Source organism: Ipomoea triloba, chromosome 10, assembly GCF_003576645.1.
Source record: "Ipomoea triloba cultivar NCNSP0323 chromosome 10, ASM357664v1".
In the NCBI taxonomy this organism is placed as follows: domain Eukaryota; kingdom Viridiplantae; phylum Streptophyta; class Magnoliopsida; order Solanales; family Convolvulaceae; genus Ipomoea; species Ipomoea triloba.
In genome coordinates this window covers 7,250,632-7,321,969 of record NC_044925.1, presented here as the reverse complement: position 1 = coordinate 7,321,969, position 71,338 = coordinate 7,250,632, and the positions used below count along the sequence as shown (strand labels likewise).

At 35.4% G+C, this 71,338-nt stretch overlaps 3 protein-coding genes across 6 annotated transcripts; all 3 read left to right on the top strand.

The window, feature by feature from the left end:
* Positions 1 to 12,349: 12,349 nt before the first annotated feature.
* Positions 12,350 to 13,345, top strand: LOC116033078. Its single transcript, XM_031275832.1, has one exon. The coding sequence runs from the start codon at positions 12,350 to 12,352 to the stop codon at positions 13,343 to 13,345; it is 996 nt and encodes a 331-aa protein (XP_031131692.1).
* Positions 13,346 to 26,257: 12,912 nt separating this feature from the next.
* On the top strand, positions 26,258 to 33,648 carry LOC116031380 (probable 3-hydroxyisobutyrate dehydrogenase, mitochondrial). Of its 4 annotated transcripts, XM_031273565.1 has the most exons (10): positions 26,258 to 26,532; positions 26,827 to 26,915; positions 27,244 to 27,358; positions 28,244 to 28,394; positions 29,215 to 29,297; positions 29,935 to 30,030; positions 30,870 to 31,012; positions 32,053 to 32,137; positions 32,936 to 33,015; positions 33,252 to 33,648. In XM_031273565.1, the coding sequence occupies exons 1-10, from the start codon at positions 26,407 to 26,409 to the stop codon at positions 33,337 to 33,339; spliced, it is 1,056 nt and encodes a 351-aa protein (XP_031129425.1). In that variant the 5' UTR covers positions 26,258 to 26,406; the 3' UTR covers positions 33,340 to 33,648. The 4 variants fall into 4 exon arrangements, with proteins under 4 accessions (XP_031129425.1, XP_031129426.1, XP_031129427.1 ...); XM_031273566.1 differs by lacking the exon at positions 32,936 to 33,015; XM_031273567.1 differs by lacking the exon at positions 26,827 to 26,915 and having other exon boundaries at positions 26,403 to 26,532.
* A 34,459-nt stretch (positions 33,649 to 68,107) lies between these two features.
* Positions 68,108 to 70,151, top strand: LOC116031395. Its single transcript, XM_031273591.1, has one exon. The coding sequence runs from the start codon at positions 68,563 to 68,565 to the stop codon at positions 69,802 to 69,804; it is 1,242 nt and encodes a 413-aa protein (XP_031129451.1). The 5' UTR covers positions 68,108 to 68,562; the 3' UTR covers positions 69,805 to 70,151.
* Positions 70,152 to 71,338: the final 1,187 nt, after the last annotated feature.

The window sequence follows — 71,338 nt, the reverse complement described above, 5'->3', positions numbered from 1 at the left end:
TATTGATATAACCGACGTTATATGTTAATTAAATTTATAAAATTTGTAAAAAATCTTTTAACGTCAGTTGTTAATTAACAACCGACGTCATAAGTAACTATTAAAAAATAATCATAATATCAAATTGTTAAACGCCTTCGTTTGAGAACGGGGAAAAATTGATGAACCGATACGACGTCGGTTTGGGATATAACCGACGTCGTATTAGGTAATAATTTNCCCCCCCCCCCCCTCTTTTTTTTTCCTTTTTTTCCCTATCCTTTCATCTTCTCTTTCCTAATCATACCTATAAAAACTCCTAAAAAAAACTAGAACGGATGTGGATGCTCTAAATACACTGTCTTCACCTATAAGACTTTTCCCATACAATATATATATATATATATATATATATATATTATATTGTGGCCTTTAATTATGTAGTGCAAGTGGACTAGGCTCATTAAGTAATAAGTTGGATTAGACATCTAGGCTTTGTCCATATTCCACTATTATGCCTATATAAAGCCTGTATAGTACTCATACTACTCAGAAAATACTAGTACACCATCTAGGTTCTGAGTCAAGTGTGGGACAAATTGGCTAACACTTGTAGATTCTAATTCAAGGGGCAACATAGCAAGATATCAGACTTATGCTTCCCTTACTACGGGGTTAGGTTTCTCGTAGATTCTACTATGTATGAAGAGCCTTTATCAATTTCGGCCTGGTTGATTGCTTTGCCTTAATCAACATTAATTTTTTTTATATATACATCAAGTTTGTATATATTTGTATGCACTACTACAAAAATCACATATAACGTCGGTTATTGATATAACCGACGTTATATGTTAATTAAATTTATAAAATTTGTAAAAAATCTTTTAACGTCAGTTGTTAATTAACAACCGACGTCATAAGTAACTATTAAAAAATAATCATAATATCAAATTGTTAAACGCCTTCGTTTGAGAACGGGGAAAAATTGATGAACCGATACGACGTCGGTTTGGGATATAACCGACGTCGTATTAGGTAATAATTTGTTTAAAAAATCCTACAACGTCGTCCTATAACGCCGACGTTGTAGGGTTTATTCTATAAATATATAAACCCAAAGGCCTTAGTTCGTCCATTACAGAACACATAGCCGCACAGCCCACCATCGCTCTTCTCTTCTCCGTTGGACCAGCCATCGCCATTCGCTTTTCTCTTCTCCGTCGGACTAGTCACCGCCATCCGCACCGCGCCGCGCCGCAAGTGTCGAACCAAATTCTTTTCTTCTCTTCTTCTCTCTACAGCCGTCGGACCAGCCACCGCCAACCGCATCGCCTTTCCGTCGCTCAGCTGCACTTCCGCAACCTACATTGTGAGTTGTATATTTTTTGAATTCTTTTCCGCAACCTACATTGTGAGTTGTATATTTTTTGAATTCTTATTTCAATTTTTGAATTTTTGGAGTATATTTTTTGAATTCTTATTTCAATTTTTGAATTTTTGGAGTTTGACAATAATTATTTTGTTATATTTGTTGAATTTTTGGAGTTTGACAATAATTATTTTGTTATATTTGGAATTATTTATTAATGTATTAATAATTATTTTGTTATATTTGGAATTATTTATTAATGTATTTTGATTTTAGGAATTATTAGGTATGTTATTTATTAATGTATTTTGATTTTAGGAATTATTAGGTATGTTAGCTATCCCTAATTTTGTTTTTGCCCTAAGTTTTTGAATTTTATGTTAGTACAGTAGTAATCAGAGCAGTGTGTACTTGAATGCCATGTTACATGGATTTTTAACTTTTAATTCCTTTTACGAGTGCACTGCTAGCTAGTTATTTTGTGCGTATATATGTATTTGTGCAGTTGTCATTCTCAGTTTATGTTTATGCTTAAAGGTGGTTTATTGAAGGTATATTAGAAACTTCTATTCACCTGAATTTTTAATTGCTTTAATTTACTTGGATGATTGTAATGCTTCTTCTAGTGCTAAATTCAATTTATGTTATTGAGAAATTGCTTTTCTTTCGCCCATTTAGGATGATGCAAATTGGTCAAAACTGGCAGTGAAAGAGGTACTGATTCCCTGTTGCTAATTGTATTAAACTCTTATTCACTAAAAAAGTTGTCCGCAATCAAATATATTGTCTTTTGTATTTCTTTAAGGGACAAAGGTTAATGATGATGGGCACTGCTGATGAAATTGTCAACTCTTTAAAAAAGCCATGTGGTTGTTGAAGACATGCCAGAAAATGAGCAAGTTGTTCATGTCGTGAGTATTTTGAAATTTATGTGACATATAATTTGATAGTTCATGTAGATACTGGAATTTTCATGGATGATTTGATCTGCTTAGTTAATTCATCTCTCATTTGATTTGTTGATCACACACTGCATTTGTCATGAGTATGCTACATTTTATTTATTTTCTTCTATGGTGTTGTTTGTTTCAAATCATGATGAATGGATTTACTTTAACGTAATTCTGCTGGCTAACCTGGCTTATTATGTTCAATGCCTTCATTCTGTTCCAGAGCTGAAGTATGCTCTTTACGCTGTAAGTTCTTCTCATTCATATTAATGGAGATCATTTATGTATTAGATGTGAACCAGATTCACTTGTTTAATTGATTTTATTGCATGTTTACATATTGTTTTGTGCCTTTTCCCTCTTAGGTACCCTCACGCGGATAGACGAAATGATATGGATAGCTCATCTCATCTTCTGACTGTTGCAACCCGTGATTTATTTAATGAACTTGATAAAAATGTCAAACGAGTGTCTCCGATGCAATTCTGAATGGTACAAGTGTTATTTTTAATGTCACTTTCTTTTGAGAAATGGATTATAACTTTTAACTTAATGGATTAAGTTTACATCATAAATGGAAATAGGGAAACTAGAATCTCAAAAACCTTAGCTTCTTCTTTTAATTTTTTTTTAAAATTTTTCATACAAAGAAAATAAAAAAAGAAGAATTCAATTCAGTATGTGATAGATCAAAAGGGATAGTGGGTGACAAATTGGAATGATTGAATAATTATTTGCATTTATTTTCATGTTGACAGGTATTACGTAAGAAATATCCTCAATTTGGCCAGCTCAACAATGGTGTCTTCATGCAGCAGATTTTGCAAAATTCATAAGTCTTACTATATTACATTCCACTTTTTATACTGCCATTGAAATATTGCAAATGAAAACAGGATGCTGAAGAATGTTGGACACAGCTTCTGTACACGCTTTCTCAGTCTCTTAAAAGACAAGTTTCTAGGTACTTTAATATCCTCCACTTGGCAACGTTAAAAATGATAACTGGTAGATAGTTCTGATCTATAAGAGCATATGCATTGCTCTTTGGTTGATTTGGTCTATGTTCCTCTAGTTTCAGTACTGTGAAAGTGTATGCTATTTACCTGAATTTTGTGCCCTTTTTCCAATGCAAATACATTCATTCTTCTTTGTTATATAAATTTGCAGTGATACTTCAGATAAGGTGAAGGATATTTTTGGCCTTGATCTTGTCAGGTATTTCTCCAATGATATCTATTTGTACCTTTTACATGTTATGGGGAAAGTTTTTATGATATTAGTTTTTAATATAAATTTCTGACAGAAGTGGATTATCATCACACTGCAAGTCATTAGGCACTCCAAGGGTGTCAAACTACATAACGCCATTTCTGCCCTAATCTATATACTGTTAAGGAAAGCTACAGTAATGAACCATTGGGGTCTATTCATAATAAAAGATACTTTGTTAAACTATTTTTCTTGGTTCTCCCTTTTGTCACAACAAAAGTGGCAAAACATATGTGGTATCATGCCGTGAATCATTATTTCTCTGTATTTTGTATTTGTATTGAGGTTGAATTTAAAGTGTAGTTCTGAAATTCCATTTGCTATGTTGTTTAGCAGCTCTTAAAATTGATATCTGATTTTTGTTGTGTTGCTTTGAAGATAGCCGACCAAACCATATGATTGTTTTCATCTAATTTTCATTGCTCAAATATTTTTTTTTAAAAAAAGAATAAAAAACGTTGGTTACGTAAAAAGTTTATAAAATAAATATAAATTAAATAATATACAAATTTTTTAATTAAAAGGAGATACGGCGTCGATTTTTTATAAAAATCGACGCCGTATCTCTATTTTTAAAAAATATAATGAGAAAAGGCGTCGGTTTTTTCAAAAAACCGACGCCGTATCTCTAATTTTTTTTAAAAAAATGACACACAAAACCGACGTCGTATGTACTTATTAAAAAAATAAAAAATAATATACGACGTCGATTTTTTAAAACCGACGTCGTATATTTTATTTATAACGTCTGCTGGAACTACGTCGAAAAAAAACCGACGTCGTATGTCCAAAATAACCGACGTTAAAAGGTATTTTTGTAGTAGTGATGCTGGAATTCAGACCCACATTAAGCTCAATTATTTGTAATTTTTTTTTGATGGCTGGAGTTTTACTACATTAAGCAGGTTTTTTTAAGTTACCTACTGTCTAAATTTTATTTCTTTCACTGGATTTTTTTCTGCATAAACCACCAGATCAAGTTTGCTGGTGCTTTTGGTTGTCTTCGATGCACCACCAACCTCTATTGACAGCGATGGACATCGTTGGTGGTGGTGACTACGAGAGGAGGTGACAGTGTCTGCAATTGGCGCCATTAGGCGTTGTGTGGGATGCCGAGATTTTTTCCACGCCTTCCGGGAGACGACAAAAGGGATCCGAGGCGTTGCAGCATAGGACGATGACGACAGCGCGACTGGGAATCGCAGGCGGTGGTGGCATCGCGGTGAGGGCGGTGGTAGACGATTGACGTTGTGTAGATACGACGGAGGTGGGCTGGGTTCCCGGTTTGTCGCTGTTGTATCCCTCTGTCATGTGGCGCTAGGTCTGGCTATCTCTCTTTTCTCCTTTAGGCGGCGTTAGCTTCATCGTCGATGCCTCTCCTCCTTCAGGCAACTACGGTTGCTGCTCCATCTCCCTCAGCTGCGCTGGTTTGCTGTGGACGGTGGTGGTTGTTCTCTTGGGTAGCTAGGTTTTGATAAGTTGAAGAAGATGATGGATTATATTGATTTGGGCCGAGTCTGGCCCATTTCAGCCATACCTGGGCCAATATTTAAAAAATGGGCTTGCTTTGGTTATTTGGGCTTGCTTCAGTTTTTCTTTCATCATATTTAGATTTCTGCTAGCTAATTGTTCAATTTAATTTCTCTTTCATTTATTATTAAATTGTCATTCAATTTTGAGCAAATATTCAGTATTCAATTTGCTGTTTGAATTTTAATTTAATATTGAGGTTTATATTAAATTGTCTCAAGTATTGCAATTTATTTAGAATATATGGGCTAATAATATATTAATATGCAAATCCAAGCATGCTATGTATATTTGTCAAATATATATTTTATTGTTTCAATTATACATTCATTAGAGCATGCATTAAGGTTGGATTTAGCATATTATTAACCCATAGTATATATCATTCAATTTTGGATCCTTAGCCCAATTTAGAGCATTATAACCTATTAAGGCAGCTTGTTTGGTTTCCCATTTAATTTTGGACATATTTTAGTCCTATGTTTTATTCGGAACCCCGAGTCTTTGAAATTTTGATGATACCAAAGCACCAGAGGAGACCCTTAATTTTTCATGTCTCAGCTATTTGTTTTCACAAGGTCGAGAACGTAAAGTTCTCAGTAGAATTCGCGGTGTTTGGTTTGTGATCAAACACAAGTCATTCTGAAGGACGAAGACTTGAAGACATGAATTCCGAATACTCAAAGACATAAAGGCCGAAGACTTGATAAGCTATAAGACACCAAGAGACCATGGAGGCCAAATCATTGAAAGACTAGTTTCTTGAAGTTTAAAAAGGCTGAATGATCAGAATAAATCATTCGAGGAAATCATGGGAAAATGATAAGGTCAATCATTCTCATGAGAATTTAAGGCATGAGTTGTTATTCACTCATGAGGACAAACCTGAAGACATTCTCTAGAAGTAAGTCTTGTCCATAGCCTTAAAATCGTGGATGATCAGCATTGGCAAATAAAGTCCTAGGAAGCAATCTCAATGAGCATTTAATCACGTGTCCTTTAGTGTAAGACAAAAAGACAAATTGTCTATACATTAAAGTGGACAAACGGCTCCAAAGTTAATGACATCGACATGGCTCAAAGAACCCAGCTGATATTGCACACTAGTTAATAGGTTTTGAATTTTTAACTTCCCTCCAACAGACTCAAAAATTCATGCCTATAAATATCCTAGCTCTCACTCATTTAGAGCTGCTGGTGAACACGTGAAAAAGCTCTCAAACTCTCAAGCTTTATAAGTGTGCAAATATTCAAAAGCTAAAAGTCCCATCCAGTGTTTTAGAGAAATCTTGGGCAGATTAAAGAGTTGATCAAGAATATCAAACCAAGATTTCCAGTTGGAGAAAAACGATCAAACCTCTTCAAAAAATCTCTACTTGCAGAAAAGTAGAAAGAGGCATAGTAAACTTGAAGTAGTTGAAAAACCTTCATAGCGTGGTTGCCTGGCTTAGTGATCAAAGGAGCACGTGGACAAGCTGCAGTCTGCAACATGAGCTTGACTTTGGTTTCTTGGTTCTTGGAAGGATGTTTGGGGGTGATGTAGTGGCTCATATGTATAAGCGTGGTGAGGGGGTGAGTAATGTTGCATAACATATACTCTTTCATAGTAGTACGGTGAAGGTGAAGGTGGTGGATAATGGTATGGAGGAGGATATTGATAAGCATAAGGTGGGTAATATGGTGGAAATGGATAAGGTTGTGATGGGGGAGGGTAATAAGGGTCTCCATTACGGGGTGAATACCTGTAAGAGGGTTTATCGTTGTGTGGTGGCAGATGATCCATATGATTGACAATTGTACCTATAAACAATGGTAAAATAAAGAAATGGAGCACAAGAGGTGTCTCCTTGTGTGGTTAGCTTGGAGTGTGTGTGTGTGAACAAGTGTGAAATGAGGTGAAGTGATCATTGATAAAGCAATTTGAAAAGGAAACAATCAAACAAACAAATTGTCTATGTAGTCAAGGTAGAAGGTCTAATCTACACCGTTTTCTATCCCAGCAACGATGCTATTTTGATGTAGTCTTATTTGTGGTGAGGTGGAAGGTGTTAAAATAGAGATGTAATCCCCGTGTGTCGTGTTCTCGACGGATGGAAAATTGGAGAGCTTAATCAATCTACAAGAGACTACTTGGACAGTTTGGAGTTAAGGAAATAGCAAAGCATTGATTAAGGCAAAGGTTCAACACGACTAAAATACAAGGTAAACGGATTGGCTTGGTTTCCCCTCAACTCTTGCATCAACAGACTAAGGTAGGGATCAAATTGACATTTGAATTACCTAAGGGAACTATACGCACTATATCAAGTGGCGTCACACTCGGACTCCCAATTCCTCATTCGGTTGGGGCATTATGTCGAACACTTTGTGTACGAGTCTCCTCTGGGCCTCATCCTCTTGGATCGAGTGTAGGATATGCGAGCATCTAGACTCTCACACACTTGCGATATCTCGCCAAGTGTGTGACCCTAACTCTTGATGCAATTGGGGCCCTCAACTCATCAAGATCAATCATAATCATACTCACAACAAAGGCAACACAAACTCAATTCAATCTCCAACTAAGCAATTCAAATCTAAAATGTGTTAATTAAATCCTTTTATGCGCTTATAACTTGAATGCGGAAACACAATTAACAATGAATCGCAAGTAAATTAAATCAATCAACTAAACAATTTCCATGATCATGGATCTTTAATTAAAACAAGAATAAAGATAAAGACTTACTTGATTCCATGTAATCTCTAATTTGAATAATCAAGAATGTTGTAATCTCTAACTTGAATAATCAAGAATGTTTCACCTCTCTGATCTGTATGCCTTAATCACCTCCTGATGATATGGAGACTAGAAAACTCAGAGACTAAAAACCTTATGGTCAGAAAACCATATTGTCCCTAGAGTTTTCCTAGGTATTTATAGATGTGATGAGAAACTCTCTTTCAAGAGGAATGGGAAACCTCATTTTAGGAATAGAAATCACTTTAGGAATGTGAAACCTCCTTTTAGGAGAACCCATATCCTTTTTCCATTATACATATTTTAACCCTTATAAACTTAAATTTGAACAGAATGAGAGGGAGGGAATTTCACCTAGTAATTCCGCCTTTATACATCACTAATCATCAACGTGAGTCCCTTATGGAATTACAACCTTTATTATATAAATCTATGTTAGGAAATAATTATTTCTAACAGTCTCCCACTTGATTCATATAAGCATGACACCTTTATTATATGAATCAACTTTAGGAATAAATTAGAGCAAATTGCCATTTTGGTCCACTGACTATAGGGGTCCTGTTAATTGCAGTCCACGACTTTCAAAACTGTTAATTTCGTACCTTAACTATGTAATTTTTATCAATTTTGGTCGCTCCGGCCAAATTACCGGTCAAATTTTGCCGGAAGTTAAAATAATAAGGGTATAAAATTAATTTTACATGTTGATCTTCTTCTCCGGCTAGTCATCTTCATCGACATCCGACCAGGCAGGCAGGCAACCATGGATGGAGTACAGGGCTTAAATTAAATCTTGTAAACATCCATCCATCTTGACTTAATTATTCATTCTTTTCATCATTTCATCTCTCCCTTAGATCTCATCTCCATTAAAGTGTCCTTCAAAAGCTTCAAAGCTTTATAGCTTCAATGGAGCTTTCCTCCTGCAAATCTCTAACTTTGCACACCATCTCTCCCTCTCGTCTTTGTCGTTCAATTTATCGGGTTCGACCGTAACAGACCAGCAGCCCGGCCGTGGCAGCGATTGGTGACCTTCTATCTCCGGCAAGCGGTGGGCGGCGGATGAAGCAGATCTATGGCGGTCAGCGGCAAACGACCCTCCCTCCCCCTCTCTTCGCGACGACGTACAGAGAAGAAGATTTGATATTAAAAAAAAATGTGAAGTTTTTGGTTTTGCAGAGAATAAACCATTTTGGGTTAGCATCAGAATTACATCACTACATCAGAATAGAAAATTTTGGTTTGCTCTGTACACAAGATTTAATTTAAGTCAAGATGGATGGATGGATGTATGTATGTTTACCAGATTTAATTTAAGCTCTGAAATCCATCCATGGTTGCCTAGTCGGACATCGATGAAGATGACTAGCCGGAGAAGATGATCAACATGTGAAATGACTTTTATACCCTTATTATTTTAACTTCCGGCAAAATTTGGTCGGCAATTTGGCCGGAGCGACCAAAATTGATAAAAATTACATAGTTAAGGTACGAAATTAACAGTTTTGAAAGTCGTGGACTGCAATTTACAGGACCCCTATAGTCAGTGGACCAAAATGACAATTTGCTCAATAAATTATTTCTAACATTCTCCCACTTGATTCATATAAGCATAACTTTACATTTTCAATCCTTAATTTGAGCTCACTTAATATAAAAATGTAGAAGTAAGAACCTCATCGAACTTTACTAACCGAATCATGGCGGTTACAGGCTGACATAGCGTCTTGCTCCCTCCATGTATCACAGTTAATACAAGTGAACTATATCTCTACAAATGACCAACTTGCAGACATCTTCACCAAACCACTCACCACTGCTAAATTCACACTAGTATAAAACAGCACTTCAGCTACACCTATAAAAAGGAATTCGCTACACCTGTTGCAGGTGTAGCGGATCTGACTGTCGCTGAAAAGCTTAAGCTTTCCGCAACACTTATGTTAGGGTGCCGCGGAAAGCTATCCGGATTTATTTATTTTTTAATTAAAAAAATATCCAAGCGACACCTCTGGAAAGAGGTGCCGCGGATACTACTTTGTTTTTCAAGCTAATTATGTAATTTATTATACTGACAAGCTAATTAATATAGAAACACAATTTATTTCAAGTTTTTCTTTTACTTCAAAGACTTTCCTAACATAAAAAATAAAAATTAAAAAAAAAACGATCATTGCATATCAATTTCACATAATTTATATAATTTAAAAATCAATTTTCACAATTTAGAAGAAAACTAATCAAAAAATTTCAGTTAATGATAAGAAATTTGGGGAATCAATTTCTCATTCACTAAAAACCAAAAAAAAAAAACAAAAAAAAAAAAAAGAGAGAGAATTGTCGATGTTCAACCTTCCGCCATCGCCACTGTTGCTCCTCCCTCCGCTGCTGCTATCGTTGTTCCTCCCTCAACCGCTGCCACCGTTGTTCCTCCCTCAACCTCCGCCACCAATGTTCCTCCCTCCACAGAACCCTATAAAAAAACACCATTGAACCTATACCGTAAAAAAAATCAAATCAGGCCTTAGGAAGTGACAAAAATACCTCAGATTTGATGTTCTCTCCGTCGCCGCTACCGCTGTTCCTCCCTCAACCGCCGCCACCATTGTTCTTCCCTCCACAGAACCCTATCAAAAAACACCGTTGAACCTATACCGTCAAAAAAATCAAATCAGGCCTTAGGAAGTGACAAAAATGCCTCAGATATGATGTTGTTCTCTCCGTCGCTGCTCTCTTCGTGGATTTCAGATCTAATGCTCTCTCAGTCGTTGTGCATCGTCGTGGGCCCAAAAATCCTCCGCCGCGGAAGAGCTAACAACCTCGGACAAATTGTCGGTGACCTCGAACAGAAAGAAGAAAGAGACATCGACGGCGACGCTACGGCTGGGCAGAAGATGGGATGGACGATCTGAACTGGGCAGAGTTGAAGAAGAAGAGGAGAGAATGGAGATTTGTCCATCTTGGTGTTGAGCGCGATAAAAAGATAGAGAGGGGAAATGAGAGCTTTTAACTTTACTGAGACTCGAATCCACTCCCATCATCCATGTGGAAGTGTAAATTGGGACACCGAGTACCACTAAAGCACAATGTCTTTGACATATAATAATAATAATAATAATAATAATAATAATAATAATAATAATAATAATAATAATAATGTTGGTGTGTGACTTTATTATTATTTTATATGGGAAAGAGATATCTCAATTACTATTATTATTTTTTTAATTTATTGACTTTCCGCTACACCTCCCGTGGCAAGTGTAGCGGAAACTATTTTTAAAAAAAAAATTATTGACTTTTCGCTACATCTCCACGTGGCAGGTGTAGCGAAAAGTTAACACGTTTTTTTTTGTTTGAGACTCCACTACACCTTTTAAATAGATGTGTAGTGTATTCTTATGTATGTATTTACAGTATTGCCATCGCATTTATCTTTTTAACTATCCACTACACCTTTATTCAAAAGGTGTAGTGGAAAGTCATATTTATATGATCAATTTTGTAGTAGTGTCAATATTCTAAGGGAGAAGCTCAATGTTCTCTCTAGCTAGAGAACGTTATGCTTGAGGGACATATATATTAGAACTCTGTATTTTATCAGCTCTAGCATTATACTACATCTTTGTATATTATTGGAACGGCATCTACTTTTACCAATCTTGCCCTATCTAGAACTATCTCTTGTATCCCTATATATACATCGATTAATTCTTTGCAAAAATTATTATTCTCATCAACAATAAGTGCAAGTATAATAGCATTGAGCTAGTAGTAGCATTATCTATAAAGCTTTAATTAAGAAAAAGAAAATTATTCAAATATTTATTGAATATCGTAAATTGATTAATCACTTTATGAGTTAATTAATCGTATAAGATGATGTTATAAAAAGAAAAATAAAAGTTCTTTCAATAAACAACTAATAAAACTACAATCAAATAATGAAACAACAAAATTAAAAATAGATAAATAATTTGGAAGAAAATATACTATGATTGTTCTAGAACTGAGTGCAATATATAGCAATATTCTACCGGGGAAACAAAATTACATAAATAACTCAACTTGTCATAAAAATAAAATTTGTCATAAAAAATTAAGATTTGAGTCTCTCTACAAGAATTATTATTATTATTATTATTACTATTATTATTATTATAATTATTGAACGAATTATTATTATTAATTATTATTATTATTATTATTGAAAGAATTATTATTATTATTATTATTATTACATAAGGGGATTTTAATCATTTTGTTGTTTCCGTTTCAATTTCATGTACTCATTCAATTACAATTCCACCGAATTATAATTCTTTTCTCCCTAATTCCCTCCTCCCAACCAAACGGGGAAAAAAAATCCTATCAGGTCCATACATTTTTTTTATAAACAAAAAAAAAGTGTAGGTATATATACTCCATCATTTTGGAGAAACATATAAAGATTATTGCCTCAACATACAGAATTATTGGCATCCACCATATTCATTAGCAAAGATGACAGAAGTTATCCTCCATGTCTACGACCTAACCATGAGCGGAAAAGGGAACGACACCGTGAACTACATGGTGGTCCAGATGAACAAGCTCCTCAAAGACGGCATCAATCTCGGTGGCGTCTTCCACGTCGCCGTCCAAATCTACGGCGAAGTGGAATGGGCGTATGGCCACCGCGACAAGGGCAGCGGTATCTTCAGCTGCCCAGCGACCAAGAACCCAAACTACACCTACCGGGAAAGCATCCCCGCCGGTAGGACCCACTGTTCTTCCTCCAAGGTCAATCTCATCCTCAAGGAGCTCCGGGACGAGTGGCCCGGCGACGAGTACAGCTTGGTTTCCCGAAACTCCAAGCACTTCTGCCAGGAATTGTTAGAGAAGCTCGGAGTTCCCAAGCTCCCCGCCTGGGCCAACCGCTTGGCTAACGTCGGCGATACTGCTAAAGACGTCGGTAACAAGCTGATGCAAGCACCCAAAGACGCCTTTAAATTCCTCAAAACCGCTACAGGCGTCGGCGCCGCTGATTCTAATTCCCAGCCCAAGTCATCTAGCTCCTCATTTTTCAAGTCTAACAAGTCAAAATCCAAATCCCAAATCGAAAACCTGCCGTTAATCGGAATTGGGGTCAAGAGCATCACCAAAACCTTCCGGGTTAATGCTCCGGTGATCGCCCTTGACGACAAACCGGCAAACGTGGAAGCGGAAACTGAAAAAGGCGCCCAGGATTCCGATGAGCCAAAATATTTAGAAGAGGATGGTGAAGAAGAAGAGAAGACAAAGCGGCTTCCAGCAGCGCCGGCCTGTCTCCTTATTGAAGATGGCTCGGAATCGCAAACTGGTGATTGTAAAGGGGGGAAGAAGCAGCACGCGACGGAACCCATTGTGGAGGAGCCAATTTCAGATGAAGAAGAATATTCGGATTCCGAAGACGAAACCCCAGTCATGAAGAATACTCAGCAAAAGTTGAAGGCAATGAAACCCATATCTGCAGCTTAATTAAATTAATAATAATCCGAGCAGATCGAGTTAAGCTTATAGGCTGTGTGGTGTTTGTTCAAAGTTAGTATTGTGTGAGATTGTGAGTTTTAGTTATGGATGTGTGTAGTCTACTACCTTTGTTCTGTATGGTAAACTACTAAGACGTACTTCATCAATTCTCGGTCTTAATTTCTTCTATTCTCGATCTCCTTGTTATATTTCTTTGCTCCCAAACCTTGTTATATTTCTTAACTTCTCGAGCGGAAGCCCGAAAAGGGCTAAGTTTATCATTTGATGACTAGAAGATTGTTGAGTTAGTTAAGGCTGGTCAAGGGTCAAGTTTATCAATTGGTAGTTAGAAGGTCGTTGAGCGGAAGCCGGTCAAAATTCTAAGTTCAACACCCTGTCTCTCGAAAATGTGAACACCTATAAGAAAATAAAGTTGCTAGCTTTTGACATAATGATAAGCGCTTGCATGGCCGGATTTTAGGGCGTGCATATATGTAATAGCACATGGCCTCCATTTTTAAAGGATCCAATATTAATTTTTGACCTTGCAACTTAAGAATTTTTTTTTTTAATATCTACAATTAATCTTAAAAGTAATCAGTTTTATCCCAAATCACTTCTCTCACCTAATAATTTTTTTTGAGTACTACAATCAAACCTATACATAGTATCTGCTCAATTCTCTCACCTAATAATTATGACCTAATTAATTAAGCATGACAAAATCATTCTGTTTCCTCAACGGCACAATGATGACTCAAGCCCTGAATTTGCAGAAATAACTTGAAACTTGTACAGTTGTATCATTCGCCACCGATACCATTTACTACCTCATGGGGAATACTCCCCGATCATATGTACGATCGAGTACGGTCGGCTAGTCGGCGAGCCTTTGCGCCGACCATATGCCTCATCCCGACCTCAGCTCTCTCCTGCTCGGGCCCCACAACTCCACGCTATGGACCTACCCGAGCTCTTGATCCAAAGTCCCAAGGAACCCGACATGAGACAAAGACCTTAGGACACGTGTACAACCCTGGCGCGGTCCCAGAGTATGGCAATGCATGGTCCCCATCTACATGTATAGCATGCCGACCGAGCGGAACTTGCTCCCCTCAGCTCACCCCTATAAATACCCACATTTATTACGGAGAGAGGACATTTTGGGAACCCATTCCTGGTCTGAGACATACTTCCCGATCATATCTCCCGTGAGCCATTAAGATGCTTAACCCGACTCTTTATAGTTAATAATACCTGTTTGTGTTGAGATCGTATCTTTCCCAGTATTTACACTATCACTACCAATGCCATTCATCATTAAATGTTGCACTTATACTTTTAGTAGGACCTCATTTATTTATAAAAACGGATCCACAAAAATCTAAAAATCAACCCTAACTCTTGATCCTAACAAAGGGTAACAGAGCAAATCATGTGCATATCCATTATTACAAATGTGTATAGATGTGCCTTGATAATCTAAATCGGTATGATGATGGATCCCGATGACTAGACTACAAACACTAAGCACTCCTAACAATAAGTTTCTTTCCCATGATTGCTTATGAATTCTACTGCAACATGCCTCCATTTATGTACTGTTAATTGTGGGTAGCTGGGCAGCGTGCATGTGGTTGCAAAATTAGCCAAGTCTTATGGAGTGTTTGATTGGATGTAATTTAGATGTGGTTAAATTGTAATTTCGTGGATGTTAAAATTACGCTGTTTGGTTGAAAACCCGAAAAAATGACTTCCGAAAAATGAGTTATTTTTCAGAAAATATTTTTCTTTTCGGTGTTTGATTGCACAACGAAAAACTCTCTTTTTGTGTTTGGTTCATTTTCCAAAAAATAAACAGAAAAATGAACATAATTGTATACTTCATTTTTCAATATAAATGGGTTTATTTTGATAATCAATTTTTCATTCACCTGATGGGATTAGGGTTTAAAAAAAAAAAAAAAAAAAAAAAAAAAGCCCGCTAAAGTCCGTGACTCACACGGGCTACGGGCCAGCCCTAAAAAAATAATGTCTATTGTGTACACTTGAATGTATAATGTGTACACGTATGTACACATATATGCATGAAAGAATTCATGTGTACACAGTACACATTAAAAAAGAAAAAAAAAAAAGTTCGAGAGGCCCGCCACCCGCGTGGAGCGGACTAGGGTTGCATGAATCTTAGCCCGCGGGTCTAATAGGCCGGGCCATAAAAACTCGTCAAAAATTAAGTCAGCGGTGGGCGGGCCTAATGAGACGGGTTGGCCCGCTTTGACAGTACTAATGTTATTATTTGTAGACTTTACTTATTTTTTAAAACTTTGAATTCAAAAAAAATAAAAATAAAAAAATCACGGGTCGCCCGTCAATCCACGTGGGGCGGGTTAGGGTTCCATGGATTAGTGTTGTAAAAAGTAATAACTAAAACCACACTATTTTGACAAATTTTGCGTGTGCATATCTCTTGGAAAATGACTTCCCAAAACATACCTATTTTTTTTTGACTAAGGCATTATTTTTCATTGACATCATTTTTTCCCATCTTGCCAAACACTAAAAACTCGAAAAACATTTTTCAGAAGTTATTTTCTGAGTTTTCAAACGCACCCTAAGTGTTGAATTGCAATCGGTGTTCAAGAGGGACAAAATTGTTAGTACCCTTTGTCTTCTTCTTCTTTTTTTAATTTTTTTATTATCATTATTATTATTATTTATTATATAAGGGTATTTCAGTCATTGTATCACTTATTTCCTTTCAATTTCCTGTAATCTTATTATTCACTTCTTCTTCACGTACTAATTATTCATGCATACCAAACATTGTAATTTGAACTCATATTTTATTCTAAATTTATTCTTTTTTTATTCTAAATTTATTCTTTTTCCATCGAATTACAATTCATTTCCCTCCTAATTCATTCCTTCCAACCAAATGCCTTACTTTACTAGTTGCACCTATGCTTTTAAGTGAGTTTGTACAATTGTACATTCTCATGTCCCTTGAGCCCATGGGCTACACAATTCATAATAATCACGTACTAAAGCTTGCAAAGCCACTTGGTCCTACGACCAAACAGCTTGTCCATGGGCTTGTCCGTTAGAAAGTTTAAGAGTTAGTTGTCTGGTATGGTATATTGGGGCAAATTATTGCATGGACCATGGTCCACACAGCTGTGTGGACCAAAAATAAAAAGTACATTATTTTTGTACTGAAGGTATATTATTTTTGTATTGTAGGTACATTATTTGATAGTATATATCAAATAATGTACCTTCAGTACAAAAATAATATACCCTAAAATAATGTACCTACAGTACAAAAATAATGTACCTTTAGTATAAAAATAATGTACTTTTTATTTTTGGTCTATCAAATAATGTACCTACAATACAAAAATAATGTATCCTAAAATAATGTACCTACAGTACAAAAATAATGTACCTTCAGTATAAAAATAATGTACTTTTTATTTTTGGTCTACACAGCTGTGTGGACCATGGTCCATGCAATAATGATTGGTATATTGGTATCGTCAATTTGGATGAGCCCATTACTCTTTGACCCAATCTTAGGTAAGGGTCAAAAACTCGGGATTTTCAAAAGGGGGTTGTTATGCCGTGGACCCTGGTCCACTTTGTAAGGTGGACCTGGGTCTACATTTACATACACTATACTCTACATTCACATACATTATACTCTACATTCACACTTTGTAAACTCCACATCCACACATTACAGGATTATATGTTTAGTAACTATATTACCACTGTTATGCATTCACACATTCAAAACTCTATATTCACAGGTCCTATACTCCATATTCACAACTTGAGAACTCCACATTCACACATTACAGGGCTACAAGTTGCTAGAACTTCTTAACTCTATTACAGATTCACACATGCATAACTCTACATTCACGATTTCTATACTCCATATTCACAATTTGAAACCTCCACATTTACACATTTCTAGGCAACTCTACATTCACACAATCATAAATCTACATTCACGATTTCTATACTCTACATTCACACTTTGAAACCTCTACATTCACACATTTTTGGACAACTCTATATTCAGCAATATGTTTACTAATTTTAAAAAAAAAACAAAAAAAAAAGAGAGATAAAAACGACTTAGTTTTGGACCCAAGTCCACCTTGCAAGGTGGGGGTCCACAGCATAATTTGCCTTCAAAAGGCATAGAAAATTTTACAAGTTCATTTATGATCCAAATTATAGTTGATTGATGGTGGCAAATTATTCTGGGCACCCAGGTCCATCTTAGTGAATTCGGTTTTTGAATGTTTACAATTTACCTTTTAAATATTTATAATTTGTATACTACGGACAGATAATGTGAATGTTTACAATTTACATATCAAATATTCATAATTTACCTTTTAAAAATTAACAATTTGTATACTACGAACACACAATGTTAACATACACAATTTATGTATTTTAACTTAGAAATACAATTTATGTTCTAGAAGTTTACAATTTTAATATTAAAAATATACAATTTAGGACCAGGGTGGACCCTAGCCCATGATATAACAACTCATTAATAGTATATTGGGCTTGGGTCACATGGATCGGCCCAAGAAAGTAATTAGATCAAGGAAGTCTAAGAAAAAATGAGCAACTTGAGCCTATTCATAGTTCAATAGGCAAATTTTACTATGGACCATGGTCTATGTAACAGTGTGGACCATGAAGTATGTATTATTTTAATTAACTTCAATTTCATTTGACAATATTTCTATGTTTTTTAGTTTTATTTTCTCTCCACACTAGTTTCATTATAGCAATACTAAAGTATCATTTTAATTATATTCTACTATAGTTTCATTTGATAATATAAATAATTGCTCGAGCTCTAATTTTTGTTTCATTTTCCACACACATTAGTTTAATTATAGTAATGTTAAAGTATTATTTTAATTGCACTTCACGTCATTTGACAATATATGTTATTGTATGACTCTGGATTTAGTTTTATTTTCCACGCACACTAAATCATTATAACAATACTAAAGTATCATTTTAATTATGCTAGGTTTCATTTGATAATAATGTGCTCTGTTTTTAAGTTTCATTTTCCACACGTACTAGTTTCATTATAGTAACACTAGAGTATCATTTTAATTCTACTACAGTTTCATTCGACGATCATGGTGGACGATGTGTGGACCATGGTCCACTATATAACAACTGTAGTTCAATAGGCAAATTATTGTGTTGACAACGGCCCAAAACGACGTCTTTGAATTTTATGGGTTAGAATAATGTACATTATAAATTAGAATAACTTACTTTATGTGTTAGAATAATGTAAAGTATGTGTTAGGAAAATGAAACTTATGGGTAACATAATGTACTTTATGAGTTAGAATAATGTACATTATGACTTATAAAAATGTATGTTGCAGTGGGTCGCGTGAAAAAAAAATTGCGCGAAACTACGTCATTTTTGGATCGTGGTCCACACAACTCTGTGGACCACGGTCGATGCAATAACTATTGAGTTCAATAAGATTGTGCTTATTATTAATAATGTAGGATTTCTAGTCCTTGTAGGGCTTCTAGCCAAAAATATATATAAATAGATCACCCATACACAGGGAGGAGGAGGCAATTTTAACTATTCACAAGCAATTCTGAGCAATACAAAATATTTATTCTCTCTAAATTCTCTAGCTCAATATATTTTCTCTATATTTTTTTTTCATATAGTTGTCATTTTAATGGTAATGTTGGTCAATCATTGACTGCCCAAAAATCATAAAACCAACCGTAATTAAGTCTTCTAGTGGTTAAGCTCTAACTGATGTATTGATTATGCATAGAATGTATAAAATTTCCTAAAAACAAAGAAAACAGGACATGCATGCTCACATTTTCACACACAATAGAACAATAATTTTCCAATCTTCTCTAAAACATCCAATTTTAGTAAAATCACAGTCCAACTCTGTGGGTTTAAGTTGGTGTAGCCCTTATGTTCATACCACACAATCAATTTGGCATCCTCTCTGAAGATCAGTACAAAAATTCACATTACTAAGCGTACCAAGCTTTAAAAACATCTTAACATTATGAACCAATGACAAGATTAAAGAAGGGACGAGAAGTCTCTATGTGGCAATTAATTCACATTCACATTACTAAATCGTACCAAGCTTTAAAAACATCTCAACATTATGAACCAATGACAAAATTAAAGAAGAGACAAGAAGCCTCTATGTGCCAATTAATCCACGATTTGTGCAATCAATTGAGCCATGGACACTCCCTAGTGTGTATTAGAAAGGAAAGAATATATTAATCACAAGAGAAGCACAGTACAATATAAGGTTTAAATAGGGAAGATCCTAACAACTCTGGACCAAAACTACATGAGAAAAATTATAACAAACTAGACCAAATCAAATAGAATAAATATAATAAAATATAATAAAATATATACAGATACTACTCCTTAATACGCCCGCAAGATGGAGGAACCATCAATTACACCAATCTTGGACCTGAACCGCTGAAGGAGAGCTCGACTCAATGGTTTAGTTAACATATCTGCGACTTGCTCACAGGCTTGGACATGACGGACGAACAAAAGCCCTTCAACCACCATATCAAGCACAAAGAAATAATCAAACGCAAGATGTTTCATTCTCGAGTGGAAAATCAGATTTTTACAGACATATGTCGCGCCAAGATTGTCACAGTAGCAACGGCGATTCAAACAAGACAACTCCAACTCCCCGTAGAAGATTTTGAACCCAAACAAGCTTAGCAGTAGCGTGTGCCAATGCCCGATATTCTGCTTCCGTGGAGGACCAAGACACTGTCTTCTATCTTGCAGACTTCCAAGATATAACATTATGCCAAAGATAAACAACATAAGCAGTCGTAGACCGCTCTTTCTCCCGTAAATTACCCCAATCTGAGTAAGAAAAAGCAGATAGGCACAAAGGAACATCAAACTTCAATAACAGACCATGATGAGCCGTACCTTTTAAGTACCTTAGGACACGCTTCGCCCCTTGCCAATGTTCTGCATCTGGGGCATGCATAAATTGTGCCAGTTTATTGACAACATATGCTACGTCTAGCCGAGTAACAAGAAGATATTGCAGTAACCCAATCAACCCAGTGGCATCAACCACCTAACTAGAATCACCACACGACGCACCATTGTCAACCATAGGAGTGGATACCGGTTTAGCTTCGTCCTTACCAAAAATTTGGATAGTTCTAAATACCAGGCACGAGGTGCCTGCTTCAAGCCATACAATGCCTTACGAAGTTTACAAATAGAGGAAGGGTACTATGCATCCCAATACCCTGGGGTTGTTCCATATAAACGTCCTTGTACAGAGTTCCATGCAGGAAGGCGTTGTTAATATCTAGTTGCTGAAGGGACCACCTGCGACTCAAAGCAATTGTTAAAATAACCCGAATATGACGAGCTTCATGACAAGACTAAATGTTTCAAAATAATCTCGTATTGATTCCTACAAGAATCCTTTGGCGACCAAGCATGCCTTATAGCGGTTAACATTACCATCTGACTTCCGTTTAATGCGGTATACCCACTTGTATCCAATAGTTCGATGACCATCTCTTGGAACTAAAAACCATGTCTGATTCCATTGCAACGCTACAAATTCTTTGTCTATGGCAGTACGCCATAGTGTATCTTTCAAAGCTTGAGTGATGGTGGTAGGCTAAAGAGAAATAGGTAGTGGATGAACGATAGCATGATTCACAAATTTTTCACCATAGTATTTTGGAGTTTTGTTTCGATGGCGTTTAGAACGACGTGGAACAACAGGCAGCTGGGAATTTTGGCCAGTGGGTGGTAGACTTTGGACGGTGGGAAGTTGGGAACGTTCGGAGGTTGTCGGCTGATCCAGCAAGGTAAGTGGCTGGGAAATTTCAGAGGTGGCCAGCTGGAGATGTTGGGCAGTGGGTATTGGCATTGGTATATTGCATGTAGAGTGGTGTTGTGGTGACGAGGAGGATGAGGCCTAGGTATGTGTTGGTAATGCATGGTCTATCGGTTGGGAATTAATGGCAGAGGGGGTTAGATAATGCATTGGGAGTGAAACAATAGTGGGCATGGTCTATCAGTTGGGAATTAATGGCAGAGGGGGTTAGATAATGCATTGGGAGTGAAACAATAGTGGGCATAAGATTAGCAGGAGGATAAGAGCTCAAATTGGCGTTCACACATGTAGGTTGAGTAGGTGATGTAGACTAAAGAAGCTGACAAGAAAGAAATTGACTTTCAACAAATTTAATGTGCCGAGAAATATACTTATGGCTAGACAGAGGATCCCAACATTTGTATGCTGCTTGGAATGTTGAATAGCCTAAGAAGATGCAAGGTATGGACTTTGGTTGTGATTTAGTTCGTACATAGGGCCGCAACCAAGGATAATAGAGGCAACCAAAACTTTTGAGACGTTTAACATTGGATATTTTCTGGTACATGCATTCAAATGGAGACTTATTTGCTAGAATTGGCGTGGGAAGACGGTTGATAAGGCATACAACAGTTTGGACTGCATGAGACCAAAATGATATAGGCAATGACGCACTATGCAACAGAGATAATGATGTCTCCACTATATGCCCGTGACGGCGTTCCGCCGTCCCATTATGTTCAGGAGTATGTGGCGGTGTGGGATATTCCAAATGAATTAAATAATGGAACTAATTTAATGAATTCGCTCCCGTTGTCAGAAAAAACTGATACAATATTATGACCACATTTTTTTCAACAAGCCGTTTGAATTGTCAGAATATTAACGATACCCCAGACTTCTTTTTATGAGAATACAACCAGGTGTATTTGGTTAAGAAGTCTACAAAAATAATGTAATATAAATACCCATCAACTAACTTTTTCGTAGTACTCTAGACGTCAGTATAAATTAACTATAAAGGCTTGGAACTAGTTAGGGAATTTTCTGAGAAGGGTAGTTTATGACTCTTATTGATGTTACAACTTAAAAGATGGACAATTAAAGTTTGTAACAACTGAAGATTTAATCCCTAACTTGTACCAATTTATTAACTTCTAGAGAGTGTTATTTGAGGGATGGGCAAACAGATGATACCAGGCTGTGATAGTTGACAGACCCGTAACATTTATTTGTGGACCATGGTTAGCAGGAACACAATAGACATCATAAACGTTCTCCCCTTATAGAAGTGGCGCCCCCGTGACAAGATCCTTCACCAAAACAGAGGATGGAAAGAATTCAATAGATACCTTATTAGACTTGCACAACTTGGACACAGAAACCATATTAGTGTGTAACTTTGGAACACATAAGACATTATTAAGGTTCAAGGAACGAGTGGAGGTGGGAAGAATGGTATGGCCAATATGAGTAATAGGGAAAATCTTACCATCACCAAGTTAATCTCATTAGGGCCCCCATAATCGGTAAATCCATGCAACGTAGATGTGCCGGGTGATGTTTGATGAGAGGCCCCGCTGCCAAACATCCATTGAGGCGAGGTCATCGGAGGCGAGGTAACTGAGTTGGCCACCGGTTGTACTTTGCAAGTTAATAGACTGACAGTTGTTGTCACGCAGAAATTGTGCCAACTTCCTACAAAATTTAGTATCATGTCCTGGGAAATCGCAGAAGTTACAATATCTACCTTGACGATTGCTAGTGTTGTTCCCACGACGATATGCACATCCACGGCCCCTACGGGAGTTCGAGTTAGAAGCTTGTTCACACGAGGTGCCTGCCCCAGACTTGTTGGTCGAGAACTCCTTAAGGAACTACCGTACGGCAAATGTGGGTTGATCTGTAGATTGTTTCACCGTGCAATCATATTCCGTGAGGATTGTCTGAAGTTGAGCGTAGGTGACAATAGTTTCACGAACACTGACTACAATAACGATGGGATGTAATTCATCACCTAATTGGGAGAACGTATGGACTATAAGATCCTCATTGGAAATCGGATGTTGCGCTAACGCGAGTTCATCGGCAACAGAATTCATGTCTTGTAGAAATTCAGACACTAACCTAGGAAATTTGGGATTTTTGGCTAGTTTTGTTTTAGGAGATATTACACGTCTTCTAGACGAGCTGGCATAACTTGACACGAGGCGAGCCCAAGCGTCCGCGACTGTCGTGGCTGTGGAGATAACGGGCTGGATTGTCTCAATGCAAGTACCGAGTAGTGCTGCAAGAATAATTTGATCCTGGTGCATCCACTTCACATGTTTAGGGTTCACATCCGTCAATGCAGCATCAGTAAATTGGGCAAGTTCTTTGATAGTACCATCAATGTACCCCAGTAAACCAAGACCGTTAAGCGTTGATCGGACTTGATGTTGCCAAACTAGAAAATTGACATCAATTAGGCGAATTGGGAAATTGATCAGGGAAGATAGTTGAATGATAGTCATGGTAGCTGAAACAGCCATATGATCGAATGAAAAAGGGAAAAAAATATCGTCAGAGTAAGGCTCTTGATACCATATTAGAAAGGAAAGAATATATTAATCACAAGAGAAGCACAATACAATATAAGGTTTAAATAGGGAAGATCCTAACAACTCTGGACCAAAACTACAAGAGAGAAATTATAACAGACTAGACCAAATCAAATAGAATAAATATAATAAAATATATACAGATACTACTCCTTAATAGTGTGTTCCAGAACACAAGGGCCTTTATCTAGATGTGTGGCAAGAACGAAGGTTACTCAGTGAGGTTGCGAGGTAGAGGAGGCAAAAAGTGTGACATGGGACGAGAGTTGCTAGACTTACCACTGGCACCAATGTCTCCCCAAATGCTAACAATCATCGACACTTTAGCAAGGTTAGTGGCCGAACATTATGGAAAGGGAGAATCAAGCAAGAGACACCGAGCAAGTGGTTTCACTACTACCACCAGCCCCAGCAAACCATTTCAGAATGAGAAGATGCACACTTGACCAATAGGCAAGCAGAAGATATGGTGGAAGAGAGATGGTACTTTGTGTTTGATCGGCTTAGGTTAGGGACAACCATTATTCCATGGACCATGAATAAAAGTTACGTTTTTAATATATTAAAAGTACATTATTTGTGTATTGAATTTATATTATTTGAAAATACATTATTTGAGTATCGAATGTATATTATATATATACTATCAAATAATATACATTCAATATATAAATAATATACATTTACGGTGTGTTTGATTTACAAGTTTAGCGATCAAGAAATGGGTATCAAAGTCATTGTTATTGTTTGGTTGATAGATTTTAGAACACTACTATGTATTTTTATTACCCCCCTTAATTGCAAAATTCATTCCCTAATAAAATAAGGGTTTCATCCTTCCTCCTCAGTTGCTTCCCCTTAATAATTATTCTCATTCCACCCTACTACTAAACATGCAAAATACTTTCACCAAAACTCATTACTATTACTAAGTATTTGATACATATTCCAATTCTGATTTCCATGTGTGAACCAAACACACCTTAATATATTAAAAATATACCTTTTATTATGTGCATGGTCCACATAGAAAAATTTGTCGTTTAAGAATGATTGTTCAATGTTTGATAGCACATTATACTTTGGACCATGGTCCAAAATAGTGTCGTTTCTTTTAATGAAAAGAAACGACACCCGTTCCCTGTACTTAATTCTGTTTGTATAACATATTCAGTTTCATTTTATATTCATTGTAGTTTCATTTAAGCACAAAAATTGCAATCTTATGATTTTCAAGTTAATAACTTGGTGAACATTATTGGTGTTGCCTAAAGTATACACATTATTTTGAGTTAATTCCATTTTTTGTCCTAGATTTATATATGGCAGTCTACTTTTAATTCTTTTTATCAGAGAATCCACATTTAGTCCTAGTATTATTGTGACATGACTATTTTTTATCCTCCATCAACAAAATCATTGAAATGTCGTTAAATACAAATGTATTTCAATCATTTTTATACAAAGTAAGTTGACCCCGCTATATTTTTATGTTTAAATTTTTTTTAAAAAAAAATTCATAATTGAAGACCGAAATAGCTTTGTATTTAAGAACATTAAAACTGTTTTGTTGATAGAGAACAAAAAATAGTCATACCACAATAATACTAGGACCAAATGATGATGTTTTAATAAAGAAGACTAAAAATAACTGCAACCTATGAGTTGCCCGCATGGGAGCTCAACTGGTCACAAAGTGCATCTGTGGTTCAGTTGAGTTATCATGATTTACATCCTCCTAGATGCTTTGTCGGGTCGGGACGTGGGGGCCCTTGGGGTTGGAAATTCAACCTTTCAGGAGAAGAAGAAAAAAGGGAATTAACTCCATTATTTTCAATGCACCTTTGTGACTTATGAGAAAGACTAGTTTTTCTTATGCGCGATGCGCAAAAAATATGTGCCCAATATTAGTATTTTATATTAAAATTTTAAATTTTAATATAGTAAATAATAATAATAATAATAATAATAATAATGTAAAATATTTTTATAAATTGAATATTTATATTTTAAAAAATAACTAACATATAACTCTAATATTTAATGTGTATATTTATTATTATTATTGAAGAAGATAAGAAAATATATGGTGGATGCATGTGCATAGTAACAATAGTGAAAAACATAACAGAAATTATAACGGTAGGGGTATATTTGTTCAAAATATTATGTAGTACAACTTTTATAGCATAATGTACAAAAAAAATTTAACAAAAAAAACGGACATAAATGAAGGATATAACCTTCATTCACATTTATTATGTCTTTAGATTTTAGATAAGGATCAAGGGTCAAAGCAGTCAAACGCAACTTAATGATAAACATCGCGTATAAATAAATAAGTGTAGTACGGAGTAGGACTTACCAAAAAAAAAAAGTGTAGTAGGACAAAAATTCCCATCGTCATGAGTCATGACACTGTTGTGATTGTTTGGGAGTGAGTTTACTACTGCTCTGCCCATCTTCGTCTAGTATCTCTATCTGGATTTTCCCTTTCAAGAATTCAAGCAATTGCGTCGACGAAACAATGGCCACCGCCGGAGTACGACGTTTGAGATCGCTGCTGGAACTACAAAAGTGCGGCTGCCGCCGATTCTGCTTCTCTCTTACACGCCGCTTTTCTTCATCCAGCCCCACCTCTCATCTCTTTGAAGTATGCTCCTTTTCTTCTCCATTGCAATTCAAATATGAGGCTGTCTATTTCTTTATTGCTTAAAGTGGTTGATATAGGGCAATGTTTTCCTCAAGGTCACGCTCTTTGATCATTAGTGCAAGTCCAATGTTCAAATTTTGAGGCATCGATCGTGAAAATGAAATGACTTGCCTTTTGATTTTTTTTTTTTTTTAAATTTTGTTTTGTATAAAAAAAGGCTATAAGTTTAAGCACATTAATTCTCATGGAGGTTGAATTATGAATTTCTTGCCTTTTTATTTTACTATTTTTCAGAAGATCGGATTTATAGGGCTAGGGAATATGGGATCAAGGATGGCTGATAATTTGATTAAGGCTGGATACGATGTTGCCGTTCATGACATGTAATGTAATTTTAAACTTTTTTCCCCTATATCCATATAGTACTCTCTGTGTGCTTCCTTTCTTTGATTTAAGCCCTTTTTAATTGACTGCTGGTTCCAAGTTGAGATCTCAATTGTGACTTGCATATGAGGAATGTAAAAGCACACTGTTGGAATGAAACAAATGAGAATGGAGATGGTTATTTCTTTCAATTTTTGGAAGAAATGTTGTACAATATACTGATTCAAACTCATGCATTCATATTTCTTGTGTGTTATTATTCACTTCCAAGTATCATTTCCATTCCAATTTGGGCGGCTGCTTATTCATTTTCTTTTACTTTTTCAGCAACCATGATGTAATGAAGAGTTTTTCTAACAAAGGAATTCCCACAAAAGGATCACCTGTTGAAATTGCAGAAGCCAGTGATGTTGTAATTACAATGTTGCCATCATCAAACCATGTGAGTTCTAGTGCCATTTTTATTTATCATCTTACTATATTAGTCACAGTTCACCTGGATATGTAAAAGGTGGATCACTATGAGACTTCTACATGGCAGTGTTTGGGAGAATTAGACATAAGCAACAACCTTTCCTTAGCCCTACTGCCAAGGCCTTCTGTGTGGCATCACTATTATAATCTCCTTCTCCCTCTCTCATACTTCCAATAGTTTCAACAAGATAACAAAATATTGCATGCTCTGGACCAGGGGAAACACTTTGAAATATGGAACCTGAATTTAGTGCTGATAGAATTCTGGAGGGGAAGATATGGAGAAGTAAAGCTACTGACCTGATTCATTCTTAGATTGTTTTAGAATTTCTGTCTCTTGGAGTAATGCAGAGCTGGGCCCAATGGGCTTGTGTCAGTTGAAATTAGGCCCTCTAGTTTTATTGCTGGACCCTTGACCATTGAGATTTGGTTTCTATTTTAAGCTGGAGATTAAATAGGAATGTGGAGAGTCCATTTGAGGCATGATGAGGAAATCTTTTTGAGCAATTCCATTTGCAAGTTTTGACAACATTGGTAATCAATTGGTTCTAAGGAAGCATGAATAATGTTATTTATAGAGGCATATCTGGCCTTGCTTTTGCTGTCTTGTTTGACACTTTGACACCCTCCAATCCTCCATAAAGTAGGATGGATACTTTCTAAAGTTCTTCATGTCCTCTTGGTTATATAATAGTATCAGACTGCTATTTCTATCAGCTATTATTACTATTTGTTGTGACAAACTGGTAAATGTCTGGAATTACTATTTTTAAGATATTAGTATATTACGTATTAATTTTTCTTTCATTGCCATTCTAGATCCATTCAGGCAATTTAACATTCACTTTGCTAGGTACTTGATGTCTATACTGGACCAAATGGTTTGCTAATGGGTGGAAATTCAGTTAGACCATGGCTATTTATAGATTCTTCTACAATTGACCCACAAACATCAAGGAATGTCTTTGGGGCTGTCTCTGCCTGCTCTTTGAGAGAGACGAAAGGTTCACCTACAAGAATAATGCTTTTATGTTTCATTTGTCTACACTATTACTTTTTTGTAGGCTCCTTGTTTTACAGCTTGCTACCCTTATCCTTCTTGGTTATTTGTTCTACGTTTTGGTTCATGAAATTTTCATATCTTTTTAGCTATCTACTTCTGGTTTTCTTCTTATTACCTTAGATTTGTGTTACCTAATTTTACCCATAATTGCTGTCTGTAATCCTTCCCTTACTCTTGAAATAAGTTATGCCGTATAAAACCTACATTCTTGCATGGCACTTGGAAATGAAGTTTGATAGTAACTGGATTGAACTCTTCCGCTTAAGATTCCTAAGAAGCTTTAACAGATCTTTCATCTCAATTTTAGTTCTCCATCCAAATAGTATAGCCATATACCCTTGATGCCATCAAATGGGCTCAGAGTTGTGATGCATCTTGATCACTTTAAGTTTGTTTTTGTCGATATGCTATTATTTATTTATATATGGAACTTGGAATTCTCCAAGTCCTCCATGCAATTAGAAGCTCTCAATTCTCATGTATCAGTTGACAGTACTATAGAAGGTAGTATTTTATATTTTTATACTGGGCTGGGGTTACCTAGGTTATAGTTTCCTTTACAGTCAAAATTTTCTCACCTTGTCTGGCTATCTGGAAAAGTCTATTCTGCCTCCAAAATTTCCAAGGTTTTGCCTTTAAACTTTACACGCCAAAATATGGCCACCAATATCAATTTACTGCCACATGTTTACTAATGCTAGTTTTTATTGACAGTGTCCATTGCATTTTAATATTTGGCAAAGTGATCTTTTCCTTTATAGTTGGCCAGGAGGCTCCTTCCATGCTGGATGCTCCTGTGTCTGGTGGTGTTCTTGCAGCAGAGACTGGAAGTCTTACTTTCATGGTATCTAAATTTGTCTTCTAAGTGATTGGAATAAATGAAGCAAAGAATTCTGTGTGCTGTAGTTTTTTTTTTTTTTTTTTTTTTTTTTGGAAATTGTGCTGTAGTGTTTTTAGTGAATAAGTTTTCCCCAATATGAATTCTTTGTCATTTGAAACACTGATGGTTTACCATATTAAGCCAGGAAAATGGTTTAACTCCTCTTCTAATTGCTTAAATAATATTGGTTTATTGCCAGTGTATCTCAGCATGAAATCTAAGTTAATGTGATGTTAACTTAAAATTTCATGAGTTACAGATAAACTCTAATAACTATGGAAAGAAGTATACAAGTTCTGAATTTTGATAAGGTGCATAGCAAAAGGAAAGGTAGTTCTTTCAACCCACTCATTGCTGGTCACATGTGCAATGAAATAAAATTGTTGAAAAAGCTTATGGTTGGTTGGTATGACATCACATTTCCTGGACACCCAGGTGGTTTCCCTGTGCCACCACCAGTTAGCATCATGTGATAATATGATAGAATTTGACATGATATCTGTTACCTAAGCTAGTAATCATCGCTCCATTTTGGCGAAATTTTCTTTTAATTAAATTGTTTTTTGTTTGAACTGATGAACAAAATATGGCATGCATTCAGGTTGGTGGCTCAGAAGAAGCTTACATAGCTGCAAATCCCTTGTTTCTGTCAATGGGCAAAAACTCAATTTATTGTGGTGGATCGGGAAATGGTTCAGTATGTTTGTCTAGACCTTTCAAATGTTTATCAATTTGTTTACTATTTAAAATTCTATGTCAGTGTTTCTCTAAAGTTCTATTAGTAGGCATCTGAAACTGCAAAACTAGTGTATGTGGATGCACTTGTACTACAAGACCAACTAGAAAAATAGATCCACCGTACTAACTGGTATAACATCACCCATAAATCCAAATGTCAGTCAGTCAGTGTACAATGATCAAACTATTCTATGAATCGGGACCCAGACCATTTAGAAACTCATTACTCAGTTTCTATGAGCTTGTAGTTGGGAGGTACTGGGGGTTTGAAAAGGACATTATTGGACGCAAACTATGATGTATTAGTAACCTGGAGCGGTAACTAGTAAGAATTGTGTCATAATTCTCATTTTTTTCAACTCGATGGCAGCTATTGCTACTAAACATATCAGATATGCTTTGTCTATGTTAGATTCAAATCGATCAAGTGTTAAGAGTCCAATACTTATTTCTGTTGTAGTGGTTTATTTATCGAATGATCTACCTGAAATATGCATATGTAGATCTGTATGTGCTTGGGAGATAAAGAAATAGCAGATATATAGTGAAAATTAACAGTAAACACTTACAGACTGCTTTTCCTTCACTGTGTATTTTTCCTAATATTTTAAAGCAACTCTATTGAAAATTTTCATTGTGGTGCAAGCAACAATAATAAAGGACTGTAACTTTTCAAACTAACTAGAGTAAAATCTTCTTAAACAAATAAACATCACATGGAAACAGTGCACAGTGTACTTATGACCAGTCAAAGAAATATTCTCATTGCTAAAATAATTTTCTTTTAAAACTTGTCAGACAGCAAAAATTTGCAACAACTTGGCAATGGCTGTAAGTATGCTTGGGGTATCAGAAGCCTTTGCCCTTGGTCAGTCACAAGGGATTGCATCAAGTACTCTAACAAAAGTATTTAATTCTTCAAGTGCTCGCTGTTGGAGCAGGTATTAATTGCAATCTTTTACCTCTTAAAGAATAATTTTATATTTGTATATATTTTTAGTCTAAAGAATTTTCAATGGATACTTGTGTACACAAACATACAAGTTTCTATTCTTAATATTCTGTCTCTGCAAAAACTGCAAGAATAAAATGGTAAAACTTGTGAATTTATCATTTACTGCCTGCCTTCATACTATGAAATATAAATAAGAATATATAAATGCACACATTGAAAATTTTAATTAATGTTTATTGTTCATGTTCACAGAACAATATACTCCGTAAATGTAAAAGAAGATTTGCATTATTTCTTCATCTAGAACCTGAATTGATGAATTATTCCGTAGTCTGAAAATTCTGTTTCAAAGATTTACTTATTCTTGAATTGGTATAATGGTTTATGCCCAACGAAACTGGAAATATTGTAGAAAAAATAACACTCAAAGGAAGAAAACCGGTATGTTTGTTCTCATTGATTAGAGAGGTATTTTTAGGCTACAATAGAGATCACCAACAACCCATACCATACCAGATTATTAGCAAAATATCTGGTGAAATCAAGCTTCAAATAAAAATAAAAATAAAAAATAAAAAATAAAAACTTCATAGTAAACTTCATCTCTAATAATCTTGTGAACAAGAGTTCAAATTTAAAGCAAATAACTAAAAACATACCAAAACAGAAAATCTAAGCAAAAAAAGCACTTGTTTTAACAAAATGAATGAAATATCTTTCAAGAGTTGTTGTGCTCAAGTCTCAAGCAGACAAGCACAAAGTTTGTGTTGAATGGTAAAAAGTTTGCTGCAAACAGAAAAATTCTTGAGATTGTACGTGGTCCTGGCAAAACCCCATGAAGGGGAAATATACTTAGGCTGCTTAGTTTGACATTTAAATGTTGCTTATGACTGCATGGACTATGATCTTTCAATGCCAAATGGATGGTCTAGATTTTTGCTTTTGTGCATTTTATCCATTTATTTATTGGTATAGATTGTGACCTTGTCTCTTTCATTTATGAGAATGCAAATGACACTATGACAGTGACACATATAATCCTGTGCCTGGTGTAATGGATGGGGTGCCATCTTCAAGGAATTATGAAGGAGGCTTCATGTCCAAGTTGATGGTATGTGGTACAATATGTTCTTCAGGACGCAGATAACCTCCATTCATATGTTTTGATTTCAACAATATCCTGGTTCATCGATTTCAATTCTATTAGCATCTGAATGGAAATTACTTATTTACCTGAAGAGGTTATAAACAAAAAATCTGCCATGCATTTGTTATCTAAAATTTAATATATTAAAGTCCATTATATTTTTAAAAAATAATAATAATAAAAAGGGAAAACAACACTTTTAGCCCCTGAATTGTTTCACTTTTGGAAATTTGGTCCCTATTAATTGATTTAAGCAGATTTAATCCTTTAATTGGCTATTATATTACACTTTCAGTCCCTGGTATTATATAATTACCAAACTCTATTAGCAAACTCTTTTATGAGGTTATTTTTGTCATTTAGAATCAACATTCATAGTTAAAGTCTCATTTTCTCCATGTGAATGCCATTTTTAACCATGAAAATTGATTCTAAATGACAAAATTAAACTCATGTTAATGGAGTTTGACAATTATATAACAATAGGGACTAAAAGTGCAACATTATAGGCAGTTAAGGAGCTAAATTTGTTTAAATTAACTTACAAGGACCAAATTTTCAAAAGTGAAACAATTCAGGGGCCAAAAGTGTCGTTTTCCCTAATAAAAAATAAAGTCTTGCTCTTGCAATGAGCAACATGCATTTATCATGGGAAGCATATATAGCGCCATTCCAGTGTATTTTATTCTTTTGTATTTATTCTGGCATTGGTAAATTTATTGATCACGAGTGTATATTATTGCATCTTCTATTTGTTTTCAGCTTAAAGACCTAAAGCTTGCTCAAACATCAGCTAAAAATGTAGACCTAAGATGCCCTTTAACATCACAAGCAGAGGAGATGTATGTCTTCTTTTCTAACTTTATTACAACTCTCTAAAGTATTTTGAACATTGAGCCTTTCTGCTAATACAACTTCTGTTAAAGTTTTTAGTATAGCTAAAGCACACACAAACCTCTTAGGAATGTTAATCTCGTTTTATAAGCTTTGGTTAATAGCCACGGACAGTTACAAACTGTCAAGGAGAGGAGAAATTGTTATTGGATTTCCTAATTTGCTCTTGGTTACCCACATCCAGATATGCAAAGCTCTGCAATGATGGTTATGAGGCCAAAGACTTCTCCTGTGTTTTCCGGTATTATTATTCTGGAAAGGATGAGCAGTAAACTACGAGAAATTGCTTTAAGTAGCTAAACAAGTTAAGATCTTCTGGCATTGGATCTGGAAAAGGGGGGCTCAGGATTGATTGTTTTCGAAGTAAATGTTCCTCTATTCTTGTATTCATATGCAATGCACATTCATACTAGTAAATGTTTGAAGTAATTGTTCTTACATTTGTGTTTATACTTAACCAAATAACAACATTATTTGTCCTCTAAAGCTCTCATAATACATTGTTGTCAGCTGTCAGGTATTCAGGTTCATCAGAACTAGGATAAGATGTTTATCAATAATATAGTTAGTTTATCAGTCAATTTTAGCTTATTTGATCATTATTAATTGTTTGACTTAGTTAAACATTCAATAAATTGTTTGATTAATTAGCTATTTGTGACAACTTATTGCTCCAAAATGTTAAAATTCAAAACAGCTTTTTGAGAAAGTCATTTTGCATATAATCAGTTATTAACTAACAACTAATTTACCAAACATCTTTCTTCAATCAGCTAATGCTATGAATTAATCAAATTCACTAACTCCTTAGGCTGTCATTATCCCTGCAAATTTAGCATTGGCAATGTGACATGGCAAGAGAGAGAAATATTTTTTTATTTTATTTTAAGATGACGTGTATTGACAAGGAGAGAGAATTGGCTAAATTAGCAATAAGAGAGAGAATTTGCTAATTTGTCATGATGCACATTTTCTGCTGCCAACCCACCTTTTCTTTCCTTTTTAATTTTGATTATTTCTGTCACTATTAATTTAGTACTATCTTCGTCTCAAAATGATTGTCTGGTTCGCTTAACGAGGCTTGACTGAAGTAATTTTTTATCCAAATTTTCATATTATTAAGTTTAGCATTAATATATAAAATTTATATATTTAGGAACTACATTAAAAGTACTATTAAACACAAAAAATTAAATTTTAAAATAATAAAAAATTACTAAAGAAAAAAAGCAACGAATGTAGAGTTGGTTTGACCAATGAATAGTAAATATGACAGGTAAAATGAGACAGAGGGAGTATTATGTTTATAATAGAGTTAAATTCAAAAATGGTCCTTCGACTATTGACTTTTGCCAATTTTTGTCCTCGACTTTGAATTTTACCAAAGTTGATCCCTTAACTATTGATTTTGTACTAATTTTGGTCCTCGACTTTTAATTTTACCAAAGTTGGTCCCTTAACTATTGATTTTGTACCAATTTTGGTCATCGACTTTTAATTTTACCAAAGTTGGTCCCTTAACTATTGATTTTGTACCAATTTTGGTCCTCGACTTTTAATTTTACCAATGTTGGTTCCTTAACTATTGATTTTGTACCAATTTTGGTCCTTCTGTTAAATCAATGTTAAATAGGTGTTAAAATTGAGGGCAAAAATGTCAAATCAAATATTTTAACCTTTCTTCTTTACTTTGTTTCCCCTCCTAGTGGTGCCCTTTTCTACTATTTTTGCTATTAAATAATAATAAAAAAAACACCTAATACAACAATAAAATATACAATAACACTCCACATCCAGTTAGAGAATTTACAAAAAAAAAAAAATTACTACAGTGTATATATATTACATTGCAGTAAACAAAAACAAAAACAAAAAAAAAATACAGAAAAAAAAATTTAATTACTTGAAACAATTTAACATAAAATATAAAAATAAATATATTGACTCACATTGTTCCCTATATAATCTTGCGATGGAGGAGGGGAAACAAAGTGAAGAAGAAAGGTTAAAATATTTGATTTGACATTTTTACCCTCAATTTTAACACCTATTTAACATTTATTTAACAGAAGGACCAAAATTGGTACAAAATCAATAGTTAAGGGACCAACTTTGGTAAAATTAAAAGTTGAGGACCAAAATTGGTACAAAATCAATTGTTAAGGGACCAACTTTGATAAAATTAAAAGTCGAGGACAAAAATTGGTAAAAGTCAATAGTCAAATGACCATTTTTGGAATTAACTCTTTATAATATAATAGGAAAGTAAGACCCATTTTTGTAAGTGAGAGAGATTTGCAAGGATGTAGAATAAAAAATGTTAATTTGTAAATTTGATGATGTGAAAGTGAGACTCATTTTAAAAAATGTAAGAGATTTGGAGGGACAAGGATAGCCTTACTACCAAACATCATTATTATATTGGTTGGCATTTTAGAACATATCAATCCAAAGTGTACAATTCCAGGTGCTCTTGACTATGATGGGGGAAATCATAGCTATTGAACTCCATCAATCATGCCGCTCAATAATTCTTCAGAAGAATATTTTTCCCTTTTTTTTTCCCTGCAATTATGTTGTAAAAATGATGTAAGGGATTGATCAAGAAGATAAATTACAGATTGCTTCCACTGAAGAGATAAAAGTTGTGCTAAACAGCCTATACCAAAGAGGGAATGTGGTGTGATGCATGTTCAACACGTTGTTTTGACAGAGGAGGTGAAAATAGTGCTTGCTACATTCTACTATCCTCCAAAGGGTACCATAAGTGATATAGGGATAAATATAAGTAACAAGATTAGGGTTTGAAAATGAGTTAATTCCACCAATGGTTCTCCGACTATGTTGATTTTTTAAAATTAGTCCCCGACTTTTAATTTGGACAATTTAAGTCCCTTGACTTTCAAATTCTTTCCAACATTGGTCCTTTCGTCAAATTTTGGTTAAATTGAAGTCAAATGAAGGGGTAAAATTGTCCGTTCACATGTTTAGTGTATTATTACTCGTATTTTTCATGTCCTATACGTTGTATATATGAATATAATCTCAGCCGAAGTCTCAATCTAAACCATATAATGAGATTATATTCATATATATAGCGTATAGGACAGAACAAATACAAATAATAATACACTAAACAGGTGAAAAGACAATTTTACCCCTTCATTTGACCTCAACTTAACCAAAATTTGACGAAAGGACCAACATTGGAAAGAATTTGAAAGTCAAGGGACTTAAATTGTCCAAATTAAAACTCGGGGACTAATTTTGGAAAATCAACATAGTCGGAGGACCATTGCTGGAATTAACTCGTTTGAAAATTTACAAAATGTTTTCAGAAAATAATGTTTAGAAAATGACTCATTTTTTAAAAAATATTTTAATTTTTTGGTGTTTGGTTAGAGGTTAGGAAACTATTTCTTTCCGTTTAGTAGAAAGTTAAAAAATTGTATATATTTTTTGTTTGGTTCATTTTCATGAAAATGAACATATTATTCATCTAATAATAATAATAATAATAATAATAATAATAAGTGGTGGTTGTGGTGGTGGTGGTGTGGTGGTGTGATGGTGATGGTGGTGGTTGTGGTGTGGTGGTGGTTGTGGTTGCGGTGGTGGCAGTGGTAGTGGTAGTGGTGGCAACGGTGGTTATGATGATAGGATAGTGGTGGTGGTAATAATAATTCAGAAACTAACTTGAAGAGAGATGAGAGAAATGAGAAAATAATGAATCGTTAGTCATAATGAATATATATATATTTTTATTTTCTTTGAATAATCAAATATGGAAAAGTAAGAAAAATAATCATTTTTTGAGTTTTCAAACGGATCCTAACTTTAGATTGAACATTTCACATCAAACAACATACAATTTTAAGCAACATATAATTTTAAGCACTTCTCATGCTAGGAAAAGGAAAATTTCATTCAAACTCTTCAACAAATCATGTGCTTACTCCTCAGCCAATAGCTATTTATACCTCTTAAGCTAGTAGCTCTATTCAAAAGGCATAATTTGAAAGCAATTGAACAAAATTAATTTCCTTAATTAGTTGATCCCCTTTTTCATAGAAAGGTGTTGAACTTCAATTAACTTGAATGAAAGTATTAAAGGCTTCTTTAATCCTTTTTTACTGTGATTTTGTTACCTGGCCATTTGAAACCTTCAAAGGATCTTTGCATTGTTGCTCTTGATTCTCACCAATCACTCGCAACATAGTTATTGCGGGCACAGTACACTACATAAACCACATTTTTGTCCAGAAAGTAACAAATATATTTGTTAATGTCAATAATAAACACAATCTTAACATCTTTATTTAAAATAATAAAAATATAAGAAGATAGAAATCTAGATCTTGACTAGGTAAATTACTTATGCAGTTGTAGACAAATATATTCGTTAATGTCAATAATAAGCACAATCTCAACATCTTTTTCATTAAAAAAATAAAAATATATAAATCTTGACTAGGAAACTAATACAATTGTAGATGGTAATGTAAGGATGGTTGCAAAATGAGTAGATGTTGCTAAATCTAGCTATAGAATTAGAATTCGTCGCAACACTTTAGTGACGGACATCACTAAAGTGAATAGCAACGGATTTTTTCATTTTTAGCGACCGATTTTTCCATCGCTATTTTCACGTTTTTTTGTTTTTTTTCTTTTGTTTTTTTTTTGTTTTTTTTTGTTTTGTAGTGGCAGTTGCATATTCAACTGTGCAAATTGACCAACAGAGTGTTACACCTACCTTTAGTAAAGACAAAATAGCACAATTCTCATTTATAAAACATGATTCAACTGATTGATCAATTTAAATTAATATTAGCTTTACTTTCTACTTCAATTAGCTAAGCATAATCATAGATTCAAGATCATAAACTAATTCAATCTAAGAACAAGACATGTAAATAGAAATAAGATTCAAATGGAAATCACCTAGTAGAAATGAAATGTAATCTTCAATCCAAGCTTTTGATCTTCATTTCTTCATACACAATGGAAATGTAAAACTAAACCTAAAAAATGAAAATCATATTTCTAAAAAGAAACTCCTCTGAAAAATCCTATCAAGCTCTCTTAAATAGTCTCCCCAAAATTGTCCTAAAATGATTTCTTCCGCATTGTCTCGTCCACGAGTTCATCCACGCTTGGATGGCCTCATGGATGGATACTGGAATTCGTCCACACGGCCTTCACACGTGGATGAAGCATCCTAGGCCCCCGGGACTTCTGTCCTGCTCGGTTTGCTCGTTTTGTCCATCTCTCGTGTCGAATGGCTCTCGGAACCTGTAAAATGTCTTAAAAGTAGACCAAAGATAGCTTTGCTCGTGGTTATCTAATTAAAGCACAAAATATCGTAAATTGGTCACATAAGGATACTGAAATGCTATAAAACTATCCCTATTTATATCTAAATATATAGTCATCTTGGGAGCTTATCATAATGATAATGTGTTTTGGTGAAAGTATTTTGCATGTTTGATAGTAGGATGAAATTGGAATGATTACCAATATTGATGTTTGGTTGTGTATGACCCTATAATGAGAATAAATGTTTTAAAAATACCAAAACCAAAAATCAAGACGATTGATCCTAATATAATGACATTCAAAGCATCAATATGAACAAAAAAAATCAAAACAAAAATCTAAAAGTATTAATCCAAACTTAAAAACTAAATTACTTATAAGATGGAATGATACCCCTTTTTAATTAGAGAATGGGATTTTTAATTGCCCCATAGTTGTGTTTTAAAATATTGTAACCAAACACTAACTATGATTTTGACTATCATTCCTAATATATAAATCGTACCCATGAACCAAACACACCCTTACTAAACATTCTCCATGTTCAAAAATGAAACCCATCTTCTTTTTTCCTGTGTGATCTCGTATTATCCATCGACTTCCAACAAGGCAACAATGGGTACACAAATTGTACACGCATTATGCATCCCATACAAGATACTACTAATATGTCCGTGCATTGCATTTATACTAAATGTTCAGTTAGAACATGTGTAGTATACCAAACTTGGCACATCAAAAGACCATCCACATCCGCCCAACACTACCGATTGGGCCCGAGTATTGAGTCGGTAAGTAGGTGTACAATTTCATGTAGATGTTATTTTATATGATAAAGAATGATGATGATTGATGATAATAAGAGATAATTAAAAATATTTTTTTAAAAAATATAAATTACTTTTTAAGTCATGTAGACTAAATTAATTTTTTTTCTAGATATTAACGATAATAAAGTTACCAGAATATCTTTATAGAAAGAAGTAAACAAGTAGTACTTATATTGTTAAGAGTTTGAGTACAAGATTGAACGTGTCACTTGCCTGTCGCAGTATTCTAGTATTTATACTAATATAAGTGCAATTGCTATGCCAAAACCACTAGTGGCATCAAGTTGTACTCTCATAGGAAAGGTTGTGAGTTCAAGTAGTTATAAGTGCAACGGCTATAACGGCTATAATAACTGCAACGGTATTCTTAATAAGTGGTATTGACTCTTTGTGTTTTAATAAGTGGTATTGACTCTTTGTGCTTTAGTAGGTTGAGAAAGTAGTTATAAGTATAACGGCTATAATATATGATCAGTACAACGAGCCCTATATAATAACTGCAACGGTCTTCTTAATAAGTGTTTGTGATCTTCATAACTATTGCTCTGTAATAAGTATGCGACCGTTACATTTGATCGCTTTTATATTTGTGTTCTCTTTTCTTGCATTCGGGTCGTGTCTGGTAACTTATCCAATTATCCCATTACAAGCCCCGATACTCTTGAGTTGCGGGTGTAGCGGAGTCATCTAAGGAATAATAATAACAGTAAATTGTGATTTATCCCATCACCAGCATCCCTACCCCCAAGCTACAAGGTAGTAGAGTTAGTTGAGAGTAATAAATGTCGGCCCCTCCGTCATTTTATTTATTTATCTATCTATCTATTTACTTTTTTTTACTAGGATATTCAAGGGTTTTCTTTCCTCTTTCATTTTATTTTTCAAATTTCTTCTTCCCAATTTTTGTTTCTTTCCTTTTGGACGTCTCCTCCTTTAAAAAAAAATAGAAAATGAATTATAACTAATTTTATAATATAGTTTTTCTCTCGCCTCCTTCGCGAGTTTTCTAGGGTTTTCCCCGTTTTGGTTGCCGTCATGCTTGGTGGTCGTGTCTTGGCTCAACGATGTCGACTTCAGACATTGCAAATATGTGTGCGAACTTAACGTTAGCAGGCGTCGATGATGAAGAAACCTCCATGCAAATACCTAATGTCCCGATTGAACAATCTAAAGAAGGAGGGTTTTACTATGCGGTGTGCCGGATAGTGTCAGAGAAACAGATTCGCTTCACTTTCTTCTAGGAGACGATGGCTGCGATTTGGCGCCCTACTTTTGGTGTCACTACGCAACAACTACAACCACATAGGTTCTTGGTTCGGTTTTATCATGCAACCGATATTGACCGGGTGCTCGCCGATGGCCCATGGACGTTTGAGTAGTGCCTACTAGTTATGCAAAGGTTACAGCCGGGTGGTGATCCAGAACTGGGGCCGCTTACTAAGGCTGAGTTTTGGGTGCAGATTCACTCCCTCCCAAGTGATCTTAGGTCTGAGATGGTGGTTTCAGCGATTGGTTCGTTTCTGGGTACGCTAGTACACACTAATGAGAAGAATTGGGATGGATCTATGCGGTTGTTTTATCGAGTCCGTGTGGTGATTGATATAATGAAACCCTTGAAGAAACAGATGAAGTTTAAGATGGACAACGGCACTTGGGCGTTCATTGATTTTCGGTACGAACGTCTACCCACTTTCTGCTTCTTGTGTGGGGTGATTGGACATGGCGACCGTTATTGCCCAAAGTTTATAAACGGTTATGATCGGAATGCAGAGAAACCCTATGGGGCGTGGATGCGAGCCGGTTCTAGGCGCACAATGTCCTCATCTGGTCGAAGGTGGGTTGCACCACAGTTTGATGTTGAGCGTGAAAGTTGGAGATCACAAACAATGGAAGCAGCCGTGAGTGTCAACGTAGAAACCGGTGAGAAGGGTAAAGAGTGTATGTCAATGATTACTGACAATGTGGCGGTTGTCCCCTACACTTCTGCTTCACATGATGATGTTCTGACGGTAGTGGTGGGAGAGCATAAGCGGAAAAGCATTGATGAAGGGGTTTCCGTCCGGGATACTGAGGCCACTGTTATGGACTGTGAGGATAGGGGTTCAAAAAAACGTTTTGGAGGCGAGTCTTGCCATGCAAGTCGCCTAGGATTATGAGTCTGCTATCCTGGAATTGTCGCGGGCTTGGCAACCCGACGGCAGTTCGTGTTCTGGTGGATTTAGTCCGCGCTAAGAAGCCAAAAGTGGTTTTTCTAATGGAGACGTTTTTGGATAAGAGGAAAATGGTGTTGGTGCGTGTGCAAATTGGGTACGACAGTATGTTTGTGGTAGAAGCTAGTGGGCACAGAGGTGGGTTGGCACTATTGTGGATGAATGATATAGAAGTGGAGGTTACAGGGTTTTCGAATAATCACATTGATGTTAATTTGTCTTTCGATGCTGGAAGACCTCTCTAGAGGTTCACGGGTTTTTATGGGTTCCCCGAAAGGCAAAGACGAAGAGAATCGTGGTAGTTGTTACGCACATTGGCTGCACATAGTGATTTGCCATGGGTCATTATGAGCGAATTTAATGACCTTCTTAATCAAGCCGAAAAGCGGGGACGACTGCCACATCCTGAATGGTTGATTTCGGGGTTCAGACAAGCAGTGTATGATTGCGAGCTGCAAGATTTTCCTTTTGAGGGCCACCAGTTTACATGGGAACGATCCAGGGGAACTGCTACTATGGTGGAGGAGAAACTGGAGATGATTCTTACTACAGAGTCATGGTTAACTCTTTTTTATGGTGCCTGAGCATCTTCGCTGGTATGTCCTTATAGTGATCATCTTCCGTTGATATTGACACCACAATCTCTTATTCGCCAGTGTTCAAGGAAGAGGTTTTGTTTCGATAATATGTGGTTGCGTGAGGACAAATGCTGCGAGATTATCACATAGAGCTGGGACCGAACTAGGGGTTATGATGTGATAACAAGAATTGAGTGTTGTGGTACTGATATTTGGCGTTGGGGCCGAGTTTATAATAAGGAATTCTGACGGAAGCGGTAGGTGTCTGCGTTGAGGATGAAGCCGAGATGAGAGAGATCATGGTTGATTATTTTGGCAGTCTGTTTAAATCAGAACAAGGAGACATGCATTAAGGTCTCGGCTAGGGATAACGAGATGTTGCTCCGTCCTATAAGCTTTGAAGATGTACGTCTTGTTGTGTTTCAAATGCACCCTAATAAGTCCCCGGGACCAGATGGGTTGAGCCTGGGGTTTTATCAGCATTTCTAGGATATTGTAGGAGGGGAGGTGACTGATTTTTGCAAATCTTTTCTTGAAACGACCAAGCTCCCAGTCAAGGCTAATTGTATGTACATCGTGTTGATCTCGAATAAGGAAGAATCGGAAAGTATGATGGACCTTCACCCGATAGCGTTATGCAATGGTTTATATAAAATTGCTATGAAGGTGTGTGCTAACAAACTGAAATCCTTTCTTGATGGTATTATTTTGACGGCGCAAAGTGCTTTTGTACGTGGTTGTTTAATTAGTGATAATATCATGCTAGCTTATGAGGTGCACCATTTTCTGAAGAAGAAGACACATGGAAAAGAAGGGGTGGTGGCATTAAAGGTCGATATGAGCAAGGCCTATGACCGTGTAGAGTGGAAGTTTGTGGAAGCAATGCTGATTAAGTTGGGGTTTGCTAGTCAGTGGGTGAATATCCTGCTAGAATCAGTGTTTTCTGTGACTTATCATGTATTGCACGAACAGCATCAGTTGGGGCCCTTTATCGCCTTACATTTTCTTATTAGTGGCTGAAGGTTTAAGTGCGTTAATCGAAAGGCGAATGAGTACGGGTTCATTGCATGGGGTGCGGGTATCTAGGGGTGCCCCGCAAATCTCTCACTTGTTGTTTGCAGACGAATATTTTCTTTTCTTTCGATCTAACTCGCAAGAGTGTGCCACTATGAGGTATGTTTTGGATGCTTATTCAACTACCTCGAGTCAAAAGATTAATTATGACAAATCAACAATTTGCTTCAGCTCCAATATACCCCAGGATGTACGACTTGATGTGACTAATACGCTTGGAGTGTTGGAAGGCGATACTTCGGGGAAGTATCTGGGCTTACCCTCTATGGTCAATAGAAGGAAAAAGGAAATTCTGGGCTTTTTAAAAGACCGCATTCTTGCCAGAGTGAGAAGTTGGAATTCTAAGTTCTTGTCTCGTGCCGACCGGGAGGTACTTTTACAAAATGTTATTCAAGTTATGATGGTGTTCCTCCTGCTCGTTGGTCTGTGCAAAGAGATTGAGACTTTAATGAACGAATACTAGTGGACTGGAACAGTAGGGAATGGGAAGGGAATTCGGTGGCTGAATTAGCGTGGGTTGTGTGCACCAAAAGCTAAAAGGGGCATGGGTTTCAAAATTCTGCATGAGATGAATTTGGCCCTTCTAGGGAAACAAGCGTGGAGGTTAATCACTAAACCCTCAACGTTAGTTGCCCGAGTGTACAAAGCTCATTATTTTCTGAACTCTTCGTACTTGGAGGCAGTGGAAGGTAGTTATCCATCATATATTTAGCATGGTATGATTGTAGTGCAGGAGGTACTCCGGGAGGGATGTCGTCGATGTATAGGGAATGAGCTAAATTCTATCATTGGCAAAGATGCATGGTTACCGGATGATGATATCCCGTATATACAAAATGTGCTTCATGAATCTATTTATAATGCCTCGTTAATGACTACTCAAGGTACGAGTTGGGATAGGGATTGTGTTAATGATATATTTAATCCCCGTGATGATTCTTTAATTCTGAATATTCATATTAGCAGTCGAAAACTTCCTGATAGGTGGACTTGGCATTGGGAACCTAAAGGGGATTATACTGTTAAATCCTGTTATCGTCGTCTCTCGACTTGTATTGTGGATGATCGGCCTTGGAATAAAATATGGGCGCTGCATTTACCTCCCAAGGTCAAAACTTTTTGTTGGCAATTGGCCTTTGTTTTTCTCCCTACTCGTGATGTTCTTTTGGCCTGCCATGTTTATTGTGTTATTACTTGTCATATGTGTAGGGTCGAAGAGGAAAGTGTATGTCACTTGTTTGGGTCGTGTAGGGAGGTCAAGAAATTATGGACGAGTTTGGGGGTGTTGCCAGGTAACATGCCATGTTTAAATGTTTCTGATTGGTTCTTTGGGGGATTTGGTGTAGTAGAAATGAGAATGTATGGAAAGGGATCCCCTTTAATCTTAATATGGTCATACAGTGTGCAGCCTCTTTGTTGATAAACTGGCGAGCAGCCAATCAGAAATCATTGTCCGAAACTGCAACCAGACATACGACTGTGGGTACGGCCAGTGCGTGGTAGATTGAAGTTGAACACGGATGTGGCGATTTTGCGTGATCGTAATATTATGGGACTAGGGTGGGTGTTGCGCGACGAAGATGGTAGGTTCCTTGCTGCTAAGAATGTGTGTAAGCCTGATTCGTTTGAGGTAAAAGAGGCTGAGGCTATAAGCATGCGGGAAGCTCTCGGTTGGTTAAAGGATACTGGCATCAGGCATGGGAAGTGTCGACGTTGAGACAGACTCGCAACTTTTATTAATGTTTTATCTTGTACTTCTTTTTATTTTGTTTTTGGTTTGGTTGTGGATGATGTTAAAGAATTGACATCTTTGATTGATGATGTCAAATTCGGGTTTGTCAAGCAATCTGGGAATCGGTTGCCCACTTTGTTGCTAGGGCAGTCGATTCTGAGTCAGGTTGCAGGGAGTGGTTTGATACTCCTCCGGATTTTCTTGTTGAGTACCTTGATTATGATTTAATGAATTAAGCTTTCTTCAATAAAAAAAATAGAAAATTTGTCTAGGATATTCAAGGGTTTCTATTTCCTCTTTCATTTTTTTCCAAATTTTTTCTTTCTAATTTTTTTTCTTTCCTTTTGGATGTCTCCTCACCTTTTAAAATTTTAATGATTGCATTTGTCTTCTTCTACCCATTCTTTCAATACTCTTGCTACTTCTGTAAATCTACTACTACCATCAATTTCTTTTTTTGGTTCAGCCGAGACTTGGCCTCGGCTTAGACATCGGTTGAACAGGTCGAGGTAGTCTTTGGTTGGACACTAGTCGAGGTGTGGCCTCGCCTTCACCCACCCCTCTTTCTTCTTCTTTTTTTCTTGGTCACGGGCTAAACCTTTTTTTAAATTTTTTGGTTTTGTTGTTGTTTTTTTTTTTTTGATATTTTATTACAGTAGTATTGTGAAAATCTCACTTGACTTCTTAACTTCTCATGGCTACAATCCCGTCTTCAAATTATGGTAATTTAATGCCAAATTTATTTTCAAAGTTTTCCTAACTTTTGATATTTTCACTTTTTGCCTTTATTGCTTTTATAATTTATTGTGTCATTGTATCACTTTACTGCATCGTCAACTATCTGCTAATTTTTGCTTATCGACCATGCTAGTGTTTCTAATGTTATAATAGATGTGGTGTGCTTAGTTGACGATGATGTCCTTTCCACTAACGATGAGCAATATTTTCCTGATGATGATCACCTTACCCCTAGTCACTTCGATAATTTTTCTCAAATTCCTTATAGTGTTCCTAGTAGTAATATCTCATCTTTTAGTTTCCAAGTCCCTAAACCATACAAGAAAAAGAGCACGTGTAGAGCCTCCCATTCTCCCTTGATAAGTTCCTTATAGAATCCATATGACCTTAGTTAGAGACACGAGATTGGGAAGAATCACGAGGTCTTGTTGGTCCTAGTGTTCTCACATTTCTCCCTAAACCTAACTCCAACATCATCAACCCTCCTTGGGAAACATATTTTTGGGTCTACCCGCAATTCCTCTTAATAGGGCTTCGATTTACTCTTCTTCCTTTTCTAGTGAAATTCTTAAATTATTATGAGATAACCTCGGGTTAGCTTATCCCCAACAACCATTAGTTTATCGTTGCCTTTCTTTTCTTATGAAGGGAGAGAGAAGTGGAGCCCAACCTGAGTCTTTTCCAGGTACTGTTCAGGGTTGGTAGGTCATCTTCTCTTGAGAATAAAGGTTTTGTTGCTATTTCGACAAAACCTCAACTTAGGATCTTTGAGAAACTTTCTACATTTAATAAGGGTGGAAACCTAGGTTTATCTTTGTTTCCCTTAGCGTTCCTCATCGTTTTAAGGCCAAGTAGGGATCTAGGTTTGCTCTCACCCAACCCTAACTAGTGATGCCTTCAGCACGAACCCAACTCCTTGGACGAAGGGGTGACGCCTTCAATACGAACCCATCTCCTTGGACAAAGGGGTGACACCTTCAGCACCAACCCAACACTTGGCTACTACCCCGAGTGGACCTTTAGTGCTCCCTACCCATCTTCTCGAGCAGCCAGGGTAATTCCCTTCTCCCTTAGGTGGTGAACTTGTGGCATGAGCCTAAACTAACATGGTTTGGTTGGGAATAGACGTGCCTCCTGGAGCATCTCTGATACACAATGGAATTGACATTAGAGAGTATGCTGCTCGGATGGCCCCACTTGTGGATTTGAGCTACTTGGCTTCCATGAAGGTGAATACACTATTTGATCAATATCTTGTGCATGCTACTGAGGCTGGTTGCATTACCTCTTCTTCCTAGTTGATGTTCCATTAAATTTCTCATCTCATCTTTGTAGATGACCCATTTGCCCTTGTTAGTGTTTATTTTTGTAAACCCTATGTTTATAATTGGTTATACTGTGGCAAATAAATTAGTGTAGGTATTAAGTTACTGAAGAAGTCTCTGGCAAGTCCAGATCCTACACCTGTGAAAGTTGTGCTACTGATGAAGGCTTTGGCAGAACAGATTCTGCACCAATGAAGATTTGGAAATATGTTGAATATCTTCGGCGCCTTACCTTCAGAGTCGGCGAGGCAGTTTCCATGATTGATGCTTTTGGAAACCAGAGTTTAAGAAGTCAGAATTTCGTTAGTAGTAGTATGGCAAGTGATCTACGTCTACATGGTAATCTTAGAGGATTACTTTCCATCCAATATTCGAAGACTCAATATATATTTGAAGAAGTCTGCAGCCTTGGTGATTCGGGGTAAAAAGTATAGTTTTGTCTTTGTTGATGATTTTTCCCATTTTTACTGGATTGATTTTTTAAGGGAAAAATCATAGGCATTTGAGGCGTTTAGAACTCTATGCATCAGACTGCAAAAGGAGAAGGATGAAAACATTATCAAAATTCTAAGAATAAGGAGTGATCATGGAAATGAGTTTGAAAATGTTTGATAGGCAGATTTATGTTTAGAATGTGGTATTGCACATGAGTTTTCTGCCCCCAGGACTGCCCAACAAAATGGAATAGTTGAAAGAAAGAATCGTACTCTACAAGAAATGACACGGGTCATACTCAATGCTAGTCAACTATCTCAACGTTTTTGGGCAGAAGCTTTGCACACTGCATGTCATACAGTTAATAGAGTATACCTTCGCTCGGGCACTTCAATGACACCATATGAGATATGGAAGGGGAAGAAGCCTAATCTAAAGTACTTCAATGTCTTTGGTTCCAAATGCTACATTATGATAGACTGAGAGCATATAGGAAAATTTGAAGCTAAAAGTGATGAAGGAGTGTTCATTGGTTACTCTCCAAATAGTCATGCTTATAGAGTATACAAAAAATGAACAAAATCAATCATGAATCAGTAAATGTGGTGATAGATGATCAACCTAGTAGTATAGCATACGAGCTTACATTTGATGAAGTATCCGAGACATTGACTCAACCATCAACAAATCTTGATGAAACATTGGTAGACACTGAGTCCGATGAATCCTTAGATGAGTTATAGATAACCTTTGATGGAACCACTAGCTTATCAGACAGATAGGCAAGGGATAAACCAACTCGAATTGAGAAGAATCATCCTTCAACTAACATCATTGGTGATTTTTAGAAGGTATGCAAACACGTAGCAAAGAAATAGGGAATTTAGTTGAACTTGTTAGATATTCTTGCTACACATCACAAATAGAGCTGAAAACTGTAAAGGAGGTATTACAAGACAACTTGTGGATCAAAGCGATGCAAGAGGAGCTAAATCAATTTGAACGGAATCATGTTTGGGATTTGGTACCTAAGCCTGAAGGAGCCAACATCATTGGTACCAAATGGATATTTAAGATGAAGCTGGAAATATTTCTAGAAACAAAGCACGATTGGTGGCTCATAGATACACACAGGTTGAAGGAATAGACTATGATGAAACATTTGCTCCAGTCGCAAGGCTAGAATCTATTTGTATCTTGCTGGCTATAGCATGCATTATGGACTTTACTCTATTTCATATGGATGTCAAAACCGTCTTTTTAAATAGATATCTGAATGGGGACATCTACGTAGCTCAACCTAAGGAGTTTGAGGATCCTAAGTGCTTAGATCATGTCTACAAATTTAGGAAAGCATTGTATGACCTTAAACAAGCCCTAAAGGAATAGTATGAAAGACTGACAGAATATCTGTTGCAACATGGTTACAAGCGAGGTAGAGTTGACAAAACCTTGTTTGTTAAGGCCATTGAAGGAAACATCACCATTGCTCATATATATATTGATGACATTGTATTTGGGTCAACACTTTTGACGAAAACTGATGAACTTGTGGTTGTAATGAAAATGGAGTTTGAGATTTCTATGGTTAGTCCACTGACAATACATACTTTCTGGGCTTACAAGTGAAGCAAAGTATAGATGGATTTTTAATATCACAAGAGAAGTATCAAGTATGCAAATAATCTAATCAAAAATTCAAACTAGAATCTTGCAAATATCTTAGAACTCCCATATCAACTTCCTCAAAAATCTCTAAAGATGACTCTAGTCAACCAATTGATCCGACAATGTACAGAAGTTTGATTGGAAGTTTTCTATACTTAACAGCCAGTCGACCATACATTATGTATAGTGTTGGAATGTGTGCAAGGTACCAATCTGCTCTTAAAGAATCACATATAAACAAAGACATATGGCACATGGTATTCAAAGGAAAGTGAAGTGTGTTTGGTTGAGTACTATGATGCTGATTGTGCTGGAAACATTGATGATAGAAAGAGTACCTCTTATGGATGTTTTTTTATTGGCAAGAATCTTGTGTCATGGCTAAGCAAGAAACAAAATTACATATCACTAAGAACAGTTGAGGCCGAGTACATTGCAGTTGGTGGATGTTGCACCCAACTCCAATGGATGAAACAAATGTTGATCGATTATGGTATTAATCAAGATTCAATGACACTTTATTGTGACAACATCAATGATATAAATATTTCAAAGAACCTAGTGAAACATTCCAGAACCAAACATATAGATATCCGGCATCACTTTATAAGAAAGCTGGTTAAAGATAAGGAGATTGAGCTTGAGTATATTCAGACAGAAAAGCAACTGGCAGACATACTGACTAAGCCACTTGATGCACACCGATTTGAGATTCCCAAATCTGCTTTGGAGTCTGTCGAATGGATTTCTAAGATAGTTAATAAGTTAGGAGGTCAGATCATACTATTACATACTTTAAGTATATTTTTTTTATTAATGGTATTGATCAATCTTTTTGTCTTAATCCTTGACCTCCCATATACGAATTTTCTTCCAAAATTCAAAAACATCATTGAAAGTGATGTATGATGATTTACCTTTTGAGGGTGGAGGAGATACCCATGTACTGGTGTTTTGCTTTGTCTATTATTCTGCCAAAAAGAAGGAGAAGTTTTCCTTAAGGGGGAACACTTGATGTTTGTACTTTAATCTACTTTAATCTGACTTCCTTTTACGATGAACTGATATGGTCTGTACTGGTTTAAACTTTATGCTTGTAGTTTGATATGGTATGAACTGGTTTAAACTTTATGCTTGTAATCTTGAGCATTTTAATGCTCAAACTGCTCATTATGAGTATTCTACTGTTAGCTGGTTAGTTTGTTATGCTTTGATAGTCTTTTGCCAAAATTATAGCCAAAGGGGGAGTTTATTAGTGTTTATTATTATAAACCCTATGTTTATAATTGGCTATATTGTGGCAAATAGATTAATGTAGGTCTTAAGTTACTGAAGAACTCTTTGGCAAGTCCAGATCATACACCAATGAAGGTTGTGCTACTCATGAAGGCTTTGACAGAACAACTTTTGCATCAGTAAAGATTTAGAAGCATGTTGAATATCTTCACCGCCTTACCTTCAGAATTGGCGAAGCAGTTTCCATAATTAATGCTTTTGGAAACTAGAGTTTAAGAAGTCAGAATTTCCTTAGTAGTAGTATGGCAAGTGATCTACGTCTACATGCTAACCCTAGAGGATTACTTGCCATCCAAGATTTGAAGACTCAATATATATTTGAAGAAGTTTGCAGCCTTGGGACTTTACACAAGAGAATATTCAACATTTTGAGATGCATCTTTGTCTATGAGCATTTTACTGTATATTCTTCGAATCATCATCTTCCCAATACCATTATGATTTGTGCTAAGCTGCTTTATTGAGAAAACAAGTTTCTTTGTGCTGAATTGCAAACCGTACTCCATACAACTACGGCGCAGTGGTGAGTAAGTCAGTGGGTCAAACGGTGAAAGCGTGGATCTCCAAACGAGTGACTCTTTGGACAGCTAGTTGCTTGGATCTCTACCTCAACAATCCTCTATAAGCTTCATCAAATTGGGTTGCTACCGTGTGAGGTAGTGCAACACACATTGGGTTGAGATTGCGATCTCTTTACCATTTGTATGATTGACTGGTTGAGATAGTGGATTGGACTCACGGATGGTGGTCCCCCAAATGTAAATAATGTTGTATCAAACTAGGTAAACAATATCGTGTGTCTTTAATTTTTGTTTGCTTTAATTTCGCACTAAGTCTTATCTCTGACTCACTTACTGATCTAACAGTCGTATACTAAATCAATGATAAGGTAGATACTCAAACAAAACAATACTAAAATATACCATAGACATATTATATATCACGAATACAGAAATTTCAACCCTTTTGTCTAATCGCTCCAGGATGAACCTGGAACTAACAAGTCGTCTAGTCGACCCACAACCTTGAACACCCTCTTCTCTCACCTCCGTACGGGCCTTAACCCTAGCCCCAACCCCTCTTTCCTAAGAGTGAGGCTGAGTTTCTAGGCGACCACTCATTGCACGTGTTCCCCATTCTTGACGTTGGGTTTTGTATCATCGTGGTGACATCACCTCAACTTCATCCTAGGCTGATGGTAGGGGACCAACCCTCCCACAAAGTGGGTCAGTGTCGTTGCTACCTGGAGGTCCACATAAACTAGTGCTTCGGGGCCTTGCTGTCCTCCGTCACGGTTGTTGTTGAGTTAGTCATAGAGATCACATGAGTTTGTTGGTTGGGCATGTCCACTAGTGTTGCCATTGTGATTCGTATTGTGAGAACCATTGTGTAGTTGCCTGATCGTTCCATTGTTCAAGTTTGTTGATAAGAAGTGTTGAGAATTGATCTCAAACTCTCAATGAAAGCACCAATAATGATAATAATATAAAGTCATCGAAATATCTTTATGGAAAGGAGTAAATAAGTAGTAGTTGTATTGCTAAGAGTTTGAGTAGAAGATTGAGCATGTCTCTCGCATGTCACAAGGGTCTAATATTTATACTAATAAGTACAAGGGCTATAATGATTAGTACAACGGCCACTATAGTAATTGTGGCGCTTTAATCAATAAGTACAGATGCTCTTCATAACTGTTGCTCCTTAATGAGGTGGTTCTCTGTAATATGTATGCAACTGTTACATTTGATTGCTTTAATTGTTGTGCTCTTGTTCCTTGCATCCGGGTCAGGTCTTGTAACTATACTCTCGTTATCCCATTACAAGCGATCCCTACTCCCAAGCTGCGAGTGTAACAGAATCAATTTAATTAGGAGTAATAATATCCGTCAAATATAAAGAAAAATTTAATTCCCATTGGGAACATCTATAGAAATTAGGCCACGAGCTCAAAGCTAAAACATTTCAATGATTTGTCTTTTTAAATATGCAAGCACAGAACATAATATGCGTCACAATAGATTCACTTTATAAATGTATAAATTTTTACACAAATCTCATATGTATATATAATGATTTAGATGCAAGTATTACTAATAATTTATCTACGCATTTTTCATAATACCTTCAGAAGCTGCTTTTTTTTTTTTTTTTGGGCGGGAGAGGGGGGTTTGGACCCAAAGGTATTAAAAATTCGTGCTTGTTAGTTTGGTTAGACTAAGTAATGGTTTGAATATCTTAGGAGCAAGAAAACAATCATTATGGTCCACACAGCTGTGTGGACCATACTATTAAATAATGCACATTCAATATAAAAATAATATACATTCAATATAAAAATAATGTACATTATATTCAGGGGATGTACATTATTTGTGTACTGAATATACATTATTTTTATAGTATAAAAATAATGTACATTCAATACAAAAATAATGTACATTTAGTACATTAAAAATGTACATTTGATTATGGTCCACACAGCTGTGTGGACCATGGTCCACACAATAATTTGCCGCAAGAGAATATTAGCTAATTAAAGCCGGCCAAGGGCTTTTAGTTGACATATTAATATTGCACAAATGCTTTAGAATTTACAAGTGATAAATTAATTCACAAATTGTCTAAGTTTCAGTGTATTTGTGTGAGATTGCATGTCGAGGCCAACCACAATAGTTAAACTTTGGTGTAGATTTTGAAGAGTATGATTAGACAAGAGAGAAAATGAGGTGGAGGAAAAAAAAGAAAAGTAAAAAATAAAACAAAGAATAAAACTGAAAAAAAAAAATTAAAAAAAGTAAAGTATTTACACGCCCAAGGGCGCATGCATAGGCGCGCAAATTGCACACAACGCGCGTTTGGAGCGAGAGTGCAAACAAAGATGGGACCCACAATTTCTGCAAAATCCCCTCCCTTGTAGGGAGACCTCCATTTTTCTCTCTCTCCATTCTCACTCATCTAACTCATCTCACTTTTCTTAAGTTTTTTGCCAACTCCCACTATTGGGGAGGGCCTTAAGGATTAAGATTCGTTATATATACATTTGAATAATTTGTCTTATAACCTTAGTCAATAAGAGGGTAGGGTGGCATGATAGGGCTTGTACTAGTTTAGTGTACTTAGTACTCATGTTCCATTAAATCGTATTGAATCCTTGATCTTAGATGTGCTAGATTCCTGGTTGTGTAATGGCTAAATTTCTTTAGGGTGTGTATTGGATAAATCATGCATTGTGATTTTAGTCAGTAAAAGATCACAATAAGCTAAATCAAATTAGGTTACTCATATAGTTGACCAATTCAAACAAAAAGATGTGAACTATTGGGAGTCAAACTTGTAAAATTTTTTGTTTAATATAAACCAGTCGATTTGTAAAAGTATTGTGCCGGCCTCCATTGCATAATAATTGGATTATTTATTTAGACTATTATACCTACCCAATTACATAATAATTTGATTATTTATTTAGACTGTTATACCTACCCAATTACATAATAATTTGATTATTTATTTAGACTGTTATACCTACCCAAATATTACATCCTTAACACTTTCCTTCTTCTTCCAAATATTACATCCTTAACCCTTTTCTTCTTCTTCTTCTTCTTCTTCTTCTTTTGTTGTTGTTTGCACTTCCCATAGTATCAATTAGCATGGTACTCACATAGATGATAATGAGCAATCTATTTAAAAGCAGTCTTTTAACAATTACAATCCACAACTAGGAAAATAGCATACACTTCGTATATATATTGATTTGTCTGTGTCCCTACCTCAACTTAATTATAGAATATGGAGGCTGCTGAGTGAAACACATTCCATGACAACCAAAAGAACAAAAGCAAGCTTTATAGCACGTGCCCATTTGGATTGAATCACTTAAATATATTTCAAGATTCTCATTAAACGAAATTAAAGAAAGAACCATTATTATGAAAAATATATAAATAGAAAATAATAGTTTTATGAGACTTGGGTCCATCATATATAAACCCCGTATCATTGTAAGAAATTGGGGTAGAAAAATAATAATAATATTGTTTGGGGCACTATATATGCTCAAAAGAGTATATACAATGATTCGAGACAATGGCCTAAGAAATAAACAAATAATAAATAATAAAGTCCAAATAATGAGCTAGGACTAGTAATGAACTTGATAGGAATTGAACTTTGGTCTTTGGGTTGGAAGTTAGGACTAGTCACACCAAGATAGCAGTGATATAAGATGGTTGCCACTTAGTGTATGGTTGCCTTCTCTCTTATTAGCCATATGTGTGTCCCATCTTCATCCCATTACTTGTCACATTGCCTTTTACTCCATGCCAATAAGTATAGCTTATTGCCTCTTTTTACACAAGAAGTGCAGTAGCCTAGTTGGTTGGTAGTTGTGTAAACATATTAGTTGTGGCTCCCATCTAGACAACTAGAGCAAGTAGTAGATCCTAATCTCACAGTTTCACATCATGACTCTTACACTCCTATAGTTTTTTCTCAAATTTTTTCCCTCAAATTCTCTAAATAAAAAATGTCCCTCTGTTTTCTCTTCTCTCTTCCTCTTGCGAAGCCTTGAATCTCACTCGATCCTTGTTGGGTTTAGGGTTGATGGGCTCTCCTCCCTTTTGGATTGCATGATCCTTGCTGCATTCCCTACATGCATTTCGTCAGGAGGGTATAGCTCTCACACATTCCCTATAAGTAAAAGAATGAGTATTTTTTGCTTACTTCCTTTTGTGCAGGCATAGTGAGCTGCTTTCAATTCCTTACTTCTAGGCTTCTTGGGCTACCTTCCCTACATGCGAGCCCATGCAATTTCTTTTTTTTTTCTTTTTTTTTTAGGCGTGATGACTCCCTGGGCCGCCTTCCCTACTTGCAAGCCTAGAAAAGATTATTCTCAATCACCTTCCCTAAGGCCCCAAACATGGCATGTTCCACAACAACATACATAACTTCATTAGACAAAAACAAGATGATCATGGACACAATAGAAGAATCCTGACGAACCCAAGCATGGGTTGCAGGATTGGCTACAACAAAACAACCATCCGAAGCCTGAGCATAAGAAGACGAACATAGGAAGGAGTCATCAGCATATCAATTAAGATTTTGACCGTGGAGAAAGGGAATAAGTTGGGCTTTCCAGAATATATAATTTGATGAAGTTTGAGAGAGATAAAGTGATGTGTTGTTTGTTGGGTATTTATTGTGACTAGGGATGAAGAGGTAATATCTGAGATAGTGCGAGAGGAGAAGGTGATGGTGGTGTCGGTGGTAGGAAGCTACACAACGTCGGGATTGGCATTCCTTGGATGGCGGCGGCATGGCTATTATATTGTATGATTGACAATGGATCTTTTGGTGCACTGATACTAGATGAGAACAATAATATTTGCAAAGAGTTTTATTATTAACCAAATCGTGTTTACAAAGTATAGGGATACAATAATTAATCCTAACTAGCTAGGACAAGGCTGGTAAAGATAGTGTCCAATGGTACACACAAAAATAATAATAAAAAATTATAATACTTAATTACTTATAAAATATTGAATCGTAATAAAAATACAAGTTCCAACAATTAAAGCATGTGCGGTGGATTCGGTGGATTCCAAGCGCAATACGTGGAAGTCTCACTTTTTGAGGGTGACGCGAAGATTCGAACTCATGATCTTTTGCATAGCTCTGATACCAAATTAAAGCATGTGTTCCATCTCAACTAAAAGCCTAAGCTTATAGTTGGACTGCACATATTATATTTATGCTCACACCAAAAGCTTCATTTCAGTTAAAGTTCACATATTATCTTCAATGCCAACTAATGAAATTAAAGTACCAACTCCTATTCCAACTAAAACTTTTTTACAACATAAACTAGTTAAAATAAAGTACAATAATGTGTTTTCTTTTTTTACAAATCGCCGACCAAAAATTCAATAATACAATATTGTCTAGCAATACATGCACCAACAATTTACACTATCCCTCCATTATTACCCTTTCTCCTTAAAAAAATAAATTTTATTTACATTTTTGTTGTTACCACTATTAACTCGATCAATATGCTTTCTTTTCTTTTCTTTTCTTTTTTGGATATTGATTTTCTAGCAAACAAAATATTCGAAAATCATTGTCACAAATTCAAGATGGAATTTATTCATCTCAAATATAAGACAAAGTATTTAGACGGATTTATATTGCATATATCAGAATCTTATAAAATGCACAATTTTAGAATGTTGGTCTAGTTACATTTTAAAGATTCAATAATATCGATCTAATTAATTACATTTTTACATTTTAATTCAGTAAGCTATTTGACTTAAAAAAACAAAAACAAAACAAAAACAAAAACAAAAATTGATTCGCTTATGTGTTATACCACCCCTAATTACAAAATAAATAAATCAATAAAGAAAAAAAAAAAGAAAAAAGGCTAAGGATGTGAACATAAGTATTAGGGGTGTTTGGCACCCGGTTTACACTCCCACAGGGAAGGAAGTGGGTTCGAGTTTCAGTGTAGGCAACTGTTGACTCTTTGTGCTTTAGTAGGTTGAGAAAGTAGTTATGCACAGATACTACATTGTAACAGAGTCAGTAGTTATCAAACAAAGTATTAGGGGTGTTTGGTTCAAGTTATGTAAGATAATCAAGGTTATATTTGCATTGAAATATAAGATTCTAATGTTTGATTCAAGTTATACAATTTCTCTTGAGAATGTAACATAACCTTCACATAAAGTTTTTAACTATTGCAAAGGAATGTGAGATACCCTCTCCTTTCTTAGGTATTCTCACATTTTCTTATTTTATTGCTAATTTTGTCATTTTAATCCATTGTCTTAGTTAATTGTTGTTCAAGCTCTTAGTTAATTAATTTTAAATCATTTAATTCCTAAATATTTTACTATTGTCTATTGCCTTATATTTATCAAAATACATAAAAATAGGTTAATGGTATTCAAGTAAAATAATTAACATTACATAAAAAAACAACTCTTCAACCAAACAAATTTATATTGCATATCTCAGTTTTAAACCAAACACAAGAATTTAATATTCTCAGTAATCTAATATTTCTTAAGGTAATATAACATTCCGTGAACTAAACACTCCTAACCGTTTAAAACAATATAATTGGGGCGGGGGGGGCATGCAGTATAGGTCAAACATCATTAAAACCATGTGTTTCCTATTCTAAAACCATATTGTATTGCTTCTCTTTTACACCACCTCTTGGCCCTTTAATAATGAATGCCCCCTTGCCTCAAATCATTTATTAGCCGGTAAAAAGAAGTCCAAAAGCGCAAGGCACGCGGATTCCTATCCAAATGTCACGTACACGTACTGGGTGGGTCCCTTCTACACATTATTTTTGTACCAACATAATAACTTTTTCCTTTAAATCAATGAATTTTTTTAATAGAATTAATGATTTTCACAATATACTTGTTGAGAAATTTGTTAATGATGAAAAGACACCATATTATTATAAATAATAAATAAAAAGTGGTAGTTATATTTTTTAAATAATTACTATTAAATTTATTAAAAAAAATATAACTGTCTCTTACTCCGTATTATTTATAGTAATAGTAATTAATAGTCATTGTACATTTTCAGTATTTTAATAATTTTATTTATACTTTTTAATCAAAAAATTGGAAGCCACTTCTAAGTTGAGGAGAAGCTTAGTCAATCGTATTTTAAAATTTGTCACTCTCTTCAGCCAAGAGAAACTAGTATAGTCCTCTACAAGAATTTGTTGGAGCAATGGAGGGAAAGTACTTAATTATCAATTCTCGGCATATAATGGAGATAAAAGTTTGTCTGTTACCCTATTGTGCTCTCAGAAAACATTAACCACAAAGACATCGCATTGTTGTGTCATTTGATTTGCATATTTCAATTAAGTTCGGCAAATGACCTCAAGGCATATCGTCCTTCTTTAAACATTTGCCCTCGTTTTGGAGCCCTCTCAATATAATAATGTATAAGAAATCAAAAACTTCTCGCCCATGCAAGCTTAAGTGTTGTAGTTGAGCATTTTATGTATGACTTATGCTGTAATTTGACCTAATTAACAATGCATAGTAAACTAATTAGTTTTATTAAACAAATTAAGTTATATATGCATTAGCTGTCTCCATATTTGTTCTATTTTTAACACTTATTACGTGATTGATTGATACTAGTGTTAGAAGTTGTAAGGCTTTTTTTTTTTTTTAAATAAAAGTTTTGATCAATCATGATTAGGGTATAAAAATGGGGTAAAAGTGTACAGCTTGTTGGAAAAAAAGGCAACATTTCATAACATATTCTATGCCAGTTTTTAATTGGAGAATCCGAGTAGCTTTGAAATATATGCAATGATGAGTACAGCAACTGATACTAAAAAAAACGTTTTATTATTCATCAATCCTTATTTTAAAAATTATTATCAAATGAAAACTAAACTTATATTGGTAGTAGAGGAAAAACTAAAGATTATTGGATGTATAACTGATTATATATAATTAATTGAGGGAAAAATGATTTGTTTTAATAAAGAGAATTTTAACTATTATAAGCTAAGATTCAAATATGGTAAATATGGGGCAACTCCTATCAAGTTGGTTGGACATATAACTTTTGTAACCACAAGGTTTCAAGTTCAACTCTTAAGACAACTTAGATTGGTTTATCTTCTTGTGATCATTTGTTAGCTAAGATCACAAGACAAGTTTCACCCAGAGCACACATTTGGGTAGCAGCTGCGAATTTTCTCGTAAATCATTGACCATGATGCATGTAATAACATGAACTCAAGCCTGCATTCTTTGTTTTTCTCCTAAATTTATTGTTCTCTTCTTTTTTTTTTTTATAAATAAAATTAATGTATAAAAATATATCAATAAAAAGCTTACCTATAATTAAGAAGTTTTTTAAAAATTTTAACAAATCTAGAGACACGTATGTTGATAATGCTAGTCGTCTTCAGCACACGATGGAACAAACCAAATCAAACCTGCTCATTAATATTGCTTTAATATTTTGTGCCCTATAATATTTCCTTTGAGAAATTCCCATATATGGTCAAGGTCAATTTACAACATTTGTGGACATGGATAATTTGTCTTATTGCGGTCTCTATTCACCCAATGTTACTTAGGGATGACCACGGTTCGGTTCGAACCGAAGCGTACACTGTTGGAACCGGACCAGAACCCATAAGGTTCCGGTTAAGAACCGGAACCTTATCCGGAACCCATAAGGTTCTAGTTTCGGTTCCAAACTGGAAAATAAAAAAAAAATTTAATTATTATTTATTATTTAGTTAAAGTTTAATTATTATTTGATTAAAGTATAAACTTTAAAAAACATTTTAAAATTCAACTATAACAATTTTTAAAAAATATAGTTTAACTTTGAAGTTTAAATATTTAATATAACTATTTTAAACACATTTTAGTATGAAAACTTTTCAACAAAAATATTAATTGTTGAATTTGGACAATTTTAAAAATTAAAAAAATTGCCAATAAATATTTTTAAAATCCGGTTCGAACCGGCGGTTCAAACCGGAACCGCTGGTTCCAAACCATACTTGGAAGGTTCGGTTCCGGTTCGGCCAATTTTGAAATCGGGAACNCTTGGAAGGTTCGGTTCCGGTTCGGCCAATTTTGAAATCGGGAACCGCCGGTTCGGAACCGGAACCGAACCGTGGTCATGACTAATGTTACTATAAAAGGATCCCTCCAATATATCACCCACAATGGGCGCAAATTATATCATGGACCGTGGTCCACAATATTTTGTGGACCAAGCGAAAAAACGACGTCATTTTGTTGTTTCCTAATGGTGCGATTTAGACGTTGCCGTTAACTATCCCTGATAGCCATTTTTCGTCTTTCAGCTTTTGTTTGTTTCCTTTTTCCGTTCGTTTGAGTTTTTTTTGTTCGCACAGAGAGCAGAGGAGATTACATTTGTGCATCGCGATTTTTGCAAATTATGGGAGAAATGTTAGGTAGAAGCAATCTTATTGCTGATATTGATTTGAATGCGTTGATTGTTGAAGATCACAGTTCATTATCTCATGGTATGTGTCTTTGTTTACTCGTTTGATTGTATAATGTTATATTTCTAGGTTATATATTTTCAAATGTTTATGCCTTGCAATTGAATATAATCCCTCGATTGGTGTTGAATCGGATTCACTAATTTTATGTAATGTTCGTTCTTCAAGTTTTGATGGTGATCACGATGACATTCCAGGTCTTAATGGTGTTTTTGTGTTTATTTGAATTATGCATTTGTCTCAGGATCATGATAGTCAGTATCAATTTGATTTTGAAGTAGTTTCAGTTATTGACACTATAGTATCCGTTATAGAGCATGTGAATTTCAATAGATAACGTTTGACATTAGTTTCAGTTTAATATCCTTGTAGTTTCATTTTGTTTACTCTGTAGTATCATTTTAGTTTCGTTGTAGTGTCAGCTGATAATATTATTATTTTTTTGCTTTGATTGTTTTTTGTTTGTACAGATGGCTGTAATCATTCTGCTGGAGATGGTGGTACTTCTACAGATGTCATTGAGGAGGATTCATCTATTCCAGGTTCTTATGTTTCGTTGTTTGTTCATTGAGTTTGAACACTATAGTTACATTTTTTGTTTAGGAGCATCATACTTAGTTACATTTACAGTCTACATTAGTATCTTTTGAAGAACACTGTAGTATCTTTTGAAAAACACTGTAGTATCAGATCAATATGTCTATAGTGTCAATCGATTTCTCTAATTAGTATGATAGAGTTAGTGTATACTTATTGAAGGTTCATTTTAATAAATCACAGTTAATCAAGAATTGGTGGGACATTCTATTTATTCAGTTGAAGAAGCATTTGATATGTATAATGATTATGCATTTCGAATGGGATTTAGTGTTAGGAAGGGAAAACAGTATTATTTTCCTAGAACTCGGACTATGAAGATGAAAAAGTTCCATTGTTGTAAGGATGGGTTCAAAGTAAGACCACAGAGTGCTAATAAGTGTTATTCAAAGATAGATACTCGGAGTGGATGTAATGCAATGTGTCAATTCGATTTAGATTCAAGTGGGAAGCGGGTTGTTACGAAACATGTAAAGGAGCACAATCATGAGTTGTGTCCGCCATTCGCAAGTTATATGCTTAAGTCGCATAGGAATGTTTATGTTGATCAGTTGACATACCTAAAAGATATGAAGAGGAGTGGAGTTTCATTATTTGATGGTATTCGGATTTTAAAACATCAGTCAAGGGGTTCACCATTTATTAGATTTACTGCTAGGATCAGTTGTTAGATTCGGTAAAGCATTTAGATGGGACTGACTCTAACACTTTGATTGAGATTTTTCGGAAGAGATAATCGAATGAGTCTGATTTCTTTTTTGATTTCGAAGTTGATGATGATGCAAGGTTGTGTAGTTTTTTTTGGAGGGATGCACAAATGAAGTCGGATTATTTGTTGTTTGGTGATTTGGTGGTACGCGATACAACATACCGTACCAATAGGTATGATATTATTTGTGGTCCATTCGTAGGTATGAATCACCATTGTATGAATGTGATGTTTGGATTCTCTTTTTCCCTCTAATGAGGGATAAAAATAACTCAATGGATTCTCTTTTTCCCTCTAACGGTGGACAGAGCAGTCAACTTCAAAGCTTACCTTATTCAAACCTCAAGCTAACCTAACAGAATAAGATGAGGTGATGATAGTGGTAGTGATCTTTATATATGTTCTGAAACAAATCCCAAAATAGTGGCATGAGAAATTTCATAAAATCATATTGAGTTTCGATTTTATTGTGAATGGATCATATTCATGTGTGTACTCAAAAAGTCATTGATGGCAATTATGTGATAATGTGTTTGTATGTTGATATACTAATTTTAGCACACACATTGATGGCATTAATGAAATCAAAAGGGTTCTTTATTCCCAATTTGATATGAAAGATCTTAGTGAAGCTAATGTTAATATTAGGTGTGAAAGTTACCTAAACTACTAACTGGTTTTCTTTGTCTCAACCACACTATGCGGAGAAACTTCTAACAAAGTTCAATAGCATTGATGAGAAGTATGCTAACATTCCCTATGATTCTATCATACTAAGGAAGAATTATATGAGCTATGTATCCCAAGGAGAGTATGCTAAAATCATAGGAAGCGTGATGTTTTTAATGAACTACACAGACCTAATATTGCATATGTAGTGAGTAGACTCAACTGATACACCCATAATTGTAGGACAAAGCATTGAGATGTTCTTAAGTAGATGTTAAGGTACCTAAAAGATACAATGGACCAGGGTTTGCATTTTGTGGGATATCTTTCTGTATTATAAGCGTATTGTGATGTAAATTACCGATAATGATGGAGTGAGTTCTACAAGTAGGTACATATTCACTATGTGCAGGGCTACTATATCATGGAAATCTGCTAAGAAAATATGCATAGATAGATACACTATGGAATATGAGTTTATTGTTTTAGACCTAGCTGGGCAAGAAGTTGAATGACTGAAAAATTTATTAGTTGATATTTCATAATGGAAAATGCCAGCTCCACTAGTGCCTTTACATTGTGACTCACAGTTAGCCATCTATGTTACCAAAAATAGCATTTATAATGGCAAGAGAAGGGACATTAGAGTGAGACATGGAACTATGAGACAATTACTCACGAATGGAGTAATAACGATGAAATATGTAAGATTTGAGAAGAATCTTGTAGACCTTCTAACTAAATGGCTCACCAAGAGAGTAGTTCTTGACACGTCAAGAGAAATAAGTTTAAAACCTGCGAGGTGAAGAATTCATGGTAACCACTATAGTGGTCAACAAAGCTTGGAAAGATTCACAAAGAGTACACAACTGCCCATGTGTACAAGTAAGATCCATAGCACTAATGAGACAGGCTGAATGGATCTTTTTGCTTAAAAAATAAGAGGTTGAAAATAAATGTTCTTAATGATCTCGAGTATGTAAAGAGACAAAACGTGTGAGATCACCTACATGGGTGAGAAGGTTGGCCACCTTCTATGAAAAATATCAGGTTTCTTTCTAAAGCACTCATGATCTTCATGATGTTCTCTAGGCAATCTATGTACGATATCATGAAATGTACTAATTTTAGAAGGTATGCATGACATTTAGTTCAAAATCTGATGTTTATAGAGTTCAAGATTTGTTCACTCGACAAGTAAAGAATACCCTATGTCACTATGTGTTGGTTCAAGCCTTATGACACCAACACTTAAGTATTGATTCTCAATTGCTCTTATCCTCTTGAACAAACTTAATCTTTTTGAAGGTAATGGTTTCATTTCTTCCTTTGGAGCACACAAAACGTGTACCAAATAAAACCAAAGCTTAGTCATAAACTTTAAAATCCAAATCGTAAGTTCAATGCACTTTCGCAATTTTACAATTACAATAATTATAAAAAGAACCATGCTTGTAAAAGTTTCCAATAATTATAAAATTAACCTCGTATTTCTTTTACTAAAACTCTCAACCATTAATGAACATTGATGGACGATTGAAACCAGTCCTTACTTTTTACCGGAAGACCATGTTCTCATTTGATATTAGCCATATGTGTGTGTGTATTAGATCAAATAAAAAGAAGAGATATAAAAAATGAGGTAAAATCTCAAATCTTAATTTGGTCTAGATCCTATGAATGAAGAGAATTTTTTTAAAAAAAGCGGTGGATGGTATTTTGATAGAGGGGAGGGTTTGATGCCACTTGACCACAAGGTCCTTGGCGAACTGCACAAATTTTACACTACAAATGCGCAAGTTCTCTACTACAGGTGTATAAATTTCATATTATAAGTGCACAAGGTTATACTACGAGTGCAAAGAATAATAACTTTGAAGTGCATAAGTTTTTTTATGATTATTTGATGTTCAGCATATTTATTATATATAAACATAAATGTACAGTTCAACTATCTTGTTTATCTTTTGAGAGAAAACATATCTTTTAATGTGTTACGTGGGTAAGACAAAAAAAAAAGTATATGTCCATTTGTTGGGTGTGGCGAATCAAAATATTTATATACAAAGCTACTTCCAATTTCTTGTTTTAAGAAGGTTGTTTTTCTCTCCCTAAGTTATCCACAGTTGATCGGCTCGATCAAATTCAGGAGTTTTAGGTTCGAACCTACAAACTCTTGACCGTAGATGGATCACTCTTACTACATGGGCTGTCCTTGCAGACAAGCTACTTCCAATTTCTTGATATGAGTGAATGATGTTTTTGCATGAAATTATTTGTTGAGTATGTAATCTCATTTATTTTGTTTCGTACGTGGTGAATAAATTCATATGAGTAATAATGATACAAATAGTAGAATACTGGTATTTTATTCTTTTAAATTTACCTCATAACTTTTATCTTCTTGATAAAATAATAAAATTCATTATATTCTTTTTATTTCAATTTTAATATATATACAAAAAATGGAAAATAAATATTTTTCACAGACAAATGTTCTTTTAAAAATTAATCCATTGCATATTGCCTTTGCAAGAAAAATCACATCTGGCATAAAGTTTTTAAATTTACCTATTCTTAAATCCTATCATATGAAACTCAAATATTTTTCAATGAATTTCTTTAGTTTTTCTTTCTCTAATTTTTTTTAAAGTAAACTTATTTTCATCTTTTATTTAGTTTTTAAAAGTATTTTTTAATTAATAAAGTAATTATAGTATTTTGGTTTTTCCAATTGAAATAGTACATGTGCATAAGAATGTCGGATAATGATTTGGAGGGGGACAGACTGAAATTTCATGCACACTATATAATAATGTGTCTCCATCCCTTTTTTAAAAAAAAAATTTATTTAAATTAAATTAATTAATTAATTGTTTCATGCTTCTTTCGTGAAATGAATTGTGACTAATCTGCGCGTGCCCCACCCCATTGGACTAATTATTCTACCTATTAATTCTGCTTCACACGCGGTCGTTGCAATTTTTAATTAATCAAACCACCAATCTATACTATATATAAAAACATTATCCTCCTTCCAAACTTTCCCGCCCAAAGTTAGTGGCATTTTAGTAAAATCAGTTATTTTATTTATTTATTAATTTAATTTATTAATTAATTTATTAATTATCCACCCGTGCGTGCTGGTTAAATGTTGGTGATTGAATAATTGGATTTATTAATTATCCATATATATATATATATATATATATATATATATATATATATATATGTGGTTGCATTCAGATGCAAACGCCCTTAAAATAAAAAGTGTGGACAAATTTGGATCATAGGATTAGAGCATATGGACGGATTAGATTTAGACATATCATAGGAATTAAGTTAGCCATGTTATTAAAAGAAGGGCAATAACGACAATACAATCAAATTTTAATCATGGATTATATTTATTACTGATATTAAGCACAAATTTAGGAATTGTAATTATAGTAGGATTTTACTCTTTCATTTGTAATTGGAAAACACAAGCACAAACAGATTGCGTGGAGGCGTGAAGAGATCTAAGCCGCTACTGTCAACATGGAGACGACGAACACATGTAATGAATACGTTGTTTGCATTGTGAATGAGATATTAGGCAAAACTTTGGGATATTATATTGTTTGCATTGTGAATAAATAAAAGAGGATGAATAGGTTGAGTTTAGAACCCAATTTGAATGAGATATTAGGACGCCGACTGGAAATTGTCGTATCACAAATAGTATCCGTGCACACACGAATGAGCGTTAGTGCACATATGTGTGCCACTATATTGCTGTGTGCATAGTAAAAGACAATTGTGTGCATGACTATTATTTTATGTTTTGGCGTAATAAAATGGGTTTCACAATATTGAGTAAATGCGTGCACTGACGTCCAAAGTTGTGTGGGGACAGAAAATGGAAAATTTTGTTTTTGATAACATATTTGCACCTATTACGTATAAAATAATTAATTGGGTTTTTGTTCTGGTAACTATACTAATATGCTTTATTTATGTAAATTTAATGCTATTACAATACAAACATATTCATTATAATTAAATATTTCAATATAATAATAGTTATTCATTTCAATGCTCGCCGGAGTTTGCTATGGCTCTATTATTGTGGTTGGTTTTTATATGAAGATTTATTTTTAAAAATTTTGTATAAAATTATTTGTCTATGTCAAGTCATTGTTATAATGTATGTCTATAATAATAGTATATGTGGATACTTAATTAGTGTTAAATTAACAGTAATTTATGAATAGGTATTATTATGATTTAATTACATTTTTTATTGATTTAAGAAGTCTCAGTGAAACAATTTACTAGTTAGATGTCAAATTGAACTATTTGGTCAACTTAAAAGTTTATTTGGCACTGTTTTTTAATATTTTAAAGCAATTATTTAGAAATACGGTACGATTATTTTTTGGATAGCCTTTATTAGGAAGTGAATTATTATTACTGAAAGTGAATTATATATGTTTGGAACCTTCGTTCCAGCGCTAGAGACTAGTGGAGGATGTAAATCACGAGATGTGACTCAATTTAAGGCTTCAAAATGCTTGTATATTAATGTCCACAACAAAGTTAAATCTAGGCCTCTTTTTTTTGGTCATATCATTTACTAGCTAGCATAACAAAGCTTATAAACTTATTTTGGATTAATTAACAAGTTGAGTTGTGCCCAATGACAATGAATTACTAGTAATATGATAGTATGAGTGTATGCTACTTTTAAAAATGAGAATATCTATTGTATTTATTATAACAGAGTATTTTCACTCTCCCTCTCTAAAAACATTTTTTATTATTATTTTCAACTAATGTAAAATATGTTAAAATTTAAACATATCTAATGTATTTATAATAAAAAAAATTATTTTATTTCTAATATTAGATGTGGTGAATTGTGATTTACTATCTCTCAAATATTAAAAAAAAAATTAATTGACAATCTTTTTTTGGGAGTAATATTGACCCTGTTACATGTAGTATCTGTCCATTTATACTTTCTCAACCTATTGAAGCCACTGTTCTCGAACCTATGACCGACCTCCCATTTGGGAGAGTCATTTCATGCTGCTTGACCACAAGGTCTTTGACAATTAATTGACCATCTATTTCAATTAAGTTGATAAAGAAGACAATTAAATATTTAAAAATGTTTGAAGATATCAAAATATTATTTATTTAATCCTACTGTATTATTCATAATAAATTTATTTAAACATAATAAGGTATTCATAAATATATTTGAATATCGGTCAAGATTACATATGCATAGCCTCATATTGTTGAAATCTTATCAGGTATGATAAAGTAGTCTTACATTTTCAAGTTAATTATCCACTTATTAAAAAATACTTACAATTCAATTAGGGAATAAATAACCATGTCTAATAATAAAAACCTTTTTTTGGTAATTCTATAGGGTCTTTCTCTATCTATTTGACGATTCGGATACACCCACGTTCGCTCCGAGAGGCACGAAAGCTGGCCCAGAGGGAATCATCACTTGTAAAAATCGAACCCAAGTTCTCCCAAAATTTTTCTCCACAACGAGACCTTATTCCACTTGAGCTAGCCCATTGTCTTAATAGTAAAAACCTTTAGGTGTAGAATTGCCAAAATCTTTAGAATTTTCAACTAAAAGATAATGATGTAATAAAAGTGTTGAAAGAAAGGTCCACCGAAAAAAATTTAATAATATTATTATTTATGTAATCTAACGTTGCTCCAAAATCACCCATCTCTTCCAAAAAAAAAAAAACATTGGCCTCCTTAAGTAGACTGATGGTTCAAAGTCACAATCGAAAGTTGTTGGCAATCGGCTGCTCTGCTCTTCTCTTGTATTTACACCTCACTCTCTCCGCGCTTCCTTCTTTCTCTCTCCTCCTTCTTCGCGGAAGTGAGCAACTGCTTCTGGATTTATTAGGGTTCATTCAAGATTGTGTTCCGTTCCGTTCCTCCACCATACTCTATATTCGGTAATATAAACAAATGTTTGTATGATCCCTTAGAGTCTCCCTCCGCGTCTCAACACTCTCTGTCCATCTATGTATATAATGTATCATCTCATTTCCGTATTCTCATATCAACACACAATTATCTTTCGATTTTTTCTTCGTGTTCTTCTTCTTGTTGTTATATATATATATATATAGAGAGAGAGACATGATGTTTATCCCTGAGTCCTGAATGGTGTTTGCATAAGCGAGGATTGTTTTGTTGTTTGTTGTTGGATTGGGTTGAATTGTTGAAGTGAAGGAGAATATGGGGTTTCCATGGAAGAAGGTGAAGAGCACCACAAGAATTTCCCAGATGGTGAAGGATCAATTTCACCACCGGAAGAACGCCGCGTCGCCTCTCGTCGTCGAGACCGGCTTTCCCACTTCCCTCGTTGATCTCATCGTCAATCATCGCGACCGCTTCAAGAAGCCATCCCCTTCTCCCCGCTTCAAGAAGAAAAAACCGCCGCCGTCGCCGCCGCCGCCGTTTGATCCGCCGCAGTCGCCGTTGCCCCCTCCGGCGCCGTCCCCCACGCCTCTGGCGCCCACCTCGCCACCCAGACCCCCAATCGCGACAACGGATGCCCACGAAATTGATGGTGCTGGCACTGTTAGTGAGGAAGGTCAAGAGGGTGCCTATTCGAATAAGGTGTTTCTGGCCCTTCTGAAGATCTTCCTGCTCGTAGTTCTCGCTCTGGGAGCTAAGAAGTTCGCGGTTGGGATCACCTTATCGGCATTCTTCTTGTTCTTTGTAGATTACTTGGCAAGAAATGTGTTCAGATACGAGCACTTGGTGCCATGTCCAGAACTGCGGGAGAAATTGAGGCTTATCATCAGTAGAGTTTTTAGATTAGAGGAAGAGGCTCTGCAAAAGGAAGAGTCTTTAGAGCTCCCACCAGAAAGCTCACAATTTGAAGAAATCCAGATTGTGCAGCCAAGGTGTTACTTGGAGCCTCCATATAGGAAGGAGGAAACCGATGATCCATCTTATTGTGGCAAAAGTTTCAGACCTGAAGGGATAAAATCAATTTCGGAGCTAATTGAGGAAGATGAGGACTTATGTGAAGTTCCTGAATCCAAGAGTGGAAAGTCTCGCAGGGCTAAAATAAAGTCAAAAATGAAGAAACTTTTCCCAAAAAGGATTGGGAAGACGGGAAAAGACTCGAAACTTGAAATAAATCCAACTGGAGAGGGAGTGTTTCCTAGAGTTGAGGAAAACGATTCCCCTGAATGTCCCAAAAGAGGATTGGAACCTGCCACCATGGCTATGAACATTACACCTGATGTGAAAGATGCCATCAGCAATTCTCTGGAATTGCCTGAGGGTGTGGTGGAGAAATCAGATTTTGTAGAAAGAGAGAAGAATTACGGTTACTTGTTTCTTATTCTGGTTACCCTTGTTGGACTTGTTATTGGAGGTCGAATTTATGCACTTCTTCTTACCTTGATGTGGTGCTTCTTATCAAAGTCGGGAGGAGCTATAAGGAGAAGTGTAATGGTTTCTTAATCAGGATTAATCAGTTTGGCATATATCTCCTTCACTATGCAATCAATTCCTATCTGTTAGAACAAATTCGTCGAGTCTCTGCATCTATTCTTTTCTCGGAGCCTTTCTTTAGAATATTTGAGCTTGTTCATAGAAGCAGCTGCAATTTGGCACTTTTTGTCATATTGTTGTCTGCTTATTATGAAATGCTCTGTTAGTCTCAGATTGTGTTTAGGCCCTTGAGGGAATATTCAACCTTTGGTTGGTTACTCAACTACAGTTATTGTACCATGACCTGTAAATTTACTGATACAAGATTACCATGCTAACATTTATTCCCGAATCAAAATGTTTATTGCCCAGCAAAACGCTCGACTCTGTTCTTTATTACCTTCTTTATCCCTGTATTTGAGATGAACACAAAATTGAGGCATGCCCCATAGTACACTCTCCTAGTATTGTTAAATCATGTGAGATCGCTAGATCATCTGATTTCTTGCTTCGTCTGCAGTTATTGACAGAGAAGTCAAAGATCAGTAACCTTTGAGAAGCAAAATTCTGCAACTGTCTAGTTTCTACAAGTTTGAAGAGTGTTTGTATTTGGATGAGCATGAGCTGTATCCATGTGGGGTGGCAGCAAATTAAACGTTTTGAATGTGCTGATCTTTCATGGGGCAGCCCAGCCAGAATGAAACGTTATAAATCACGACTGCTCAATAATTTCATAGACCTGAAGTTTAAAATATTATTCCATTCAAATTCTTGTTGAATCCTTAAAGAACATTCCTAACCATATCTCTTCCCTTCTTTGTATGATTGTGCCTCTCTCTCTCTCTGTGGATAAATCTGTCTGGGAAATCTCAATATTGCTGCATAGGATTTCACTCTAGATTTGAATGAGCCACTTGTCTTTCAGGTGAAAACTGCAATTTCTTTTGTTGAAGCCGGTGATGCTTCTAAGGAATACAACTGTAACTTCATTTTCTCTCTGCATTCTCATGCGAATCTCTAAGAGCACTGTGATCTAAGATTGAGTTTTTCTCCTAAGTAATTAGAAAGGAATATACACCTAATTATTGTGCACCATTATTGCAATCTGACCGGATTCCCTAGATAGGGACTACTTGGGTTTCGATTGTAGGCTGGCCATCTTGGAGAAGCTTATGATGAGTAGGTTCATCAGCCTATTGGTAGCAAAGAAGGCCATCGGCTCTTTGAAAGTGACTTTTGTGAGGTCCACGAATGCTATTTGTGGAATTCTATCACCTTCATTGCTATACTTACTGTTTTATAATTGACACAGTTGTTTACCCCAATGTTTTGTGGGTAATCCCACTTATGTGGCTCCCGGCTGTAGCCTGGCTTCTTTCATTATCTATTCGAATGGGTCAAACTATTCCTCCACGTAGCGCTACTTGTAGCATTTGGCGTTTTCTTTTGGACACTGGCAAAATACACTCTTCACCACTTCCTTTTCCATATGAAGACTGCAAGCTATTGGTAAGTTCTTGTGCCTATTCTAGTGATCTATTACTTAAATGACATCTTTCTACCC

Coding starts and splice junctions, on each gene's coding strand:
- LOC116033078 (XM_031275832.1), top strand. CDS start 12,350: ATGACAGAAGTTATCCTCCATGTCTACGACCTAACCATGAGCGGAAAA.
- LOC116031380 (XM_031273565.1), top strand. CDS start 26,407: ATGGCCACCGCCGGAGTACGACGTTTGAGATCGCTGCTGGAACTACAA. Junction 27,359..28,243: donor TGTTGCCATCATCAAACCAT/GTGAGTTCTAGT, acceptor TCACTTTGCTAG/GTACTTGATGTCTATACTGG. Junction 32,138..32,935: donor GCTTCATGTCCAAGTTGATG/GTATGTGGTACA, acceptor ATTTGTTTTCAG/CTTAAAGACCTAAAGCTTGC.
- LOC116031395 (XM_031273591.1), top strand. CDS start 68,563: ATGGGGTTTCCATGGAAGAAGGTGAAGAGCACCACAAGAATTTCCCAG.